Source organism: Glycine soja, chromosome 5 (genome assembly GCF_004193775.1).
Source record: "Glycine soja cultivar W05 chromosome 5, ASM419377v2, whole genome shotgun sequence".
In the NCBI taxonomy this organism is placed as follows: Eukaryota; Viridiplantae; Streptophyta; class Magnoliopsida; order Fabales; family Fabaceae; genus Glycine; species Glycine soja.
This window is the reverse complement of record NC_041006.1, coordinates 34286315-34358403: the sequence shown is the minus strand read 5'-3', so window position 1 is coordinate 34358403 and position 72089 is coordinate 34286315. Positions and strand designations below refer to the sequence as shown.

General features: G+C 31.0%; 3 protein-coding genes and 3 long non-coding RNA genes across 8 annotated transcripts; 2 read left to right on the top strand and 4 right to left on the bottom strand.

The window, feature by feature from the left end:
- Nucleotides 1-863: 863 nt before the first annotated feature.
- On the bottom strand, nucleotides 864-8425 carry LOC114412676 (glycerol-3-phosphate acyltransferase 9-like). 3 transcript variants are annotated; one of them, XM_028376656.1, is made up of 13 exons: nucleotides 8251-8424; nucleotides 7798-7966; nucleotides 7506-7563; nucleotides 6331-6449; nucleotides 5672-5771; nucleotides 4651-4746; nucleotides 4454-4550; nucleotides 2555-2642; nucleotides 2387-2483; nucleotides 2157-2242; nucleotides 1940-2059; nucleotides 1731-1829; nucleotides 864-1130 (listed from the first exon to the last, which is right to left on the bottom strand). In XM_028376656.1, exons 2-13 carry the CDS (start codon nucleotides 7908-7910, stop codon nucleotides 1082-1084), a joined length of 1122 nt encoding a protein of 373 aa, XP_028232457.1. In that variant the 5' UTR covers nucleotides 7911-7966; nucleotides 8251-8424; the 3' UTR covers nucleotides 864-1081. The 3 variants fall into 3 exon arrangements, with proteins under 3 accessions (XP_028232457.1, XP_028232456.1, XP_028232458.1); XM_028376655.1 differs by having other exon boundaries at nucleotides 7798-7920; nucleotides 8251-8423; XM_028376657.1 differs by lacking the exon at nucleotides 864-1130 and adding an exon at nucleotides 1359-1607 and having other exon boundaries at nucleotides 7798-7920; nucleotides 8251-8425.
- Nucleotides 8426-12909: 4484 nt separating this feature from the next.
- LOC114411527 lies at nucleotides 12910-13906 on the top strand. Its single transcript, XR_003666481.1, has 2 exons — nucleotides 12910-13184; nucleotides 13653-13906. It is a non-coding gene; the product is annotated as an uncharacterized LOC114411527 (long non-coding RNA).
- Nucleotides 13907-17891: 3985 nt separating this feature from the next.
- LOC114411526 lies at nucleotides 17892-18661 on the bottom strand. The gene is made up of 2 exons (XR_003666480.1): nucleotides 18332-18661; nucleotides 17892-18100 (listed from the first exon to the last, which is right to left on the bottom strand). It is a non-coding gene; the product is annotated as an uncharacterized LOC114411526 (long non-coding RNA).
- Nucleotides 18662-33575: 14914 nt separating this feature from the next.
- Nucleotides 33576-34317, top strand: LOC114411525. Its single transcript, XR_003666479.1, has 2 exons — nucleotides 33576-33893; nucleotides 34055-34317. It is a non-coding gene; the product is annotated as an uncharacterized LOC114411525 (long non-coding RNA).
- A 1463-nt stretch (nucleotides 34318-35780) lies between these two features.
- On the bottom strand, nucleotides 35781-43827 carry LOC114412675 (katanin p60 ATPase-containing subunit A-like 2). The gene is made up of 11 exons (XM_028376654.1): nucleotides 43666-43827; nucleotides 43122-43292; nucleotides 42978-43033; nucleotides 41600-41665; nucleotides 41350-41457; nucleotides 39742-39808; nucleotides 39117-39201; nucleotides 38322-38482; nucleotides 37203-37304; nucleotides 36304-36526; nucleotides 35781-36108 (listed from the first exon to the last, which is right to left on the bottom strand). Exons 1-11 carry the CDS (start codon nucleotides 43702-43704, stop codon nucleotides 35975-35977), a joined length of 1212 nt encoding a protein of 403 aa, XP_028232455.1. The 5' UTR covers nucleotides 43705-43827; the 3' UTR covers nucleotides 35781-35974.
- A 21328-nt stretch (nucleotides 43828-65155) lies between these two features.
- LOC114412674 (gibberellin 2-beta-dioxygenase-like) lies at nucleotides 65156-68070 on the bottom strand. The gene is made up of 3 exons (XM_028376653.1): nucleotides 67473-68070; nucleotides 66598-66952; nucleotides 65156-65486 (listed from the first exon to the last, which is right to left on the bottom strand). The coding sequence occupies exons 1-3, from the start codon at nucleotides 67871-67873 to the stop codon at nucleotides 65217-65219; spliced, it is 1026 nt and encodes a 341-aa protein (XP_028232454.1). The 5' UTR covers nucleotides 67874-68070; the 3' UTR covers nucleotides 65156-65216.
- Between the last annotated feature and the right edge of the window lie 4019 nt (nucleotides 68071-72089).

Here is a 72089-nt window from a genome sequence, read left to right as displayed (position 1 = left end):
CTTACTTAAGAGGGAACTTTGGGTAGAGAGAAACTTTTAGTTTCTTAAAAATCTTAGGCTGATAATCTGAATTTCACATATTTGATATTTATTTTTAAAAAATAATATTCTTGGAAAAAAAATATTTCCTGAGAATATTTTTTAAATAATTTTTCATAAAAACTTTTCCATGAGAGATAATTTTATTTTTGTTTAATCTTTTTACTACATTAAAAATATCATATTACTCTTGTTATATTAAAATAAATGATAAAAATATCATATAATTCTTTAATTCCTAAAAAATTTATCTAAATATTTATAATGATCAACCAAACAAATTTTGTTTATTCACAAGATTCATGATTCTCGAGTATGAAAATGCCGCCCAAGTATCTTCGTTCTTTTTCATTGATTCTTTATCATTTATTTTATGGCTATGAAAATAATCTCTTTAGTGACATGCACAAACAATAACTAATCTCCTGAAAAAAAGACCTGAAAACAAGAATGAAGCATTGCAATAAAGGATCTTATTCTGATTGTAAGGTGAGTTATGTTAATTTATTTTACAACCATTTATTATTACAAAAGATATAATTAAAAACATTGTGTTATTGTATAAAAATTAAAGCATGAATTGTAATAATTAAACACAATTTAAATTAATTTTCTATTAGTCCGTTTTATTTAACTTGAAGAGCTTTGGGTTAGGAAAAGTTTAGGGTTAGATGTGTTTTTTATTAGTCATAACGAGTGCCTTAATTTAGAGTGGTTCTAGATTACGCAGTTGCTATGAACGAATTGGATGAACCAATTCGCATTAGTTTTTAAGGGCCTGCTACTGTAGGATTGGATAAATACTAAAATAGTAACAATTTGGATAGGCATATTGAGATTCAAATTGCCTTCACTGCAAAAAGTTTTCATGCCTAAAAATATATAGTTCCTGTCAGTTTGTCCATAAACAGAGCGCAACTAGTCATGGAAAATTTTATCAGGCAACCTCATGTAAGATCTTTCATGTATATCATAATGGTAAGTAGTTGAGTACAAAAAGGGGTTGGAGAAAGGCATTATTGAAAAAGTAAGAAGGTATACATTATTTCTCCTCAAAGCGCCGCAGCACAGACTCAGCGAAGATTTGTTGCCTACAAAATGATTATGATAATCAACGAGGTAAGTAACATGATTCAAATTTCTCATGAATGGGAAATGTGTGAGCAAACCTAACATGGTGTATGACTGGTTTGGTTGGTACAAGAAAATTCTAGCACACAGAATTAATTGCAAAATTAAGAAGTTTTAAATTTTAATATTATATTTAACAAATCCTACACGGAAAAGTAGATACATGAAATGCTGCCAATGCTAAATTTCATGTATGACTAAGGGTGCGATTGATTTATGGAAATATTCTGTGTTTCAATTATTACACAAATGTCACTTAGTTTTCACTTAATTATGCTACCTAGTAACCTCCATTATATTCTAAAAGATTATACACCCCTTTTTTCCTTGAGAACAACGTGTTGCACTTTAGTCTATTTTTAATGTAAACGAACTTCTTAAGGACATTGTCTCTCTTCCTCTGCGATTCTCAACATCATTGGTAGCTACTCATAAACCTGTAGTACTATTGACTTCAGGACTTGGAACAAAAATAACTGACATGCATAATTTTAAATATAACACCTACGTCATAAAGACTATAAGATAACATAGTTGAGAGATTGGGAGATTGAACTTACTTTCCTTCTCTGTGCTTTGGACTAGGGCGAGAATACTTCAGATATCCATCCCAAGGAACCTTTTTAAGCCCAGCTCGATGTGAGATTATGTCTCTAACCCTACACCATTGAAATAATAGATACTGTTTCAATGCCTTAAAGCAAAATGTAGACATTATGTACATGCTATCACTGCATATTCCAAACAATCTTGGACAGAGATCTGTTACCTCTCTGCAAATTCAATGGGTGTCTCCCCTGGCTTCAAATTTTGTGGCTCCAAGTACCAAACATCACAAACTACAGCCCAAGATGTCATTAATTGCAAGAGATGAGTTGTGAATGATTGCCTGCAAATGTAGGAGATACAACAACTCTTATCCAGCAATATAAAAAAACAATGAATGAATAGAAACAGTAATTAACATGTAACAAGCATCTTCTTACTTTCGACTATTCCAAAAAGCATCTACGAAAATTTTGTTGTACTTGATTGCAACTGGGCAAATTGTGCAGCCAAGTTCAAACGCACCCTAAACATCATTAAAATTAGAAGAGGCTTCAATTTAAACTATCAGACAACAGGAATTAGAATACAAGTCAATGGAAAGCCTAATGTATAAATAAAAGTGTAAAACTCAGCATTTCACATAATGCAAATGCAAATGATCCTATACCTTCTTGAACATGACAGAGTAGTGATTATTTACACAAGTTCCTTCAGGAAATATAAGAAGAGGGTTGTTGTTAGCTCCCAGGACATGATCCCTCAATCTGAAATATGAAAAATCATGTAAGAATAAGATTTGAGGTATATACTTCCCAGCATTTTCAATTATACTTACTTCCTTGCCACAACTTCTCGATCCTTTGCCTCTGTACGGTTGAACCAGATACACCCTACGCTCTCCAAAATGGTGCTCTGCAATAATCCTGTGATTGAAATGCAGAAATGCATCAGGCATAACTTGTAATTGTGAAGTGCCCATCAAACATGAAGGAAGTAGAGCTGGATGATTAGAGAGTTTAGTAACAAATGCACAATGTACTACAATAGAAACATGCAGTAGCCCCTATTGAGAGGTGACAAAAAATGGTCTAGCATAATTAATTTGGCTGTGTGATGGAAGATAATTTAGATGAAATGGAAGATAATCTGATTAAAAGTGAATCCATGTACCTGTAGCCAACCCCAACTAGGGCCCCCTTTTTAAACTTTTAAAAGAAAATGATCTTACCTATCAACTAGTCATTTTCTCGACAATTTACCCCCACAGCTCTAAGATCGGAGTTCTTACACCAGTTGATAGAAACTGGATCGAAATTGTAGAGAGAAAAGCTTCTATTAACAGAAAGGTGTACAAATCATTCCCTAGACTTTTGAGAGGCCAGGATTCTCCCACAACAATCTGAATTCTCTCTCAAATCACAAGATAAAATCTCCCTCTCAACCCCTTTTCTTATTTATAGCCAACATGCCTTGTTTCTCCAATTATCTCAGTCCCCAACTAGCTAACTAACTAACTATGGTGGTTACCTATCACATGATCTCCCCTCATCCATTGTTACTAACCGCAATCAACTCTTTATGAGTAGTTTTTTGGAGGAACTGTTTCATAAGGCGAGTACCCAACTCCGGATAAGCACTGCTTATCATCATTAAACAAACTGGTAGACAAGGTGGTAAAAAGATGTTTGGAGGTTTGTTTGCCTTGCTTGACAGGTACAAAGCAAAGACTGGTCATTGCATTTAGCTTGGGCTGAATTTGGGTTCAATACTAATTACAATGTGTCCACTAAGATGTCTCCTTTCTGAGCCTTGTATGGGCAAGACCCTCCTTTATTATTGAAAGGAACCACAATAGCTTCCAAAATTAAGGAAGTTAATCAACTTGCTCAGCAACAAGACACCTTGCTGACAGAATTGTGCAAGAGTTTGCTTTGAGCACAAGAGCAAATGAAAAGGGTATGCTAACAAGAAACCTTGGAGATTGACCTCACCTTTCCTCAATTCCACCTTGAGGACAATGTGCCACTTATGGCTAGGCGTTCTATTGTTTCTCCAATACTAAGGTCTATGAGAAGAGAAATAAGAGAAGGAGTAAGGAAGGTATCCCATGTAACTAACTTGATGATTGTTATATAGTTTGTTGTGTAAATAACTAGAAGGCAGTTAGTAAGAGCTAGTTATCAGGTTATACAAACTATAAGAGTGGAGACTGGACAGTAAGGATCAGGAATATTGTAGGCATCAGTTTGGAAGGGGCCAGGTTTCTCAAAATAAAAATAGCTGGGCATTGTGTTTTCTGTAACTACTTCACTTAGTGAATAAGGAATCTCTCATCTCTCTGTTCTGTCAATCTTTCTCTTCTTTCTGCTATATTCTAATAGCAGTTCAATCAGTTCATCATGTACACCCTTCATCTAAATGACCATTTAAACTGCTCAATGGTAAAGGATGAAGTGCCTAATAACAAAAGGCATTAATCCTAAGTTTTTTTTATTGTTGTATATTTTGCACAATATTCACACTCTGACTTGAAAACAAGCTTTCATTTTGATAAGAGTTTGTTGTGTAAATATCGGAAGAAGAGTGCAATTGTGTTAGCACCATAATATTCTTAAAAACTAATTCACCCAGAGATGGTATGACACAAGCAAATAAAGATAATAAAAAAACTGTATTGATGATAAAGACAAGGCTTCTTGTGTATTTAAAGCCACACATAGCACTATAAACTTACCAACCCATCCAGGATGCTTCTGCATAATAACAGCAAATGCAGTCATCTGTTCTAAGATAATGAAATCAATCATGGAAGTATGATTGGCCACAAAAACCTGTTCAATAAAGGAAAATGCAGATTATTAATAAATAGCATTCACATTTTGATGGATATGTGAATAAGAACATGGAAGCATCAATATACATCAGACAAACCTGTTTTGGTCGGATACTAGGTCTTGGCCCATGGTACTTGACAACCCCAGTCCATGATGCAACAAAGAAACTGCACATCATCTCCACCAAACACCTCTGAAAGAAACGAGAATTGAGCAATTTAGAGTACCTTGGTTTGATGCAAGTCAGTATATTCAAGTTTCTATTCATCAAAGGGAAGGAAAATAGAAAGAGTAAATTAGAAGTTGTATACATCTCATGCCATGCACTCATCATCCGTCAATTAAGTAAATAGATATTTAAGAAATAAAGGGCAAAATAAATTATGTCCTCTAGCGAATTGGCCAAAATTTGTTGCATTCATCAAAGATGATAAAAATAACAGATTTTATCTACTTATATTTTTATTTTTCAACATGTTCTGATTCTTCCAGTTGTCTTCCCATTAAAGTTTTACACGTAATCATCCAACAATTTTTCTTTTTCCTATAGGGCCACTAGGCTGACCAGTAATTAGATTTTAAAATCAGGTTCCTAGCGAAAATCCTTCAAATATGATAGTAAAATTAACAGAAGTTAAAAGGATAAAGCATATGACAAAAGCAATGCTTTTCATGATAGATGAGGCAACGTAAATTGACATCAGATAATAGGTGTTTAAAATTAAAACAAATGAAGTGAAGGCTTACTAAAACACTAAAATAAAAGTGGATTAACAGCAGTAGATCAATTCATACCAAGTCTCAAAACTCCTTCGTAGTGATAATAATAAGGAAACAGAATACAAACAATATGTATAACACAAACAATACCAAATATTTGGACATTATATGCCTTAGCGTTGGAAATATCATTAGCACATTACCAGAAGTTCATTTTGTGTTTTAAGATAAGCTAAATCAGAAACTTGAAGCCTCTCTTTTACTTTTTATGGACTTGGTTGAAAGTTCAAAGAAGTCTTAAAATAATGTTATAACAGATAGTAAAATTGCATACAACAGAAATCTATGTTAAAAAAATTTAACTGGCGGAAAATAGCAAGGATAATCTGAATTGATACTTCAATCTTTTTCCTCAAATCATCATTTCCTTTCAGGAGGGAGTGCACTGGAATGAAGGCTGAAAGAAATATAATCCATCCTAATGTCAACACTAGAATCCTGCAGAGTCAAATAGGACACATCAGATGGCCAGGAAAAGATTATAGTAAAGTATGACATTAACATGAGAAGCATAAAAGAGAGACTAATACGCCAAACACAAACATTACGTCTGAAATCACAAAATTTGAAAATTCATTTGATTTTCAAAAGGAGTTGCTTTGATTTTGAAATCTTTGTGATTTTAGTTGAGTACATGCAGAAATCTGCTCAAATTTGGTTGGATTTGATTTAAGTTTTAATTATTTAAATTGACAACATTGTTCTCATTATACTTTTGAGAGAGAAATCATATTATTTGAAGGGTAAAAGAGAAAAATTATCAAGATAAAATGAATTTAATTCATTTTTAATGAGTTCCAAACATGGGGATCGGTTTCTAAATCAAATTGGTTCTATTTTTTAATGATTACAAACACGAGGAAAGGGAAATTTAGTTTAATTAAAACTAAAGTTCAAATAATATCCTAATAACTTTTTTTCTATGATTGAATGATTTCAGAAGTGCTATCACAACATGCATAACATGTAAGTATGTATAGAAAAGGAATAAGCTAACCTAATAGGGAACAAGATCAAATATCGAACCACCACTCCACAGCACCACAAAGGAAACAAATAAACATTCCAGTTCCAAGGTTCTGGAGGATTTGACTTGAAGCACCTTGTGAATGTATCCTATCCAACATAAAATTCAGAGTTAGTGAGCAAATTTGAAAGATATTTAAAAAAAAGATCATGCCTGATGGCTTCAGGCTTGGACAGAATATGGGAATAGCAAAGAAATATAAACATAAGAGATAAGACAGTTCAGTTCCTCTCTGTGCTGGATTGCTCTTGGGATTGGAAATTTTGGGATTGGTGTGAAATTGCCAATCATACCCACACGTTCGTGGGATCTGTGGGTTTTGATGTTCCAAATTTGTTTGATGCAGCTGGGTTCATGGGTCTGGTTTTGTGATCTGGGCTGAAAAACAAAACCTCATTTCATTCCCTCACTTGAACATCACTCTCTGCGTATTTGTACTCTCTAATCTATCCTGCTCCCTCACTTTCTGTTCTCCATGGCCTCTGCCTTCTGTTTCTGCATTCTAACTTCTGCCTTCATTGACCATCATCTGTGTCCTGTATTCTACATTCTGGACTCAATTTCTCTGTTCTCTCTGTATTCTGCCTTCAGTGTTTGTACAAAAAAAAAATGTCTTCAAATGCTAGTGCTAGTGGGGCTGGTGGCAAGTGGCAACAGTAATGAGGCTGTTGGTAGTGGACAGTTCTCTCTTCCAATTTTTGTGTTTTAGTACTTTCAGTTATGTTATAAAAAATTATTTTGTGACTTATTATGAGTTGTATGTTATGAATTTTCAATTTTAGTTAAATGTTGTGATTTGAATGTTATTTTTGTTATCTAGGTTATTTTCTATGCATATGAATGTGTTTAAAGTATAATTTTACATTTTCAGCAGGATCTTTCCATCCTTGTTATGATCCTGCAATTTACGACCTTCCATCCCCTTCCTGATCTCAAGTAGAATCTCAATTTTAACAACATCAAAAGACAGTCTATTGCGGCAGGTCAAGATTTAGTTTTAGAAAAGGATGAATTTATCCATCATGTTTGACCTTGAATTCTCTCAACAACAATTTCATCATCAGTGATTTTCTAAAAGATAGTAATTGACATAGTGATACCACAAAGCAGAAAAACTACAAATAAAGGCAAGGTCAAAAGCTCACATCTACAATGGCACGTGCTGCCTCAGATAGACTAGGAGAAATGTCTAGCAAATCACACCTGAAATATAGAAGTGGTAAATCTGAAAACTGCATTGTCAGGAGAGAAGGGGAAACATTTAAAATGACAACTAAGAAAACTGAAAACTCTTTTTGAAAAGAGTAATCAAACATGCCCTTAATCTCCATTCCTCAATTAGATAATGTAAATTAAAAAAAACTACTCCATTTTCACTGCCCCCTAATTTTCAGCATCTAAGCAAGACATGGAAATGGAAATGGAGGATAGACATACAGGCGGAGCTTGCCATGCCGTTCTTGTTGAACACTGGATCCAGAAGGCAGGTAATCTTCAATGTGAAGGTCCAATTCAGAACTCGACGATTTGAGTTTCCCAATGCCATTCATCCTTGTTACGCTACCACCACGACCAGAAAAGTGTGATTAAGTTAAACTTTTCGATCCTAAAATACGTATAGTGAAAAATTAACTGATTCAATACAAAATTACAAATATTTAAAGAGTTAACAGATTTCACCATTAGTAGTAGCAATTAATTAATTAATTGTATCATTGAATTTCATCAAATTGGTTCTATGCAATTAGATAAAAATAGAAAACCCTGACAACCGAAGAATCTAGGAAGCGTAACTGTAACAATGTACGAGATCGCATTGGTACCTGGGAGGAAATCCCAAGAAAGTGAAAATTAAAGGAAAAAAAAAAGTGACGAAGAGAAAGAGCTCACCGACGAGGGAATAGAAAACAGATTCAGGTGACGGAGAGGGTGAGCGATTGCATGGGAGGTTGCAGAAACCAACTCTAACAAGGAGAAAGAACGAAGAGTGGTGAACAAAGTGGCATGACTGTAATTTTCTGAATCGATTGAGGGTAATTTTGTCCCAACGAAAAATGGATTCATCCGAGTCGTTTGGGATATGTCTACCGCGCGTAATTGTTTTCTTGAGTGGTTCGCTGCTTTTTTCCCCAGTCAAGTGAAACAAGATTAACTTGGGAATTTAATTAGAATGTTTATTTTTATTGACGAATATTAAGAATATACTTATAATAAGATTAGTGATTTTTATAATAGTTATCATAAAAGTTACATTTTTCTTATAAAAAATATAAGTATTTTTTTAATTAATAAAATTTTGTTTATGAAAAAGACCAAATTATAATTTTTGATTTTTTAGTTGGATAAATTAGTAATTTTCATCCCTTAATTTTTAATGGTAAAATTGGGACATCTAATTTTACTAATTTGTGATTTTGGTATTTCAGTTATTTGCTATCGTTAATCTTCAAATGTTGATCACGTCATTTATGAGGAGGTACACTTATGTGTTTGTTATTAGTGAATAATTGTGATTAGAATGTTAATTAAGTTAAGTCTTAAATAGTTAAAAACTAGAGATAATGTTGCAGAGATTCTCTCCGACGTTGCAACTCTTATCTCACCGTTACTACCCACGACCCACGTCTCCATTGTTGCAGCACAATAACACGTTGAAACCATTCAACCCATTTGCATATACAACCTTGAGTTCACGCAGTCCGTGGCTGAAGATCTTAAAATTACAATTTTTGCTCTGATTCATGGATTTTGAACACAGTGATAAGAGGGGCCTCAAGGGAGGTGAGGAAGCAGAGGAAGAAGGTTGCAGCCGTGAGGTTGGAGAGTGTCTCGAAGTCGTAGAAAAGGACCACCGGTGGCATCGACGGTGGCGAGCATATGGATCCATTGCACCAGTGGGTCACTTTACACATTTCATGTTCATTGCGGCTCACACGCAGAGCTTCTTTAACACCTCCAACGTTGTCACCAACGGCGCGAAGATAATCGCGATGCCGGTGGCAGCGACACAAAAGAACCCGAGATCTGCAAGGGTTAAGGATGATTCTCATCCTCTCTATTAGCGCCGCCTCAACCTCCGTCGAACCCTAACCTTGTTTTCATTTTCTTCTTCTTCTTTGTCTTTGTTATAGCGGTGGTGGTTCATCACCGATGCCGAGAACGAGCAAGAGCATGATGACGCAGCCGACGGCGACCAGGCGCGGGGAAGGCTTCTAACCAATGCAAGACCCACTCAAATGAGTAGGGTCAACGTTTGGATAGTAATGGTCAACAATTGCAAGTAAAAAAATTGCAAATTAGTAAAACTAGAGGGACTTAATTTTACCATTAAAAATAAAGGGAATGAAAATCTTCGATTTGTGTTAAATCTGAAAAATCAAAATCACAATTTAATTTAAAAAATTACATTTAGAGTTATTTTTGATTAGTTGGCATTGGAAAAAAATGTTTTATTAAAAATATATAAAGGTTAGATTTGAGATTGATTTGATTTCACTATAAAATTAAACTAGGAAAAAGAGAAAATAAAAGTATTTTTTGTTATTTAATCAATATTTTAAAATAATAACTTATGTAAGACTAGTGTAATCTTTTTTATTCTAATGTATAGTTTTAAAAATCAACTTGAATCAGTTGACTTAAATGGTTGAATCGAGAATCAGTTATCTAACTTGTCTGAGTCTCTTATTAGATTGAACAAACCATGCATCAATCAATCAACTCAGTTAATTCATATTGAAATAGCCAGCTTTGCAATTGAATCTTGCGCTTATATAATGTTTTTCACAATGATACACACACATCGGGACATATATTATGAAAATCTCTTATTCTTTTTTTTTTAATGAATGAGAATGTCTTTATTACTAAGAATAAAAATGATTAATTTTAATTGTTAAATTAAAATACTTATTTAAAAATATATTAAACCTCATGTAATATTAAATTTTTAAAAGATTAACAGAATAAAATTAAATATCTAAAAAATAATAATTATCAAATTTTAAAATATCTTAATCATCACACCATTCTTTTAAGTGTTGTTAAACTATGACATCACAGTGTTGTTGTGGCAATAACTATTGCAACCATTTATACAATAAACCAACTAGTAAAGTTACTACTAGTTGGACAAAAAAGTTTCTAAGAGTCACAATTTTACTCTCCATAATGTCTATTTTTGTTTGTTGATAAAACCATAATGCCTCTTTGAACCATAGAAAAAAAATAGATAAAATTATTGTTTTTTATTAATAATTTTATCACAACTAATACAGCATGATGCCATTATTATCACACTCAATAAAAAAATAACGTTTTCTTAAATTAAAATAATGCAATCTTTTAAATTACATATACTTCAATATTATAAATTAGGATTCTTAATTTATAGAGTAAGAAATCCACCTGATTGATTTAGTGGTGAGGGAGTTTGGATAATATAATTAAGTTCAATCTTCATTGTTGTTACTATAATCCTACAAACTTAAAGAATAAAACTCACTTTCTCTTGTCTCCACCCTCCCAATTAAATATTAAATATTCTCAACCCCTCTCTCCTCTTTGAGAAATAATTTTTCATACTGTTCTATTCAAGGGAGATTTTGTAGATATTTCATTCTAAAAGAATTTCTTTTGAAACAATTGGAATTTTTTAAAGATTAGATACAATTACTAATTCATGATTTTGGATTCTACAATCATTTTTATAAAAATGTTTCTTTTATTTCACTTCGATGAAAGTTTTATTTTTCCAAAATTTATTCTAAATTTTGGTCTAATTCTTTTCTTCACGACTAACTAAAAAAAATATCTTTATCTCAAATTAACATTTTTTAATCTTTATTGTCTATCCATTTCAATTTAAAAATAATCTGATATCACATTTAAAATAATTTAAATATCAGTATTGATTAATTATAATTATACAGAAATAATGATTTATTTTATGCTATAAACAAACTAGTGAAAGTTAATGCACAAGTTTCAGTGTAATTTTCACAATAATTTCGGTATAAATTACACGGAAGAGGGAAGGCATCTGCGCAGGGATGACCCGCCGACCGCGTGTGCCAGAATTGGGCCATGCTTCTTAACATTTTAACTGCATTTTAATTCAAAGACGGATCTTTTCTTTGATATTTCATTTTAATTTATAATATTGCGTGGCATACACAAATAATATAAACATTTCCGCCTCATGACTCATGAGATGGATGAGGAACTGGTTTCCCAATATTTTTTGGGTTTTAAATATTTAAAAATATTTTTGCCAATATAAAAAATAAATTAATTTGTTACGAAAAATTAGTATAATAACAAGTTCATATTTTTAATTTTTTTAAATTAATATAAAAATCTTTTTCATAATTTTTAATTATTCAATTCCACTCTCTTTTTCATTAAGAATTTTCTCCTTAATTCTTTTCTTCTCCTCTTTTTCCATCGAAACAAATATTTTCCACTCTAGTTCTACATTTTTTTTCTTATTTCTTTGTCTTCTATTTTATTCCTAATCCAAACAAATCATTAATGTTAATGAAAAGATATTGATCAAATATCTATTTATTTTTTATGACACTAACTTCAAATTTGTTTATCATAACTACATAAGTATTACATAATAAAATATAAAAAAAATTAAAGTTCATTCTTTACGAGTTATAAACCTCTTAACTTACACTATTCCGTTAAAGAATTGTGCATGTTGATCATTTTTCATTTTTCTTCTTTAAAATTCAAAATTAATTATGTAATTTTTATAATTTTAAATGTTTTTATTTTTAATTTAACTTACCAAAATTCATTCATACAACAATTTATTTCATACAATGATATTTTTTCTTTTATTTCATGTCCGTTGCATCATCCATTACTTTGGCCTTTTTATCTTTTTCTCATTATTGTATATTTTATTGTATAGATAACATTATTCTTTATAAAATCTCATTTTATGTTCGTTCTGCATTGACATAGGCTTCTCCTCTGCGTGGAAAAGAGTTAACGTGAATAGTAAAAATATCAAGAAAAGAAAATGCAAATACATAGAGGGCTACAAGGCCACACCCCACGTATATACCAATTAATGGCTACAATTGATATTTTCACTATTTTGCTATCTCCGTGGCGCGTAATGTTCAATGTTCAAATATTTGACAATGAGAGTTTTCATCACGGTTTCTACGTATCAAAGACTAACTTGGTTGGTTGTAAAAAAAAAGACTAACTTCGTTATGAAGGCACTTAAACAAGGGGAATGCATGCCTATATCAATTACATGGCAAGGTTGGAATAGGTCTTGGTGCCAATATTTCACCGCAGATTTCTTCTTGTGCCACAAGCTACATATAAGTTCAATAGTACTTTACTTTTCTTTATTTTTCCTTCTTTTGTTCAGTCCAAATAACGTAAAAAGCAATGTAAATCCAATTAAAATGCTAGGTAATGTCAGCAACATTTCTAATGTAACTCGGCGAAATGTAATTACTAGCCACGTCTCTGCATGATGCGTTATAAATAGAGAACAATATTGCCATAGTTTTCATTCCAAGACATCGAAACAATTATATATATAGTACAAATCAATAGTATTTCACTGAGAAGATATATTTGCATTGCTTTAATTTATCAGAATGAGTTCCAACCCGAAAGACATCTCGAAGAGTTTGGGCGAGACGAGGCAGTCTCAGCAGTCTGCAAACAACAATGGTTCCAACTCTAAAAATGGAAACAAGAAAAAGACTGCTCAATCCAGCCTTGCCTATAGCAATAAAAATAATTGAAATGCCAACAACTGCATGCAAGGGGAAAAAGATTCAAACAAGGTAAAATAAATTAGAAACAACCCCTCAACACCACTTTCTTGCACTCACACTTTTTGTCAATTAAATTTCTATAATTTTTTTTGTATTTTTTTTTCTTTTTTACACATTTAAAGTTAAGTTTAATAGTTATGTATTAATGATGTAAAATATTTTTAAATTGTTGTTCAACCATAACTCTTCATTAATATAATTATAATAAAAATTAATAAACTTACCCTACATAGAATTGTGATTTAATCACAGGATAAAAAATTTATACTATTATTCTATAATTGTTTTTCTCTTTTAAAAGTTATATGTTACTAATAATACGTGAATCATAACATTTTTCTGTTCGCCACTAGACACTAGTTTGCAAAATCAGCCAGCTAGGAAATACAACTATTTCATTCGTTCTCACCTTTTTTTTTTTTTCATTTATTGTCACGGTTTTTGTATTCCTTATTCATTGTTTTGATTTTGTTGCAGGTGATCATGTGGAAGTGGGAACTGTGTATGAAGAACTTTTAGAGTAGCTGAGATTGTTATAGTCATTATTTGTTAATTTCTTTATATTAATTTGTTCGTTTCATATAAGCCTTTATAATTTACAATTTTTAGAGCTAGTACGTAGTAATATCCCATTTCCATGTAAATTTATAATAAAATCTAATAAATCTGAAACTTTTATATGTTATGTGCAAGCTCCTTGTGAATATATGAAAGGATCGGTAATTCACAAATAGCCTGTTAATTCCCACAGTTGGTTTTGCCTCCTTTTAGGTTTAATTAGTATACATAAAGATTAGTAATATACTCTCATTATTGGGTAAATATTAGGAAGATCTTATTAAAAGAAGAGTGAGATTTTTTCGTGGAACTTCTTCTTCGATCTTCAAATATAATTTCTGTAATTGTTAATATTTTTCTCATTTTTTTTTTGCTTACACATCTTTTTCATCATTAATGTAATTTAAATTTTTTTCATATTCGTTTTTGAAAAAAAATATTTTAGTCATTATAAATATATTTATTTTATTTTTCATTCTTAAATCATTTTAAATAACATTTTTCAATGTTAAAAATATTTTATTATAAAAACATTATCTAAAGTGCTTAAAACAAATACATTCTATAAAAACTAAAATAAAAAAATATTAAATTTGAGAGACAAAAAATATATTTAAATATTTATTTTATTGTTTAAAATATTATCTAAAATATTTTAAAAACATAAAAAATAAATATAATTTGTAAGAATTATAAAAAATAATTTAAAAAATAAAAAAAAATACTAAATTATAAAAATTAAAAAGATATTTAAATTTATTAACAAATAATATTTACCAATAAAAAAAATTGTGTCTACTCTTCACTTACCACATTTGTCTTGTCTTTTGCTGGTTGCTAGTATCTATTTACACCCACAATAGGGGAACCTGCCTTCATTATTCAATTAATGCATGGAACTTTCTAAGTGATTGATGGTAGTACACGTAGAAATTTCTACTATTTTTCATGTTTTACAAACTTTCAAATCCAAGGGGGTTTGTGTAAGATATCATATATATAATATATTTAGCTTGCTGCATAAGGAGATATCCGCGGTGAATGGGCACCAATTAAGCTTATCCCTACCTTTTCATGTAATTAATTAATTAATAGGTATACATGTTTATGTGATTTCAGATAACCAAGTTAGTCTCGAAAAAAAAAAGTTAGTCTCGAACATATAGAAACCGTGACGAAAACTCTCATCGTCAAAGTTTTGAACTTTGAATACGCACCATGGACACACAGCAAACAACCATTTTCTCCCCCTTCGATCCCCTTCTGCATTTGCATCTTCATTTCCTCTACACTTTTCACATTAATTAAGTCTTTCACGTAAGACATTAAGTCCCGTTAATATAGGCGTGTCACAATATTAGTGTCTTGTTTTTCTTCCTAATCCTAATTTTTTATAGTTTGGAATTTGGTTATAAAAAAATTACCAAGAGTCAGTCTCGTGCACGGATTTTTATGTGACAAAAAAGAGGGAAAAAAGAAGAAAAAAAGAGATAAAGAGAGTAAAATAAAATAAAATGTTAAAAAATTTAAAAAAATGTAAAATTATCCTGTTGTTGACACATGACAACAGCTGAATAAGTTAGTTTGAGCGAAACTGAAAATTTTCACTTTTGGATTTAAGTTTTGTGATCGTAAAAATATAATAGGATAACATTTTAAAATACTTTAAAGTATATTTTTTAAAATTTAATTTACAAAATGTTTCCCAATGTAAAACGCTGTGACAAGCGGGGTCTAATTAGGTGGCTGCTACCCGGTCCTCCTTATTAAAGCTAGGCGGTGTGATTTCATAATTCATTATTAATTTTTTTATCATATAATTGATTATTATAGTCAACTGTATAGTTATTATTTGTAGGTATCATTTTAAACATTGGCATTTAACTTTTAAAACTTAATTCTTATTTATTTTAATTTTGTGATATTCTTTATCAGTATTTTCCCAAGCTTCATTAAGTAAATCAATTTTATTCATTGTAAAACTTGTTGTGGTATCCATGAATTACATTTAAATAATAATTATGAAACTTGACGGATATATTATTTTCAGATATTTCATTTGACAGATACAGCTGAATTGAAATAAGGAATTATATTCGATGGCATTTTGGTCCTTTCAAAGCAGATCATCTCTACCTTTGCAGTTTTGGGTACAATTAATTATGTCCTGAAGTAAGGTTAATAAACTTATATCTCAAAAAGTAAAAGTAGATCATTTGCATTTGTAGTTTTGGCTACAATTGATCATGCTCTATTAATAAATATTGGTGTAGTTGGTATGAAATAAATTTGTATCCAAAGAGGTTGTATGTATGATTTTTACCGCCGCGGAGAGAATTTTGTTAATAAATAATATATAAGTATTCATTGATTTTTGAGATTTATTTTAATTGTGAAGAGTCTCTAAAATTTAACCCACTTAAATTTTCTTACTACAAAAAAATAAAACTGATCTGGAATGATTATGTGAGTTATATATATATATATATATATATATATATGTGTGTGTGTGAGATTTTAATTTGAAATCATAAGTTAAATTGGAATAATCTCAATATTTCATGTGCTCAATAATTTTCTTTCTAAGTGATAATATCTGAAATATTATTTTGCTAAATAACTATTTACTTGGATGTCTTTATTTTTTAAGTTTCAGTTCATATACATGATAAAAGTTAAGGTTTTTATCCTTGTCGATCGTTAACATCATTAAATATGGTGTTGTTAAAACTATTACAAAAACTTTTTGGCAATATAAAATTGCTGCAAAATTTTCATGAAGGTAAACTACAAAGAAAAATTATTATTACTAAGGTTTTTATCCTTGTCGATCGTTAACATCATTAAATATGGTGTTGTTAAAACTATTACAAAAACTTTTTGGCAATATAAAATTGCAGCAAAATTTTCATGCAGGTAAACTACAAAGAAAAATTATTATTACTGACGGAATATTTTCTGTTGAAAATATCTTAATTATTTACAGAATTTACCGACGGAAAGTATTTCATGCGAAAATGCTTGAATTTCTTACAAAATTTATCTACGGACAAATTTTTCATCAGAAAATATAAATTACCGATGAATTTTTATCCATTGATTTAATTCGGTCAGAAATTTAAATATTATTGACAAATTTTTTCAACAGAATATGTTTCCGCCAGAAATTAAAAATTGTACTCAAAATTAAAAGAACTCAACCCTAACGAGGGATTCAGATCCACCGTCGCACCCTGGTTCTACGCATTTCGACACCGCACAACAATTCTATGCGGATAACTTCTTTGCGCTTTAGGTATTATTTTGTTCTCCAATTGTTTCCATTTCTAAGGTGAAAAGGAAGGAAGGAAGAATGGAATGCTGAAATTTAAAATATGATTAATGATTTATAGGAATTATATTTGTATTAAACTTTACTTCTTCTGTGGAGACGAAAAAGAAGAAGAAGAGAAGGGTTTCACTCGAACTGTTAAGCTCCAAAAAGACGCTTTAGGTTTCACTCCAATTCCTCCTCTATTTCATTTCGTCATCTTATGTAGATCTAATCTCTCTCATCATTTTTTAAATACTTCCGTTTGTTCCTTCCTTCATCTTATTTGTGCATTCCATTAGATGTTGCAATACTCATTTCGGTTTATAATTTTAAGCCAGCACCGTCAAGCGTGCCCTAGAATTTTATTTTTTATTTTTGTTATTAACCTAGCAATTTTTTCAGAATTGAATTGCTCCTGCAATACTCATTTTGCCTTTTTCATCAATAAGGTTTTAAGTTTGTTTAATTTACTTTAACAAATTAGTTATGTACGTCTCTGTGTATTTAATCTGTAGAATATGATCTTTTGCTTTTGGACTTTCTGTATATCTTAATTGAAAGGAGCTTCAAAGTTTTATCATATATTCCTAGACATGCAATATTAATTACTTATTTATTATTGTTAGTTAAGAGTTCTTTTTCCTTATAACTACTAAGTTGTAAATGACACAAATTTAGTTATATATCTTGAAAGAACTTTGCTTTTAATGTCTGTTTGAGGGGTTCAAAACACAAAAACAAATTAAACACACTTTTTTAATATTCATAATTTATGATTGATTAATGATAAAAATAATTTTATATTATTATGCATAGTTACTAATTTTAACTAATAACAAAGTCAATATCATATAAAATGCTTAACATTATATTTTTTCGTACATGACATTTCTTCGTGATCAATAAATTAAACAAATACAATAAATTAACAAATACAATAAATTAACAAATGCACTGGCTGAGCTGATTTGTTCTCCGATCCCTAGATTGTACACTACTTTCATCCTTTTCACCTCCAACAAAGCTCCTAATTCCAACTTCATTATACATCAATCTGCAAGATTCGAATTGTTAAATGCTATAAGCAAGTATGTATATGAATAAATAATAATTAACCATTAATATTTATTGATAAAAAAACACGTATGTACATAAATCTATATAAGCAAGTATGTATATGAATAAATAATAATTAATCATTAATATTTATTGATAAAAAAAAAGCTCCAAAAATGTTTATTAATTTGGATTTGGTGTAAAGGGGTAATTGAGAATTATAACTAACCAGTCATGTAACAAACATGGTAGAATCATCTCCTAGTAAAAAACCTTTTGGATTGTGGGCAACTTGGTCCCAGAGGTTGGAGGTTTGGAGTTACTACCCTTAGGAGGTGGCCTTGTTGTAGGGGCAAGAACCTTCTGAATGGTTATCCCTCCAGTGCTGGGGGGTTTGGAGTTACTACTCTTAGGGGGTGGCCTTGTTGTGGGGGCAAGAACATTCTGAATGGTCATCTTTCGGGAATTCATTGTATAAGATGGCTAGCTAGCTAGCTGGTTCAAAATTGGTGTTGTTTTTTGTGTATATATGGATACAGATACTGCTTCTTGTTAGTTGATGAAACATGCCAATGTGGCTTGTATGTATTTATAAGAAAACATGCATACGCATGCCTTCATAGAGTTCAATTAATGCATGGAAGTTACGTAGCAAGCGATTGATATGGTAATATACATAGAAATTTCTGTTATTTCTCGTTTCAACTATTGAACTTATATGTAGCTTGTGGCACAAGAAGAAATCTGCGGTGAAATATTGGCACCAAGACCTATTCCAACCTTGCCATGTAATTGATATAGGCATGCATTCCCCTTGTTTAAGTGCCTTCATAACGAAGTTAGTCTTTTTTTTTACAACCAACCAAGTTAGTCTTTGATACGTAGAAACCGTGATGAAAACTCTCATTGTCAAATATTTGAACATTGAACATTACGCGCCACGGAGATAGCAAAATAGTGAAAATATCAATTGTAGCCATTAATTGGTATATACGTGGGGTGTGGCCTTGTAAGCCCTCTATGTATTTGCATTTTCTTTTCTTGATATTTTTACTATTCACGTTAACTCTTTTCCACGCAGAGGAGAAACCTATGTCAATGCAGAACGAACATAAAATGAGATTTTATAAAGAATAATGTTATCTATACAATAAAATATACAATAATGAGAAAAAGATAAAAAGGCCAAAGTAATGGATGATGCAACGGACATGAAATAAAAGAAAAAATATCATTGTATAAATTTTTGTATGAAATAAATTGTTGTATGAATGAATTTTGGTAAGTTAAATTAAAAATAAAACATTTAAAATTATAAAAATTACATAATTAATTTTGAATTTTAAATTTTAAATTTTAAAGAAGAAAAATGAAAAATGATCAACATGCACAATTCTTTAACGGAGTAGTGTAAGTTAGGTTTATAACTCGTAAAGAATGAACTTTAATTTTTTTTTATATTTTATTATGTAATACTTATGTAGTTATGATAAACAAATTTGAAGTTAGTGTCATAAAAAATAAATAGATATTTGATCAATATCTTTTCATTAACATTAATGATTTGTTTGGATTAGGAATAAAATAGAAGACAAAGAAATAAGAAAAAAAATGTAGAACTGAGTGGAAAATATTTGTTTCGATGGAAAAAGAGGAGAAGAAAAGAATTAAGGAGAAAATTCTTAATGAAAAAGAGAGTGGAATTGAATAATTAAAAATTATGAAAAAGATTTTTATATTAATTTAAAAAAATTAAAAATATGAACTTGTTATTATACTAATTTTTCGTAACAAATTAATTTATTTTTTATATTGACCAGTTCCTCATCCATCTCATGAGTCATGAGGCGGAAATGTTTATATTATTTGTGTATGCCACGCAATATTATAAATTAAAATGAAATATCAAAGAAAAGATCCGTCTTTGAATTAAAATGCAGTTAAAATGTTAAGAAGCATGGCCCAATTCTGGCACACGCGGTCGGCGGGTCATCCCTGCGCAGATGCCTTCCCTCTTCCGTGTAATTTATACCGAAATTATTGTGAAAATTACACTGAAACTTGTGCATTAAATTCCACTAGTTTGTTTATAGCATAAAATAAATAATTATTTCTGTATAATTATAATTAATTGATACTGGTATTTAAATTATTTTAAATGTGATATAAAATTATTTTTAAATTGAAATGGATAGACAATAAAAAAATTATATATAAATATATAAAGATTAAAAAATGTTAATTTGAGATAAAGATATTTTTTTTAGTTAGTCGTGAAGAAAAGAATTAGGCTAAAACTCAGAATAAATTTTGGGAAAATAAAAATTTTATCGAAGTGAAATAAAAGAAACATTTTTATAAAAATGATTGTAGAATCGAAAATCATGAATTAGTAATTGTATCTAATCTTTAAAAAATTCCAATTGTTTCAAAAGAAATTCTTTTAGAATGAAATATCTACAAAATCTCCCTTGAATAGAACAGTATGAAAAATTATTTCTCAAAGAGGAGAGAGGGGTTGAGAATATTTAATATTTAATTGGGAGGGTGGAGACAAGAGAAAGTGAGTTTTATTCTTTAAGTTTGTAGGATTATAGTAACAACAATGAAGATTGAACTTAATTATATTATAATATTGAAGTATATGTAATTTAAAAGATTGCATTATTTTAATTTAAGAAAACGTTATTTTTTTATTGAGTGTGATAATAATGGCATCATGCTGTATTAGTTATGATAAAACTATTAATAAAAAACAATAATTTTATTTATTTTTTTTCTATGATTTAAAGAGGCATTATGGTTTTATCAACAAACAAAAATAGACATTATGGAGAGTAAAATTGTGACTCTTAGAAACTTTTTTGTCCCACTAGTAGTAACTTTACTAGTTGGTTTATTGTATAAATGGTTGCAATAGTTATTGCCAAAACAACAGTGTGATGTCATAGTTTAACAACACTTAAAAGAATGGTGTGATGATTAAGATATTTTAAAATTTGATATTTATTATTTTTTAGATATTTAATTTTATTCTGTTAATCTTTTAAAAATTTAATATTACATGAGGTTTAATATATTTTTAAGTAAGTATTTTAATTTAACAATTAAAATTAATCATTTTTATTCTTAGTTAACCTGTTGATGGCCCAACATTTGATGTCACTGACATGTCAGGTTTCTCCAAAGACATGCCTGCAGTTGATGAGGACCAACAAGAAGACGATGTGCATGCAAATCGTACTGATCATGACGAAGGTTTATGGGAGAACATTCCTACGTAACTTCGTAAGCACAAATAACCATATACCTATTCCCTGTCTGATAGTTGTAATGCATACATTTTGAATCAACTTATTTTTTGACTTCTAACATATTATTTAAATGTTAATGTGGTTAATTATATTCTTGTATATGCGCAGGCTCATGGCATCACTCCCACCGTCGCCCAATGCTACAGATAATCCTCTGAAGGTAACATCTAAGAAGACTAGACAAGCTACCAGGCTAAGAAGGCTGACTACTAGAAGTTTAAATCACCCACGACTACTTGTTAGCGTCAACCCTGCCACTGGAAGAGGATCCGGGCCCCACAAAGAAAAATTTCACAGCTATCTTGGGGTTGTCGCACGGGAAAAGATTCCTATTGTACACGCCACCTGGAATGATGTGCAGGATGATCTTAAGAAGTTAGTCTGGGAAGATATTTTGGTAAGCAGTTTTAATTTGACATATGTTCGTGCTTGTGTTCAATTGTAAGTTTATTTCCTTATCCTTGACTTACTCTGACATTCTAAGTATCATGTTAAGCGTAAACTTGACATCCCTAAAGGTGAAAATGCCAAAAAAAAGGTCATGTCGACAGTCGCAAGTAAATGGAGGCAATTTAAGTCTCATTTGACTTCAAAATTTGTGTTTGCTGACAATGAGGGCCAAGCAAGTAGTGAGCCGACAGTGAAGCATGGTATTGATCTAGCTACTTGGGCGGAATTTGCAAAAAGCCGCCAAACCCCAAATTGGCAGGTTTGTCAGATTTGATTGTATTTGTAAATTACTTAGTGAATTGTAATTGGTGACATTTAATACTCGATAATTGTTGCATGTCTCGATAAGGGAGTACGCAAACGGGCGCAGGAGATTCAGAAATACAATGATTGCCCCCACGCCCTATCTTGAGGGGGGGGGGGGTATGAACTGCCAGACAAAAAGCTTGTGGATGAGAAAACGAAGAGGCGGGAACAGCTCGCAGAGTTCATTGAAAATCCTTCATCGAGCATCGACCCCCCATCCCCTGTATCGAGACAAGAAAAGTGGAAGATGGCCCGCACAAACCGTTATGGGAAAATGTCCTCTACGGTAGCAAAGGAAATAGCAGACAAAATTGTGAGTAACTTTAATGTTTCTTTGCACTGTTTGTTCAATATTTGTCTTTCCCCGATATCCATTGTTAAATGATGAACGCTTTGAAATGTCTTTTGCATGCAAGATTCTTTAGAGCAAGAAGCTACGCAAGGAAGCTTTGTTCCACATGGTCGCGAAGACATTCTAAACACAACTATTGGCAAACCTGAGCATCCATGACGTGTTCGTGTTGCTGGGACGGGTGTTACAATTAGCCAATACTTTGGACAAGCGTCACGTGGGTCATCAACTTCGTCGCCATCAATCACCCAAGCACAATTAGCTGATATCATCATTGGGATAACGGATTAGGTGCGAAGACGGGTCGAAGAAGAACATCAACAGAGGGAAGATGCATGGCAAAGGGAATTTGAAGCACAACATACATGCCAGATTGAGATGATGAAGAAAGAGCTACAGGCGTCAATTAAAATTGAGGTATCTCAAATTGCATCACATCAATCAGTACCCATCGAGTCGGCACTGATACAGGTATTAGGTGCCCGAGTCAGCACAAAGGGCAGTTGCGCTGAACCTCAGGCACAAGGATTAGCTAAAGACCCTTCTGATGTTGGTGTCGAACTAATGGGGTTGTATGTAGTTGATGGTGATGGTACTATGCTAGTGGCTATGGGAATATCCCTTATGCAGATGACATGGTTAGGGTGAATGTTGTTAGAATTCTCATGGGGGACGTTGAGGTCCCTTTTCCTACATCAGAGGTTCGTTTTGTGGACCAGGCTGTTGGCACATTCGTCGCATGACCAACACATCTTGTTAGAAAAGTAACTAATGAGGTAAATTTTTCCCCTATCAATCCATTTTTTTTGTCGTTAGTACTTACATGTACACAAATTGGTATGATTATTGACCATGTAGGATTCACAAAAGCCTCCCCCAAAGTCGATTGAATAGCCTGAAAAGGGCACTGGTGTGGCAAAAGATAATGTCCTGGTAGAGTTGGTTAAGAAGCTGTATGTGGTTTTCGAAAAGCCAATGGAGTTGTCATGGGACGGAGCAAATTTGGGCTGCCTAATGCCAAAAATGGGTTTTTCATCACACATGCAGATGTGACTAAAATCATTCCAGGGAATACGTTTCTAAACATATCTATACTACAGTTGTGGATGATGTAAGTAAATTATTTATCGTTATGTAAGTCTAAGTAAATTGTCCTTACAATATATGGCTAACAATATTGTTTACCGTGCATGAAATAGGTTTATGAATGATTGTAGTACAAGCAGAGGATTGGCTCCAATTTATGGTTTCCTTGAGCCCCAGGCAATACACTGTGCAAAGGACAAACGTACAAAATGTGAACAGTACATCGCCAACTGGGTCAAGGAATCACATCGAGAAGTATACTTAGGACCTTACTTGAATCAGTAAGTGAATCCATGAGACTGTTATCAATGTGTTTGCATTAAAAGTAAAATAATTTGATTTTGTTGACTTTTAGGGCACATTGGAAACTTCTTGTTTTGTGTTCACGAGACAATATTGTACTTTGGTTTTGTTCTTTACGGAAAAAGCCTGATGTTCACATTAAGGCTGCTATTAACAGGTAATTGGCAAGCTTATAAAATTTAGCATTGGTCAGCACTTGTAGTTTAGCAGTTAACATATTACATGTCATATACGTTATTTGTTATTTTAAAACTTCGTGCAATGAAGAATATATCCAGTACTTTCGAAGGTAAGGAGAATGGACATGCACCTCAATGGATTGAACCAAAGGTATGTCGTTATTCTCGTATTGAATGAAATTTCAAATAAGTAGCATGTTCTACCTACAAATGACAAAGCTTAATTGGATATTTTCATATTGCACGTAGAGTCATGTACAAGCTAGAGGGTATGAGTGTGAATATTAAGTCATGCATTGGATGTGGTGCATAGTCAGTGGCGGACTGAAGAATGAATGGAACACTGTATGCATACTATTAAAATAACTATTGAATTTTTTTGTATGGAATTTAACCTAAATGTTTCATGTACTTACCTTATATGTTTTTACAAATTTGTAGTGGTTTTTTGATGGATCGCCATTAGCTATATATTTAACCTAAATGTTTCATGTACTACAAATTTGTAGTGGTTTTTTGTATGGAATTTAACCTAAATGTTTCATGTACTTACCTTAACCCATGCAAAAGAGCCATAAGCTATATATTTTTCATTGGTTAAGGAAGGCTAATCATTTAGCTACTTGCACACTTAGCAAATAATAGGATTTTCCCCACAACTACCATCTCGCAGTCTCAATCAATATCATTGTGATAGGAATAGCCCTAGAGAGGTTCAAATAGGCTAGAAGATTTAGATATTATCCTTTAATAGATTGTGCCACTTGTATGGTTGGTATTCTTTGTAAAATCCTATTTAATAGGCTATGCATTATGTAAAGAATCAACAATGAAGAATATCAATTTTATGTTTATTCCTTTTAGTTGTAGAATTTAGGAGTAGTGTAGCATAGAGCTCTTTGAGCCTAGCTATCACATTGCACTCACAATTGTTGGTCACATTTGAGGTTCCATTGATCTTTCAACCAACAAATAAAAATAAAAATTAACCGTAGCTGTTATATTCCAAGCAATTAATTACTGTATTTGAAGCAAAACATGAACAATAAAACCTCTATTACCCCATTTCGTGGACACACCAAAGTCATTCCTATTCTCTTCAACCAAAATGATCTTTCTGTTGAGTATCACATCACTGGAACCATAGTTTTTCGGGCATCATTAACTAGCATCATGACTAATGGAGGGATTAGGAGTTTAACAACTTTAGTTGGTTTAGATTGCTCTATTTCGACATTCTTCCCCTTCTCTTGTTAAAACTGCTTGAACCTCTCCAAGAATGAACCGTCACTAACAAAGAGGTTACACAGCTAACAGACAAAATGAATAATGTAGCTAGCAACAACTCACTGTTTGACAAGTAAACTTAAAAGCTGAAAAAATGAAGTTAAATTTAAAGCCACGATATGTTTCTTTCGAATACATAACATTTAAAACTTCAAAGAGGAAATAGTGTTGTATATTAAAGTACTAATAGAATATTAGAATATAGGTCATTAACAAAGTGAACAAGAACAATAAATAGAAATATCAAACTGAACTTCATCAACAAAACAGGTTTTCCATGATTCAAGATTAATGTGGCCATTGAAGCTTTGTGGCTTCAAATTTCCCAGCTTCACTTTTAAGAATTGGTTCACGGGAGGTATATCCAAGATTACTACATGTCACTAGTATTTTGGGGAAAATTATTTTTCACCGAGTTTTACTTGGCTTAAGGTTCTCTTTGTGGCAGTATAAATCAAAACATGAGGGTGACTTAGTGGCAAAATGTTACTTCGCTAAACATAAGCTTGTTTGGGAAGTTCTTGAAGGTGAACTAAAGAACAAAATGGAAATCCAATGGTCAGATATCATGGCACTTAAGGCAAATTGTCTTGATACTGGACCTAGCTTATTGACTGTAGTGGTAATTTATTCTCATATTTTTCTCTATATATAGCTGCTATAATAGTTCTTTAACAATACAATGACACAAACACCTATGCATGGGTAACTGTTCAGTTTCATTTCCATTGAATTATTGGTGAGTTTCTGCATATTGCAGCTCGCTAGACAACCTCTTCTCTTCAAGGAGACTAATCCTCAGCCTAGAAAGCATACAATATGGCAACCAACATCAGATTTTACTGAAGGAGAGGCTTGCAAACACAGGTATATTCTTTTCACAGTCCTCTGATATGTGGATGTGGTCTCAACTGTTTTGCATTGGTATAGATTGAAAAATACTATGGTTTTGTTGATTTATAGTTAGCTGGGCAGGAGAACCAGCATGCAATAAAAACCTTTGTCTGAGTATATTGTCAGAATAGAGCAAGATAGCTTATTGAAATAATTGAGGAAGAGAGGTTGAGTTGCATTTGATGTAGTATTTGCTGGCTTTAGAGGGCTCTTAAATGTACATTTTAGAGCATTTCTTCCTATGATCCTATATGTACTAGGCCATGATGTTCGAGAACTTAATGTTGTGGTTTTGTAGGCAGCATTTTTTGGAATTTCCACAAGGCTTGTTAGCCAAGCATTTTGAAAAGCTTATCCAGTGTGACACACATCTTAATTTCTTAAGCCAACAACCTGAGATAATCTTGGATTCACCTCATTTTGGTACACGACCAGCTGCTTTTGAGAACCTTGACAATCCAGAAGATCCTGATTTGCATCTTGTTAATTGTAAAGGATCTACCACATCTTGTTTGCAGGACATAGGATCACCTCATTCATCCCTGTCACCATCATTTAAGATTGAACACAATGATCTTCTTGGCATTGCCTCGAATAATCTACCTTGTGAAGCACCTTTCCCCAGTTCAGGTACTGTAAGAACTTGACTCTTGTTTTGATTTCCCTCTGGACATTGGGCCTTTTGAAACACCCACCCATTCCCTAAGGTTATGTTTGTATTTTGTATATCTAATGTTCTAATGGTGAGTAGAGTGGAATGAAATGGAAAGGAATAAAATATAATATCTTTCCATTGCTTTAATGCTTGTGTGATGAATGGAAAAAGGCTACTTGCATCCTATACAACCTCGCACCACCACCACAAGAAAAAAAGGGAAGAAAAAGAGGGGTATTAGACAGAACTAAAATGGAATCCATTCCAACAATTCTTATTTCATTTCATTCTATTTTTAACATTTCAAACAATGGAGCCTTGTATTATTTCATCCCTTGCCATCAATCCAAACATAGACTAAGAAATATGTGTGTATCGATTCGTGAGAGAGAGAGAGAGGTTCATGCGTACACAGTTTTCACATATATCTCTCATGATTACAGATTTCTTTCAAACATGTTTGTTTTCTTGGTGTTCTATTCAATTTTTTAAAACTTACCAATAAAAGGATGAGATGTAACCTTGAAAATTAAGTAGTAGGAGGTGGAGAACAAGATGCTCTGTTTGTTGACAGATTATGAAACAAATCTCCAACATTTGTCAATTGCATGGTTATAAAATATCAATGACGGCTCACAAATCTATCAATGTTATTTTAACATGTCAATTTCATCATTAGTTCAATATGTTGAACTTGCTGAATAGCATCATTGTCAGTTTGTCACATATATACTGGGATCAGGGTAGAGATTTGTGTAGCATTTATAATGTGAAATAATATTGGGCATTGGATCAGACTTACCATATTCTGTGCTGGATGTTTTCCATTCCTAAGGGGGCTTCATGTCACTTTTATCTTACATACTTACAATTTAGCTCTGTCTAAGCAATTTATATCTATGTTGTATGTACACAACTACATAATGAACTTCAATTAACTGGTCATTTGTATGGCTTATTTATTAATCCGTGTGGGTGGCCTTAGATATCTAAAGCTGAATTTTATCTACATGTAGTGTGCTTTGTATTATTGTATTAACTTCTTGTTTTTTGCTTTTACATAAAATTCATGGATTGTTGTGCAACTGAAGGTAGTACAAGTTCTGAAACTGATTTCAAGGGACCAAGAAACTGGGATCAGATAAAATTGCCTAGACTCCGGCCTTCTATGGCAGTGAGTGATTTTATCGGCCACATTGAACATTGCCTTTTTGAACAAATAACTTCCGGAAATCCATCCTTTTGTGGTGGAAGACTAGAGTTCCAGGAAATGCTAGAGGAAATTGCACAGCATCTTCTCAATGACAATAAGGTTATAACAACTTCTGATGAAAAATCACTCATGACAAGGGTCAATTCTCTTTGTTGTCTTCTACAGAAGGACCCTGCAGCATTGCAGAGTTCACATGACAAGGAAAGTGCTGATGAAGGACCTGCTGATGGAAAAAGTATTCAACTTAGCCATGATCTTGAATCAATACAGAACAACAAAATTAAAATATGGGTTCTGCCATTGAAGCTTTAAGAATCTCATATAAGAAGATGAATCCTTTTTGTGTACCTTTTGCAACAACAAATATGGGTTCTGCCATGCTTGCAATGGATCTGGTATGTTTAAAAGATCTTGGGGCACAATGATTTTTTGTTATAAGCTTGTTCTCCTTTTCCTGGCCACATTATCTCAAGCTTTCAGTGAATGCTTTCTCTTATGGATTGCAGGGATGGATGGGCCCTAATTATTCTATCTCTACAGCTTGTGCTACAAGTAACTTTTGCATATTGAATGCAGCAAACCATATCATTAGAGGTGAAGCTGTAAGTATTTTTGCTTTGTTATGTGCTCTAAGGTTCAATGATGCTCTCTTTTTGTCAAAAGGTGTTAACAAATTTAGTAAACATGAAATTTGTCTGCAGGATGTGATGCTTTGTGGTGGCTCAGATGCTACTATTATACCAATTGGTATCCTTTTGTTACTCATTCTCCGTGGCTTGTGTGAAGTTATCATGCCATGAATACAATATTAATCCAACAATCATTGGTGCAGGTTTGGGAGGATTTGTAGCATGCAGGGCACTCTCACAAAGGAATACTGATCCTACCAAAGCTTCACGCCCTTGGGACATTGTAATACTATAGAAATACTCTTACTCCCCCCCTCCTCAAAATAAATGATATAACTACTATAGTGAAAGAGATTAACTATATATATCCTGCCACATTTTCTTTATGGTTCTGTATTCAGATTTTTTTTCCTGGGTCATGTTGATATAGCTTTTTAATAATTATGTGCTTGTTTAGAATATAGCTTTGTGTCCCTGCAGATTATTCCAGGCTTTCACTTGCACTATCAATTTTAGTGATGTCTTTTCTCTTAATTATCTTTTTTATTCACAAAACTTAAACTTAAGTGTTTGGTTTAGAGATCCATGCCTAGCTAGTTCCTCTTGAACCAACATGTTAATTTGTAGAGATAATTATATTTAAACAAGTGTTTAATTATAGTATAATTTGGTTTGATTTACAATATAATAATCTAAATCAAACTAATATAATATTTTATTGTTTGATTGAGATTGGTTTGAATTTTTTTTAATTTACTTTTATATGATTTTTAAAATTAATTTTAATTTGATAGCAAATAAAATTGACACAATAGAGAATCCAATAATTAATTTAGTCATGATCAACCTTTAAAATGACATTTATATAACTATAATAAAGAACACATGATAACAAGTATATTATAAACCTTTTATTAAAAAGTGTATTAATTAAAAACCATTAATTATTAATTAGTCATACATGATTAATCAATCTCACATAAACTCATAATTTAACATAATAAAAAATAGGTTTAATAAATATTTTTTTAGTCCTTGCAATTTAATATTTTTTTATTTTTCATCCTTATAAAATTATTATTTTATTTTTAATCCTTACAAATTATGTTTATTTTATTTTTTATCCTTAATGCATTTTAGATAGAACTTTGAAAAGAAAAAATATTATCTAAAACACTATAAAGACAAAAAAAAATATAATATAGAATGACTAAAAATAAAAAATTATAAGAACAAAAAATAAAAAATACCAAATTACAAGGATTAAAAATATATTTAAGCCTTAAAAAATTTAATAATATCAAATTATATATTATCTAAATTCTAAATTGAGTCATAACTTAGATTATGATCATGAGATTTTGTTTAATTTGTTTCAATTTTAATAGTAGGAACTATATAAAATCGAACCATATACTACAATAAAGAATCTAGTTTTTCAATTTTCAGTTCTTAATTCTTTTGAATTGATTTGTCGGTAAAACAATTTTCTTTAGTTTGAAACACTTCTCTAACCAGTTTATTTTTTTGGGTAAATATGTTATTAGTGTAAAATATTTATTAACTTTTTTTTTATAAATCTGACTCATCAATTTTATTAGGATTTTTTTCTTCTAATCATTTTTCTTCCTTCAAAAGGCTCGAATTTAAGAACATAAAAAAGAAAATGAGGTCAATATCACTCATGTCGGTGATTTATTGGTAATACTTGATAGTTTTGTAAAAAACTCGTTTGCTCATATTCCGTATATTATAGTTAATACTTTATTCATAGTTTTGTAAAAAAACTCGTTTGCTCATACTCCCAGGCCACAAAAGGAAAATTGTTTTGAATTATTTTTTGAGTATTTTAGTTTTAGAGAAATGTTATTTATAATTTGATATATTATATATAAAGAAAAGAGTTAGGAAAACAAGGGGGAAAAGTATGTAATATGATAGATTATGTGATGAAAAGAGATAAAGAAAAAATGTATAAAAAATGTTGTAGAAATAACATTAATTACTCTTGAATTTATTTCTAAATTATAAAGAATTTGTATGAGGAAGAAAAACAAGACATTAAGGTCTGATTTGGGGTGATTTTTTGTTTTTCAGTTTTGAAATTTTTAAAAATAAAAAATCAGTTTTTGTTTTGATTTCGGCTTATTCTTTGTTTTTAATTTTTAAAAAGATATTACAAATTAAAGATAAATAAAATAAGTTAATCATTTTATCTTATTTTGCTCTACTACGAAATAATGACATAGATAGTGGAATGGAGTAACAAAGGTGGCAAAAGTGACGGTGATAGCAATAGCGATGGTGCCGATAATGACAAAGCTAGGGTGGAATAGTGGCAACAATGATGGTGACAAAATGGTGACAATAATAGTAATGAAATAGTGATGTTAGTGTTTTAAAATTTGAACCGACCTGTTAGGGAACAAAAGATAACAACACGGGCAGGGGTCGAAATAGCAAATTAAACCAGGGGTACAGGAGGAAGCAAAGCCCAAAAGAAAGGAAGAATGGTGAGATCGTTTAGCAAAGGAAGACACCAGGCACTATGAGACAAATTCTGTTATTGCAGATCATTCCAGAAGCTTTTCTGTTATTAGGAAGCCTATATATATATATATATATATATATATGTAAATAACAAGCAAGGAAATCAATGAGAAATATACAAATTACCTCTTCTTCTCCTTAGGAGGTTGCTGGTGCCTCGAAGCCAGTAGTTTAGGGAGTGCTAACATTGGTGCTCTCGTTACTTCTTCTTCTTCCTTCAATGGCGGAATCCACGAGATCCACAGCTACTTCGGATCAGCTGGAGGATGCTCTTACCAAGCTCACCATTCACCAACTTTATCTCACTCACACTATTCAACAACTCATGCAGAAAATCGATGCGCTCATTCATCATCTGTCGCAACCCGCACCACCCAGCCACTTCCCTTCTTCTTCTGCCATCACCGCCTCCCATGGCTGCCTCTCCCTTTACTTCGACCATGCTAGACCACAGCACCCACCAGTCCACCTCTTTCCGCCACCTTCCTCTTCCACTACCATCCCATCTTCTTCCTCTGCAAAGGCACTCCTTGCACACATACCCATGCTGACTCCACCGCTCATGTTGACTCCGCCGCCCACGCCACCTCCACCGCTCATGTCGACTCCTCTGCCCACGCCACCGCCTCCGTTCATGCCGACTCCGCCACCCACGCCACCTCCACCTCCACTCCCCGCACTAAGGCAGCAGCATCCCACACCGGTGTCGGCCCCTCCTACCATTGCTGTCATCCCCCTCCTTGTTAACAGCAAGCCCCACGCGCCCTCCGACCGCCGTTGGGCAACTCTTTTCCAAACCTGCAAGGAGTACCCCAGTCGTCGCACCCTTTCCTCGGACCTCTGTTCATTTTCCCTCGTCACAATCGTCGCCAAGGTCGGGGGCACGGAGCTCGACTACTCCTTCCTCTTCACCTTTTACGCTACTATTGACGCCGTAAAATGGTTATACTTCCGCAACACTAACCACCTTTCACTCATTCCTTCACCCATTTTAATTTGGGATCCCGGTTCAAATTTTGGAGCCATGGTTGTAGCCCCAACACCTTGAGGACAAGGTGTTTTTGATGGGGCAGAGAGTGTTAGGGAACAAAAGATAATAGTAGGGGCAGGGGTCAAAATAGCAAACCAGGGGTACAGGAGGAAGCAAAGCCCAAAAGAAAGGAAGAATGGTGAGATCGTTCAGCAAAGGAAGACACCAGGCACTATGAGACAAATTCTGTTATTGCAGATCATTCCAGAAGCTTTTCTGTTATTAGGAAGCCTATATATATATATATATATATATATATATATATATATATATATATATATATATATATATATATATGTAAATAACAAGCAAGGAAATCAATGAGAAATATACAAATTACCTCTTCTTCCCTATGTCTTCTTCTTCTCCTTAGGAGGTTGCTGGTGCCTCGAAGCCAGTAGTTTAGGGAGTGCTAACACGACCTGTTCAATTAGACCGATTTGAGTTATCTATTAGATCGATCATGCATTGAACCTGGTGTAATCTGGTATAACCCAACCAAGTTTAGGATTAAACCAGCAACCTATTGATCTGAGTTGAGATACGCCTAAAGGAGGAAACATGATGGGTCATATGTGTAAATTTTAATTTTTTCTAATAAAGATCAAATTATACACAGTGTAGTGGTGGTGGAAATGGTTATAGTGAATTGGTGGCGGAGGGAGTGTGGTGGCAGTAACAGGGTGGTAATAGTGTAAATTAAGGTTGTGTGTAAAACCATTTTGTTGTATTTTGTCTTAAAAATTGATTTTGAAAACTGAATTCTATAAACTAGTAACCACTCCGAAAGGGACCTTGACACGTCGTCTGTTAAACGTTCTCGACATAGTCTCTCACGTGTAACCAAAAAAGACTTCGTCTCTTATGTGAATTGTGAAAAGTGAAAATAAGGAGAAATGAAGACGCAAATGCATCGCGATATCAAAGTTCAAAAGCTTTGACCTTAGTGCCTTTTGTTTTTTCGTGTTTTGGTTTGTGTTTGTATCTTTCTGATTAATAAAAAAAAAAAGAAGCTTTGACCTTGAGTTTTTTCGCCGCGGTTGGTTATATCTGAGATATATTAATATTAATTAAATATACATGCCAAGGTCGGCATAAGCATAATTGGTGCCCTTTCACCGCGGATTTTTCCTTGTGCAGCAAGCTAGCTACATATATATGATATCTCACACAAACTCTTGGATTTCAAAGTTTGTAAAAACGTAAGAAAAATAGCTGAAATTTCTACGTATATTACAATGCGAACACTTGGTAAGTTCCATGCCCAAAGAATGATGAAGGCAAGCTTTTCCCTATATATACACATTTCATCAACATTAAAATACACAAAACCATAGCACCAATCTGAAGCAGTTAATCAACAAGATCGCACAATGAATTCCCAAAAGATAAGCATTCAGAATAATCTTGCCCCTGTAACAAGGCCACCCCCCAAGGGTCCTAACTCCAAACCTCAAACTGGGACTAAGTTACCCACTACCCAACAGGTTTTTGCTAGAAGGCCAAAATGATTTCACACCACATATTTGTTGTCTTCTTACAGGTAATTTTTTATATATAAAAGTGAGTGTAAAAGTTAAGATGTGAGAAATCATGGCTATAATATATCTAAACCTCTTTATACAAAATCCAAATTATTATAACGATGACAATTAAGTTGTTTGCCTATATGCACTTTTAATTAATTAACTTCGTATTTTGTAGGTTGACGTATATAAGTTGGACCAGTACTGGAGTTAGAAGGTTTAGTGAAATATGGAAGCAAGAACTATATAGGGATCGGAGCATATATATACAACAGCTAGTGCATTTGTTTATTGTATTCGTTAATTTATTTGTTTGTCTTTACGTTTGTTGTGTGTTTTGTATCGTAAGAAAAAAATTGTAACATAGTGATACTCCTACAATGAACAATAATATGTATTTAACCTAAGAAAATTATCATTGTCCATCCATTTTTTTCTTTCGTCTCAACTCTACATCAGCTTTTTCATCTCTCTCTCTCTTTACTGTAACATATTACTTATCAGCATCACGTTTTCTCTCTCTCTCTCTCTCTCTCTCTCTCTCTCTCTCTCTCTCTCTCTCTCTCTCTCTCTCTCTCTCTCTCTCTCTCTCTCTCTCTCTCTCTCTCTCTTTGTCTCTTTCAATTTTACACTTAAATCCCATCAGTAATTTTTAACCTATGCCGTTGATGTAAGTGACAAAATGACTACACTCCACAAGAAAAGTAATATAAGTTGTATGGTGAGCAGGTGAGGGAAAACCAACGATATGAAATCAACTAGCATTTTTTAATATAATTTAGTACTTTGTTTTGATTGAACATAAGCACGTTACTTTGGGTAAGCAGTCATTGTGTGTTGAATGTCATTGAATAAATTTTCTAATATTGGTCAATAAAATTGGAGAATATTGATTTTATTTCAAGCTTGAAAATTAAATATCGTTATACTCATTTTCTCATAAAAAAAAATGGATTAATTTCTAATAAATTATTGGTTCAAATAATAATAGATTTATACTTTTTAAGTAAAATTTCAAATTTAAATATTGTAAATAAAAAAACATAATTAAAAAGAAAGATCTCATTAAAGATAATAAATTAAATTATTTGATATAAATTAATTATTAATAAAATTAATGAATATTTCACACTAATATCCCAAGCTATTTCCTCTTTTTCTCTAAACATGCTATTTTACTTTTCTTTAGGTTGGATTCACCTGGTTTCAACAATGACAAAAATGATATAGCGGAGAGTTTTGTCCAAAGATAAATGTACAAATGAATCAACTCAAGACACTTAATATATTTAAATTGAGTTGGGATAAAGACATTTTAATATTAAGTTATTTGTTGAAACGGGTTAAATTTAAAGTTTTTTATTTTAAAAAATAAAAATAAAATAATACATGCATGTCTCGTTTATCTCGTTTATGTTTTGAATGTTTAGTATTAACAATGGATTATACAGAAATACTAATGTAATTATTTTATTTAGAAAAATGATTAAAATTTTAAAATAATTTTTTTAAAAATTGTGATCATTAAAATATAGCTATTGAAAATTAAAGTTAGATGAATAATATATGTAAGATAATAATAAGTAGGAATACATTAAGTAAATGTTATAAATAAAATTACTGTTATCTAATGTATGCACCAGCTATTAATGCCAATAATGCAAAGCAAAATTAGTTAATTCAAATAATCAAACCTAACTTTAAACTATTTAACAAAACGATCTGGATTAATCGAATATTTAACATGTTAAATTCAAATTACATTCAATTTTCGTTAGTGAAGAAAATACCTTGAACACCAGTCGTGAAAACACGTCCTCATTTCCCAATTAATAGACTGCGTAAAAGAAACATATGGGGAGAAGTTGCAATATGTCATGATAATATTTTCATGTAGAATATAATAATGAGTGAATTTAAAAATATAATCACAAGCATTTGTTACTTAGATATGTAAAAATACTTAGTACTAATAATGGAGAAAAACGAATGCAAAAATGTTGCATAACCAAAATAATGTTTTAAAGTTTACTCTTACAGCAGTAATTTTATATGCCAATCAAATTGTGGAAGACCTTACAATAACAATTACAACTTGTCATTGTAGTATTTGACTACCATAATCAGCATTGAACTTGTCATATTTGTGGGCATGGAGATGAGCAGATGGCCTCGTGTTTCTTAAAGCTGTCTCTATATCTTCAGATTTGATTGGCCCAACTTTTGGCAACTCTGTAACCCAATGATCACTTTTAGTTTGTGAGGAGTAAAATTAAACTCAAGTATATGTTTAAGAAAAAAGCTAACACATTGTTTAAAGAAAATAGCTTATAGTTGAAAAATCTACATAAAAGAAGCAACTATCAATGTTCCTGTGTAGACCTATTTTGGCAACTGTATTACGGTTAGATTTTGTAAACAACCTACCTTCTTCAGGCACCACATCCTGGCTCTGCTCAAGTTGCGACATTAGGCGTCTTAAGGGTTGCATTGCTGTCTCTTTACAGAGTAATCGGATATCTGATCCGGAATATCCTTCTGTCTTGTCCACCAGTATATCATAGGGGATCGGTTCCTCATCAGGCTGTTGAGGAAGGAGTTCCTCGAACATTGCTCTTCTTGCTACTGGTTCTGGAAGTGGTACAAGGATCTTTCAATTTATGGTCAAGGACAACAACCATTAGAAAAGGACTGAGAGCTTTCAATTGCAAGATAAGATTGCTTATTGGGCATCATCTAAATATGCATTGAACTAAGATCTATTCTCAATAGTAAAAGGGAATAATCATCAATTTGCTGATCCAAGGGTGTAAAAACAAAGTACGGTGCAGCAACAATTCTATGTTGCAAAATGGATTAAAATAATGTAAACTCCTGTACGTCCTAAACATCTTGAATTAATAATTAAAGAAAAGCTCAATAGACAACGAGCTTCAAGCATACCTAGTTCACAAACATATCTTAGCCTAGCAATGCATGTCTATACGGGCTACAAATAAAATGCAACTTGAAATTCAACCCCAAAATAATAATTGCTGTTATTTTAGAACATAACCCAAGCATCTTAGATGGAATGCCAGTTTCATTTATAAAGAATAAAAAATTCAAAATCCAGTAGTTTAGGAAACATGAGCAATGAGGTGATATTCCTAATAATTTATTCTATGCTCCCCAAAAAAAACTGAAACCTAACAAATGATGCATGTTTCTTCGTCAAGACCAAAATTCCAGGCCAATGAAGTAAAATGACATTTAGAGGACTAGAAAATTTGACCCATTCATTTATCATGCACACTACTATGCAAAAGCTTATATTTGAAGGATACACGCTTCTCAAGACGTCGGAGCATGGCTGCATCCAATTCCCAGGGAAGATTTGTTGCCGCCAAAACAAAAACCAGTTCATCTGTCTTTGTCAAACCATCCATCTGCAATCTTAATCCAAATGATTAATTTTTGAGAAAGCACAGCAGAAGACATATGTCACTCCATTGATGAGAAGCATATTAAGATGCAGAGTTTGAATTTACAAAGGACACAAGCTCCCAAGTAAAATGAAAAGTCTTTCACGATTTCAAATGCCAACTATCATGGTAAACTCAAATAACTAATAATTAAGTCATGATAGCTGCAAAAGAAATTTTTTTACTATCTATCTGGATATTTGCGAGAAATAATTTGTCCCCAATCTTTGTTAGCTGTTCAAATTATGCATGAGATGTTTAAGATCTTCCTGCGTACTGCAAGGGAACTAGAAGAAATACAGGATTATGTGCAAAATAAAATAGGAAGGACATAATAGGTTGGAGTGCTGAAATTTTAATAATATGGATTTTATCATTATTGCTTATTTAAACAGATGATACGACACATTCATCTTCAAGTTTATGGACATTTTTACTAAGGGCGTCTTATTTACACAATGATTGAAGCACTAATGGTTTTTAAGAAGATATTTGTTTTTTCTCTTCAAGAGTTTTCTCCTCTAACAAATACATAGTTATTAGAAATTTACAATTCATGATTCAAATCACACAATTAAATTCAATCTAGCTAACTAACTAGCGACTCTTAAGTGATGAATAACAAAATAAATATGAATCTTGCAATCAATGGATAAATCAGTGGTTCTGTATCACCTATATGAATCATATGATTCCGCAATTTGTTATTTTTTACTTTTCTTTCACCTTTTCTTATAAAAAAAGGGAAAGTCAATAGGCTTAAATTGTTAAATGAAGCTAAAGGAGCACTTCAGAAAACATTCTATTTGATTATTCAGATGTTCTATTTTCATTCTTATAGAACAGGTTTCAGTCAGTCACTCAATATCTCCACTGTATTTGAGTGTACCATTGCTTTGTTTTAGATAGTATGAACTTGGTGTAGTAAATTAACTTGATGATTACAAAAAGTTTGTTCAAAATGTAAGAAACAAGCACCACCTGAATGAGAAGCTCAGTTTTCAACCGTCTACTTGCTTCATGTTCACTGCGAGCTTCACCACGTTGACTAATGATTGCATCAATTTCATCAAGAAATATTGTTGAGGGTGCATGATGCCTTGCAAGTTCAAATAACACTTTCACTAACTTCTCTGAATCACCTGCAGTCCAAAATAAATTTTGTAAATGTACGTATTCACAAAATAACACACTAATTCAGCCTAAACTAACTGATATATTGTAAATATGTAATTAACTATTGAACTAATGGGTAACTAACTAACATGCGAGTGATGCGACCACTGATGTATATCTATTGCGCATTCAATCTTTGAGATCTTTGACTTACAATGAGATGTGAGAGAAGCTGAACATAGCAAATGGTCCAGGTTAAACATCACTTAAGTCATGCAATCAATTGTTTTAATCCAAGTCATTCATGCTATATCAAGTAGTTGTTTTAAGCTCCCCTGACTGATAATAGACTATTGTTTTAAGATGTATGCTGTGTATGTCTGTGTCTATTTGGCTAAGTAAAACAGGATGAGGGCGTTGAACAAATGACCTTTCCAAACCAAATAGGGGTTATATCAATTGGCAAGATTCAAGGTAGTTAGCATCATAGTATTTGAAGAAAAATAGTTAGTTATACCATCTTCCAGATAGAGATTTATTCTGTTTTCTTTTAAAAAAGTAATATACACTAACATAAAAAATAAACACTTCTAAGTTTCCTAGATTAAGATTCACAAAAGAAAAATACTCTAAAGGGGAAGAAAGTTGTAAGTAACATGCCTCGCCATTTGCTGACTACAGATGAGGCTGAAATATTAAAAAAAGTAGTCTTGCACTCTGTCGCAACTGCCTTTGCAAGCATTGTCTACAACAATCAAACCAAATGTTAGGAAGTTATTTAATTATTCAAAATAAATAAAAAAGAAAAAGAAACTGCTATATTCACAATCATTAAAATATGAAAATAGAAAGGCTGAATATTTCTTCCAACAGAATTTATTTTTGATTTTGTAATTTTATTTGGGTTTAAATACATTTTTGGTCTTTGCAATTTAGTGTTTTTTTGCCTTTTGTCCTTGCAAAATTATTTTTGGTTTTTAATACTTACAAATTATATTTGATTTGTTTTTAGTCCTTAAAACACGTTAGATAATGCTTTGAATAGTGAAAAAAAAAACGTTATATAAAACGTCATAAGGAGGAAAAACAAAACAAACATAATTTGCAAGGTCTAAAAACATTTTTTTTTTGCAAGGACAAAGCAAAAAGCACTAAATTGCAAGAACTTAAAAAATATTTAAGCCTTTTATTTACGTGCACACACAGAATAACATTCTCTTACAATTTCAGAATGACACTAAGGAGGCAACGCTGTAAATGTTTCTGATGCAATACCAATACAAACCTTTCCTGTGCCCGGTGGGCCAAAAAGGAGGATGCCCTTCCATGGTGATAACAGACCAGTGAAGTACCTAGACAAATGAGAAAGATCTTGACCATGAAAAAGATTTCACTCTATATCTCTACTTCTCTAGTAACCTTTTATTAGCACATATGCAAGTCTATAAAATCAATCAGATAACCATTTCTAAGGACAATATCTTGATACGGCCATTTTTAGCATTACTAGGAGCTTGGAATACAGATCTCAAAGACTTTCATAAAATGTAAACTAGCTAGGTTTCTTAGTCATTTTCAAACAAGTAGTAGCATCCTAAATAGACATGACAACGAAACCTGTATCCATGGGTATCCATCCGAACCCGCCTCGACTTTGACAAAAAATACCCGAATTAACTGGGTACGGGTTCAGGTTCGGACATTACCCGACTTTTTTAATCGGGGTCGGGGTCAGGGATGAGGATGTCACTACCCACCCTGTACCCGTACCCATACCCGTCCCGATGATGAAATTATTAAAATTTTATTTATTACCTATAAATTTTATTTTAGAATTTTTACATAATTTAATATTCTTTTCTTAACGATTTTTGTAGACAAATGTGTTATAATGAATTTATTGATATATAAGTAGTTAAAAATAAATGTGTAACAAATAATTTATTTTTTCTAAAATCATATTTTTAATATAATTTTTTTACAAAAAGAAAAACTTATTTTACAAATCTGAATCAGGAAAGGTGCGGGGATGGAGATACCCAATACCCAACAGGTATGGGGATGGGGTCACAAATTTTAACTCATCGGATATCGGGTATCGGGGACAAGTATGGGGATATGTTGGGGAGTCGGAATCGGGGACTAGGGAGGCAATATCCGTCTTCACCCTGCCTCGTTACCATGTTTAATCCTAAACATGTGAGTCACCTAGACCTCTTTTTGTTCCCTTTGATGCAAGGACTTTAAAATGAGAAAAATTTTCCTAACTAAGAACAGAAACATATTAAGAAAGAAAATAACTTAAACAATAACAGTAGCCTTATCCCATCAAATGAGATCGGCTGAATGGATCACATGATGCCATTGGACTTGGTCAAAAACCAAATTCTTAAAAGATATTTTTCACCATGAGATCACTTTTAATAATTTCCTCAACCCCATTTTACAGGATTAAAAACCACACGGTCTGCTCTCCTCACCGGTGCCTCCAGTGTCATTTTAACATTGTACTATCCAGCTTGAGCTGTCTATATATAAGATATTCCATCCAGTTGACATCTTGAAATATATATTAATAGGAAAGATCTAGAATCTAGAAAAAATATTGGTTTAAGATATTGCTTACAAAAACTAAAGCAGTATGTAAACCATTATACAGTTCAACTAAATTAATAGAAAGTTAATCTTAATATTACTGTTATCCCTGCTTTCTTCTTAAATTAAAAACACTAGTTTATTCATTGATCAATGTAAATGATCTGCAACATCCAATTAAAAGATCTTTAGTAACATAAGCAAGAATATCTTGACAAGAAGTGAACCAAAATGGTTATCGATAGCTCTAAGGAATGTTATGTGTAGAAAGTTTTCAGTAGTGATTAGTGATACCTACTTGGGATACTTAATCGGCATCACAACAGCCTCTTTTAATAAACGTTTGGCATTCTCTAACCCCTTGATGCTTTCCCACTTCACATCTGGACTTCCACGAATGATATCCCTAAGACGTGCAATGACAAACATATAAGAAAATTGAACTTACAGAATAGAATCACATGAAAATCTTGACCAACATGCAAATAATTTCTCCATGTAGTCATTGGTTCTATCAAAGGTGTTGAAGAGATTGAGAGAAAATTTACCTACTTAGGCTCTCTGCTAAAGCTCGCATTTCTGCAGATTCAAAGGGTGGAAGCAAAGACTTCTGCCTGAAAATGTTCAAGAATGAATAACTTCTCTATCTTCCACATATTCTAAGTTATCAGTAGTTCTTAGAATGAATAAATTCTCTATCTTCCACATGGTCACATAGAGTCACAAAACTCATAAGTTGATACTACTAGTGGTTACAATTGTGAGTCGAGAACTAAAGATCAAAGGATCAATATCAATTGTGACTTCTAGAAGATGCAAAACTGTATAGTATTGTCTATTTCTTCTCTTTAGTTGGTAACAACTTCTCTATCTTCCACATAGTCCATTATAGTCAAAGAACTCAAGAGGAGATAGTATTAACAGTTACAATTGTGAGTAAATATCAAAGGATTAATATCAGTTATGCCTGTTAAAATATGTACAACTTCATGGCATTGTCTGTTTCTTTCCTCTAAGTCTAAGGTGGGTAAAAACCTCAAAGTTATGGACTAAAGTCTCAGCAAATTCAAAAGGCAATGAAACTATGAAAGAAAACAGAAACTTCATTGATCCTCTCATTTTCTGATCCTTTATGTCTACTTTTGAGTATCAAGGACTGCAACCATTGTTGAACTAATCTACTCAATCAATCATGAATAACATCCTAAATGTTTGTTATACAAATAACGTTTAACATTCCAATAAATATCTCTATTTAGTTTTAATTTCACCAGTGGCATCTTTATTAGATAAGAATTTATGTTTCTTTCATTCAATACATGACAAAAGGCAAGAACTAGATAGCTTAACTGTATCTCCCGCCTTTTTAAAATTACCGTATGAAATATATAAAAAGGTTTTTGCAGTCAGCCACAAAGTTAAATTACACATGACAATGAATCTTTTTAAAAAGTTTTACGTTATGGGTGTCATGCACATCAGTTTACCTGCAATTAACACAAAGATTACCACACATATAGCCCAAGCTACGCTTGATGAATATAGTGTCCTCTTAAGCAAGATGTATTTCCATTGTTAGCACTAACAGTCGCATACACTTTGGTAGCATACTACTGACTTATAAGTTATAGCGACATACACAATATAGTACACCACTATCAATCATTACCTAATTAATCAACTTCAAACGGATAGTCAATGAAATAATTTCAAGTATTGAAACTGACAGCATCTTGGTTGACTAGCTACTTGATATCCAATCAAAACTTAATTTGCAACTCAACTGTGCTAACACTGATTCTTCTCTGTTTTTCTTTAATTGATATTTGATTCTCACAGAAAAACAGAAACACTTAACCCTTTTAAAGTGAGTATGTGGTAATAACAAAGTCCAAAAATACAAAGTGATGGATCAAAGAGTCATACGGCCTTTCATCCACAATGGTCGGCACAAAGCCATTTGTGTGAATCTGATTCAGCCCCTGAAACACAAAGCATGATGAAGCACGAATCAGCAAAAATTGAAGGAGTAAAGTGTAAAGACCAGTTCAGCAAGAAAAAACACAGTACCTCGCCTCGAAACTGCTCATAAACAGCCATTTCCGATGCCCTTTTGTTGCCATTGGACACAATGGTCACTGTCACTGAATTTCCATTGCTGACCGCTTTATCAGTAGCAGTATCTCCATTCTCCGCGACTTTCTTCCTACCAAACTTAGCATCATAATACAATTTGAAGTCCTGAAGATCCAAAAAAAAAAAAAAAACTATGTAAATTTCTCAGCACTAGAAGTAAAATAAGTCCAACCCAAAAATCAACTACACCAAAAAGAAAAAAAAAACAATGTAAAAAAGCAAAGTTAAATTTCTATTAATTTCTACAAGCTAGTAAGAAAACAAAAAAATAAAATCGATCCGAGCAACTATTAACAGCTCTATTTTCATGACGAAAACATTAAAATTGAAAAAAATAATCCTGCTTCCGTTACGCACGATGATTCAACACACCGTAACAATTCGTTCTACAGGGATCGGCGAAATGCAATGCAGAAATTCGTAGCATCAAAACCGAAAACAAAAAGAAAAATCTAGTGAGAGAGACAGAGAGTGAAACCTGGAAAGACCAGCGCGTGGGCATTGGATCGTCGGCCATCTTAGAGAGAGAGAGAGAGTTGAAAAAGTGTTTCTCTCTCTAGAATGGATCAACAGCGAAGCAAAGCAAGGCTGCACTCTGTCGTCTGGCTCTCGAGAGTGTGAGGAATAGAGAAGAAATGATTTTATAATTTTTTTTAATAAAAGCAAAATAAATAGTACGCAAGATTTGAGGGGAGAGTGAACCACGTGTGATAAATGTTACAAAAAAAGGTCTGCACCATAGATCCTCATCTTACTCTTTTTAATGTCTCAACTCAATTATTAACGGTCTTGTTTCCTTTTTCACCTAATTCTACCTTCATATTAATTTATTTTTAAAAAATCCATCTATTTTTTTATCATTTGATCTGATCCCCCAAGTTGGTCGATCACAATTAAAATAACAAATCAAATAGATAAGTCACGCCGAATCTCAAACTATTTTTGGTAATTCTAAGGGAAATTTTAAGTGGCGATAGTTAAATTTTAATTTATACTTTTGTACTATGCACTAAATTATCTCTTACACTTAAAATGTTTGTGTTTTTGTCTCTTTGAACTTGACATTATTTTTAATGTCTTTGTTTAATTTTGAGCTTTAAATTACTATATTTTAAACTTAAAAATCAATCAACTCATCTTATTCCATTCTTTAGAACTTGACTCACACAAACTATCTGGCACTAACAAAATTCTGTGAATATAATACTCGATTTTATCGTTTTATTACTACTTGTACAATTTGATTTACTTTTTAATCGATTAATAAGATGTTTGATTTTCTGTATTAATAATTGCTATGACCATCAAATTTCTTATATTTCATATTGAATTCATTATAATAGATATAAGAGGAGATTACATTATATCAAATCTTGTCTCTTGATAATCAAGCTGACCAATATTGTTGCTGGTCTTTCTTGTAAGAAATCAGCAACTCCTTTTCTCTCAGGACACTCGAAGCCCATGTGTTCAAAGAACTCTAACACATTCTCACGTGAACCTTGGTATGCAATTTGACCTTCTGAAAGTAGGATAATGTAATCAAAGTGTTCAAATGTCTCTGGTGCGGGTTGTAGAAGCGAAATCATCATGGTTACGCCCATATTATATATGAACCATTTTCCTCATGAACTTGCATATCTGAAAAGTGGTGGAACTGTCCAATCCTGTTGATATTTCATCCAGAAATAGTGCCTTTGCAGGTCCTACCAGCATCTCCCCTACATCCAGTTACAATTAAAGCAGATTTTATAAACTAATAAATAATTACAAATGCTTATTTGCAAGCCATTAGTTGAAAAGATTCTAGGTTGTTATAAGAATATGTACACACAAGTAGCCAGCCTTATAGTTAGTACTTTATTATTTTTATTTGAAAGAAAAGAGTATATATATATATATATATATATATATATATATATATATATATATATATATATATATATATATAGAGAGAGAGAGAGAGAGAGAGAGAGAGAGAGAGAGAGAGAGAGAGAGAAAGAGAGAGAGAGAGAGAGAAGGAAATTGAACCTCTAGCATACAACATGATTTAGTTTAACTATTTAATGTGTGGGATTAAAACTTTGGTTTATTGGTCATGCATATACTAAATAAAAAATTAACCTGTTGTTACTCGCTTCTTCTGTCCACCAGAGATGCCCCTTCTCATCTCATCTCCAACCACAATGTCAGCACAAATATCCAATCCAAATATCTGTCATAATATAATAGATGACAGCTTACATTCAAAGTGAATAAAATAGAAGCATATAAGTAATATTTATAATTTGAAGTAGAGACAAAGAGAGACACCAACCTTGAGAACATAATCTGTTACCGAATTGGTTTTGTGACCTGACAATGCTATAGCCTTCATGAATTGCATCAATCTCAGGGTCTGGCTTTATTCCTGCTTGTCTCTCCCTTCTTGAAAGTACCACTAATGCTTCATACCTAGTACCAACACCTAGACAATGTCCTAAAAAATCCAATGTCTATCTCACTGTTATTTCTCTATATATGTTAACAGGCGAGCCTACTAAAATAGGCGAGAATTAAGATGGACTATAGACTCGAACGTCATATTAGATTTCAACTTAAAATCAACTGACATCGAATGAAGTTGTCCAATAAATATATAAGTTGTATCCTGAGAGTTGAGACAAGAGATGTGAGACTTCCTAACAATTTAAACACAGATTTTTTGAGGAACAAACTCATTTAGCTCATGGCCAAGTAAGTGATTCTCCCAGACACCTGATCACATCTCAACACAAAGTTCACTTTGTTATTAAAGAAATTACATATAGGTTGATGAGATGTGATTGAAGTAAACTGATTTGTAAACAGAAATGAGAACAAACCCTTAAATCACGAACAAGTTTCCCTGCAAGTGCCAAAAGAAATGTTTTCCAGGAACTTGGAGGACCCAAAAGTAGAGTCATCCTGAGATTTACCACACCAAATAAAATTAGTCAAACCATAACAACATAGCTCAGGATGTGATATCCCGAGTCATAAAATTGGCTAATACAACTGGGAATCAACTTCCCCCCTCAACAAACGAAAGAATGCAATAATGCATAAAAGTAATCTTCCTCTTCGTAGAACTTGAGTTCCTAAGAAAACAGTCCTAAATACAGCACAACCTAGATCCCTCCATCTTTAAAACTACTCTTAAAATTTGAATTAGACTCAATCCCAAAAATTAACTCATGAGATGAATCTTATCTCTCACTTATATATACTATTTTAGACATATTATTGATTAATGTGGGATCTTCAATATACACCTCACACCAAAGACTAGACATTTTGATTGTAAAATTTATAAGACCGAACATGTACCAATAATATGATAATGATGACCGGATAACAAATTATATGATAGGCCTGCAAACAATCATTAAAATTTTAAGAACTACTAATATCATTTTTCTCTTAAGTTATTCTCGTGAAACTTTTGAGAGGACTACCTTGATGGTTTAACGATCCCACTAACATAAATGTCCATGTATATATTAAGTGCCCTTTCTTTCTAGCATATGTATATTAAGTGAGAAGAGAGGGAGGTCATGATGTCTATTTTAGTTTCGTGCTGCAGTGGCAGGCTACGAAATCAGGCAACGTGTACATAGGGATATATTTCTTTTATTATGGGCAAACCATTTTGGTTGTTTCAATTTATATACTCAATTCATAGCCATTGATTGCTCCTTTATTACCCTCTCAAGTAACAATTAAAAATAGCCATTGCAACAAGGGATTTTGCAATCCTGAGTAGAGATGGAAATCTTGAATTAGTCTAACAGAATATACACTAAATTTAGACATAACAAACTCTGGTCTTGATATTGTTTTTGCTGGTACTTGATGGTCATTTGCATAAGTTCATTAATTGCAATGCTATTGTTGGGCTGTTTTGAGATACTTTCGTGGACTTATTGTAACTTCCAGCCTTGTGCAAGTAAGCAACCTCTCTCTCTTCTCACTCAATATATGCTCAATTATTTTACTTTTCTTTCATTTTCATTCCTCAAAATTCCTTTTGCCAAAGTCGGAAATTTGTTTGCAGGAATTGAAGAAAGACCAACAATAAATAATTAGATTTGATAGACCCAACAATACATATTGAAACTCTTCAAGGATTTTCATTTTTCTTTTATGATGGGCGATAATATTTTTTCTTATTATGTCAGATATTCTTTTTTTTTTTTTGTCATGGACAGATGAGACTACAATATTTCTTTTTTGATCAGGTATTAGATTGATGTTTGTGATCATTCATAGATTCACTTTATAGATGAACGTTTTTTTTTTTTGAGATATTAAATTTGATGCTGGTAAAACCTCTAAGGTTTTTTTTTTTTTTGTTATGGATGGATGGCACAATATTATTTTTTAACTGTTGTAATTAAATAGATAGTTATAATACATTTATTTATGACTTTACTAAAAATTTAATATAACTATTTATAATTATTTTAAATTTTTATATAAAATTAAATGGATTAAGACTATTATTCATAATTTATATGTATGTTATAATGACACAATACATGCATGTTGGCATATGTAAATAAATTTATTTTCAAAATTACAATAAAATATAAGTACAAATTATAGTGAGACACAGTAAATGTTGACATATGTTAATTATTTATTTCCACATTTACTAAAAATATAGATATATATTATAATGACACATATCACATGTGGTTAAATCCTTCCAAAATCTACACTTAAATTGTGTGGATATGTATTATATAGATTTATATCTACATATATTATACATATAGTGACATTTTTTTAGTGTCACTATAGGTAATTTCTTATAGTGCTTTGATGATCAAAACAACTAAACAAGCAGTGAAGTAGAAAGTCAACACATGGAAGGTTGAAGATGAGTACTGCGGGGAGCAACCTTCATCAGCAGCAGATGCATGCTCTTCGTTTTGGAAAACAAAGCTATGGCAACGAGCCAAATAGAAAAAAGGGTAGAGAATTCATTCCCTAACTTAGTACCACCACCATGCATGCCTATAGAAAAGGATTCACTACTGACTGAGATAGAGAGGACACAAAAGCAACATTAACAACGCCTTATCACATTAGTTGAGGTCAACTATACAGATAGTATCATGTCATTTGGCTTGAGTAAAGACTAAGTTTCAAAGATAATTTATTATGAAGTTTCTCTTAATTTCAATCTTTTTTCAAAGTTCTTGACCTTCCTTTCCTCCTTTTCACATTACCAAAAATCAATCTACTGTTCTAGTTCGTGTTTCTTGCAATACGTGTTCAGAGAGCTGAAGTGCGATCATTTGCAGGGAGAAGACTTATCTTTGAATCTCTATTTTGAGGGAGCTCTCTAATATTTCTCACACGCATCACCAGATAGCAAGCTAGCTAGTTCATACCCAACAAAGCAACACAGGGCAAATCCAATAAGGGGTGTATATAAGTTCTCTTCCATGTGTCAATTTTCAACTTCACAGTCATTTTGTTGTCTGTTTTTTGGCTGGCAACAACTTCTTACATCCAGAAATCAAAACTCCTACTTCAGACAGACAAATCAACAGATGTGTTATTAACTTTATCAACAACAACTCCTTTGCTATTAGTTTCTAAATGAATATTTTTGCAACTCCAAACTGTTAACGAACTGCAAAGCCATATCATGAGCCCATATGCTTCACCTTCCAGTATTGCCCACACTTCCCTAAAAAGTGCAGCATCCGCTTTCCATTTTGTTTTCTTTTACATTATAAATAATGCCATAATGGAGTAGAGAAGTAATATGATAAAATATATGAAAAAGATAATGAACAAAACTTAGCCATATGTTAATCATGTGGCCTTTTTTCTGGACTGGATATACATGGGCCAAGCCCGTTTTTTCTCTAAGAGTCCTTTCCAGAATTATTGGGCTGGACTTCAGATTGGATCGAAAAGTAAGTTAGTATTTCCACGCCCATTTTTTACTTGTACCTCCCCCTCCTTGCCACAAAAAACAATGCACTCCCCCTCTGCTTGAGAAAGAACCTTGGAATCAGGTGTGACGGAAGGTGTTTAAAATTATTACTCCTAAACCATGACTACGCGATTAGATATCCAGGTTTTGGATGGATATAGGATAAACGAGGACTAAGCACGTACCTTTTGTTTGTATTTGGTGTATATCAAGTTTTTCACAAGTCTGTTTCAGTGTTTTTGACTCCTGTGAGACAGACTTGTATCTTCGCCTCCTTGCAGGTTAAATCTAATCACATCTTGAGTTTTCTTTATCCGCTTGTCAAAGAGATACAGAATTTCAAATTTATATATCATATTATTATGTGATATACTACACAACGTGACATTCTATTTTATATTCATTGAAAGGAATATTAGCCGAACTTAAAAAATTAATATGAATATAGGATCAAATTTATCTCTACCAAGCATGCATAAGGAAATACCACTACAGGATTGGTGTGAATATGTATTTCCTACAATCGGAGAACCCGCCCTCACACCTTATCCGAAGGTTCTTGTACAAGCAGAGGGGGAGTGTTTTTAAGAGGGTAGTTAGGGAAAAAAAGCATAGGGGAGTGTGCAAGTAAAAAATGGGAGTGGAAATAACAACTGATGCCATCGAAAATAGCTAGCTGGGTACAAACTGCAATGTCTAGCTAATATGTTTGGCTTTGCTATATAATAATGCTTCACGTACACAACATTTACAATTTCTTAATTCAGCACAAAGTGTCCACAACAGTTTAGAAAACCACTATATTCTGGTCTTGTGTGTTCCTTCGGCTGGTCATTCTTAACCCCAAAGTTCAGATGTACTTTTATTTCTTCTGTTGAAAAGAAAATATTATTAATGTGAATTATCAGGGGGTACACCAACCAGTCGACAAAGTATTTCAAACCAAAATAGAACATATATATTATGCTAGTTACATCATCCACCTTCACTTTTCCAACACTTTGAAGGTGGGAGAGAATTAATACACCATTTTTTTTTAAAGGAAATGCCTCTCCCAATTTGATGAGAACTAGAACCACGAACTGATCTTATAATCTCGTTATACGTAAAGTGTTCTGAAACGGCCAAGAGAATATTATTAATGAGAATAGAAAAACCAACACAATCAAGTTATGCAAGTATGGTTACAAGTATAAATAGACATAAATCCATTGACTAATTTGGGTATAGTTGAACAAGAACCAAAACACGTACGTAATTAATATGCCCACCACTAGAACAAGTGACCACTTATATATAGTATTGGCTATATATTTCAGTCATGTGCAACTGGAAAATCTCGGATACCTAGGTGCTAATTGATACCTAGCTAGTTTGTACTCCTTCTACTCTTTTATTAATGTACTTGTTTTGTCTATAAAAAAACCTAGGTGCTATAATTGATGTATAGAGAAAGCATATAGAGAATAATAAGTATTCATGAAAAGAGACATAGAAAAGAATAACAAGTATTCATGAAATGTATTATAAGTGCAGGTGTCCACATATCAACCAACAATATATATACGGCACAGCCAAAAACAGAAGACAGAAAAGATGATGACATTACTGACTACACTCATTCCATAAACGAAGCTGATATAATTAATTATTCATGTTAATCTACCAGTAAGAGTAATACGTACACTGAATCAGAAGCAATAGGCAACAATTAAATTCGAGCCACAAGGTCACATAAATTAAAGAACACCAACTTTTGAAAGGAAATAACCTAATTAACTGGTAGAAGTAGAACTTAACTTGCTCTACGTTGGGTTGCAACTAATATACAATTATTTTATTTAATTATGAAAAAAAATGATAGAACTTTTCTTAATATAAGACGAGCAGAAACAATCATAATAATTTTTTTGTTACTACAAATTACATAACTATCTTGTAATTATGACTCATGGTATTTTCTGTAGCTACATTAATTTTTTTGACGAAATTTTCTGTAGTACTTACGTATCAGTGCAAAACGACTTAATTTCATCAGAGAAAACTGAAAATACGGATATATAGTTTCATTTGAGGAACCCAATTAAACTTAAAAATTAAAACAATATGAGCATGCATTTTTCAATAATTATCCCCGGCCCAGTTTCTCAATTAATCATATTTCTATAAATTTTAAGTAAAAAAGGGGCATGTATATTTGAATTGGAAAGAAAACCTATTTTGTCCTATGTAATTAATTACACAAATGAGCTGTGATTGCTCTTGCAATAGTCCGATAAAATGTCCACTCGATTGTCCACTCGGCAAGCAAAGTATACTTGGAACAGTTAGAACTCACACTGAACCCATACTTCATTGTATAATATCAGGAGAACTCTGATTAGAGTTTCACCTAAAGCATTATCGTTATTGACGGTTACCTAACTACAAAATGGACCCAGGGGACCATACAAAAGTAGAATTACTTTCTCATGGACTAGATGATCGTGCCTAAATCTAATGAAATAATTGATACTGTCAAATTTAAATAAATGTTGAGTCATATGTAAACTTCAAATGCAATTGCAATATGACAACTGGCAGACACAAATTTAAATGAATTTCGCTTTCTCTCATTCTAACTGGACTCCTTGAAGCAAGTGTGTTATCTATATTTTTTGTTAATTTTTATTTGTTTAGGGACAATCTTAACAAATGTCTTTAATTATAGTAGTGATTTTGTATCAAAAGTGGGCTGTTATTATGAAAAGGTGTTATTAATACAATTAAAAAAAAATCGTTTTCTCTCTTTCTAACTGAACCCCGTGAAGCAAGTGTGTTATCTATATTTTTTTTGCTGAATTTTATTTGTTTAGGGAAAATGTTAACAAATGTCTTTAATATATATAGTACAGGTTTAGGTATCAAAAGTAGGCTGTTTTATGAAGAAAAAAAAAAGCGTTATTAATACAACTTCAGCCTAATTTCTTCTTTTTGCTGAGATCACAGATATGATTTACGTATAAATGAACAGAATTGAATCACTATAAATCAGCAAAATTGTTCCTCATGCACCTCCTTTTTAAATTCTATTAAAAACATTCTATTTATTGATTTCTTAATCCGTATGTATCCTTGTGATACTTATTAGTTAAGACTCTAATTAATTTTTATTCTAACACATTTCTTGAAATCTTCTAGAAGGAATTGGAGAAAAGAAAATAAGGGTATATTAAAATTCATATCGAATAAACTGTCATCAGATTTTATCATAAAGAAAACTGACATTGATCAATAATGCTAAGCAGCCTTGGGATTCTACATAATCATATCTGTCTGTCAATCTTTTCCTTTAAATTTCCTCCCTTATCTTCTTTTTGGGGTGGGGACTGGGGAAGGAGGAGTTATATATGGACAAATCCAAAAAATGACCCTACTGTAAAGTCGAGTATACAATTTGATGATAACATAATTGTCTGTGAAATGATATGCGATTGCATTATATTGTTGAATTGCTCGATAGCTTGTTTGTCCTCACAGGCATGGAGTGAGTGAGTTCAATGAATATGGCAAACAATGTAAAAAGCAGGATGATAATTTTCAAAGATGCTGAAATTATCCTAATCATCAATGTCCCTGGTTATCAGTGATGTGCATAAAATTGCAGACAAGGAATGAACAAAATCCTTAATTAATACCAAGTGACCAACTAAAATGCATGATTAAGTCCGTACACTAGAGCTAGGGTTTAAATTGCAGACTCAAGCTTTTGGGATTTTTGAAATCATATACCATCTATTTTTGTCTAGATCGATCACATGCTTTTTCATTAGATGTATTTTTTTTAAACTCAATATGATTATTATAAACAATAAAATTCTTCCTTTAAATATTTAACGATCTAAATACAATCATTATAAGAGTTGCAAAATTCAAATCTTAAACTCATGACCTTTAGTGAAACTAAAACAACTTCATGCATACGCATAACTGATACCAGCTGTAATTGCAGTCACATTTATTTACATTTTTTAGATATTATGGTTTTTAAAATTTCACGATTGCAATTTAAAACCTTGTCCATGAGAGCGAAGTGATTAGCCATTGAGTGAATGCCATCAAGTGCAGGAAAGACGTTGTCTTTGAAAATTATATCCGACAATTACTTGAAGTTAAACATATATGGCGCCATCTAGCTCGATTGCATTCTATTGATCAACTTGACTCTTGACAAAAAGCTCCTGAAATTTAGTTGCAGTCAGCCAAATGATGCATTAATTATCAGTTCAAAACCGAGACCAAAGGGTTACATCTCTTTGAATTACATTACCCTGGAAGTGATGCATGCCCACTTTCGTGTCACTTTCATTCACAAACATCATCAATCTCTACCAATTAATTCGATCGTGTCGGGGAAGTAAAACCACAGAATACTAAACTTTCCCCTTGCACATTTTTCCCCAAGAGCAAACTTGGGGTATGGAGGAGGGCCAAAGAGGTCAACATCAGATAGACTCAACCATTAATAGTTTAATATACCTAAAATGGTAAAAAAAAAAACCATTTAAAACTTGGTTATAATCAAATCATCGATTCTATATAACTAGATTATATTTATCAATATTATAATTCTCACTCCTATTATTTCACATATAATGTTTACCATTTATGAGAGTGACTCATCCCCTTTGTATTAGTTTGACCGATTAAAGAATAAAGTATTCTCAAATGTTGTAGCTCTATATATACTTGAAGAGGGATCAATTTCATGACCATGGTTAAGGGATGAAATTGTGTTAAACTACTCACGCTCAACAATATTTGGTTGTTTGGTTGTTAAATGAACAAAACCATTCCCCTCTAACTATTGCGTTATTTAAATTTCAAATGCAATACACATAACATAAAAATCTTGCACAATGCTTCAAAAAATGTACTCGATCTCTTAACTTATAGCATTTGGACCAAATGTGATAGGAGAACCCCCAAGAGAATAATATCACGTAACATGTGGTTTCATTTCTTGATTGTAGAAAATGCAATCTAAATCAATTGCCCCTAGCACTACTCCATTTCTTATTTGTCTTTAGTTTGTAACTGGCCTTATAAGATCCTCCAAGCACACGCAACAACCTTGTGGAGTACTAACTATGACAACAACTTGTTAATAAACACAAATATCTATTTTTTTATAAGCAAAACATTTATTAAAGAAAAAGTAGCTAAATTAGATAAATAAAGACAAATTACATGATTAATACATAATACTATCTCCTTCCTATATCTTTTTATATTTAAGGATATTACACATCGATCAAGAAATATTTTATGTAATTAAAAATCATTATATTTGAACTAAATGATTTTATTTAATATCTTAATCTTTGATACTTTGCATCATTAGTAGTGAGTATTAAATAAGGATATATTTAAAATATATATTTATTAGACTTTAAAATATTTTAAAACATCAAATATTTTGAGAAAAAAACAGAAAGTTAAAAGTTAAAACATATGAGAAGGAGGTAGTATAAAAAGGGGCATTGGACATTGTTCCTCTTAGCCTTAAACATGTCAACGATATGACCTTTATTTAAGTCTAAAATTTAATGAAGTAAAAAAGACACGTTGACATACAATTAATATTGTCTACATAAAAGAATAAAGTAATACCTAAAAATTATATTATTAAGATTTCAATTTCAGCAACATATATATTAATCACTTGTTCTTGCATAGATCAGTTTGGAATGAAAGGATGAATATCACTAAATGAATGTTACGAGATTTAGTGATTTAATCACTAATCAGCATTTGTTGACTGAGGTAAGAGTTCAAATCCCTTAAAAACCTGGCATTGAATTTGATTTTGACAAATACCGAGAGAAATTCCCATTAACCCTAATATAACGGTATGTTAAGAGAGTATTATCTCATCTGGTGGTGGTGGGAGAACACTCGAGAAAAAAAAAAACAAAAATATTTTTCGTTTTACGAAAATATTGAGGAAAATTTCCAAGAATAGGGTATATGGGCTATATTTAAGTAGTTTAATAGCTGATCGACTTCTTTGCTGGTCCCAGTATGCGTATCATGCACGAGCATTATTACGTTTGTGTTCCTGCATATTTGAAACGGATATATAGCCACAATTAAAGATCATTTTATATATGATTGAGGATGCACATTGGAGTTCATATACATGAAAGCCAGAAACTTGATGGACTCCCACACTGTCCCTATTCGTTACTGATAATGTGCTAGTTATAGGATTCAAGCACCACTCATGGTAAGGAGAGACACATGCTCCACTTTCCTTTCTAAACACAATCCCATGTGGCCATGTTATAATTTGATAACTCATTCATATGTATCTACTTAAGAGAAAATGATTTTTTGGATCCAAATTGACTACATTTTTTTTATTAAAAAAAAGTCAGATTCTAGCCATATGTCCTTGATTTTCTTATTACCGAATGTATTAGTAGCTGATCCATTATATATATATATATATATATATATATATATATAGGTACAGTACTTCCTGTTAATCGAGCCCCTCTTAGCATCTTTACCTAATTAGATATGTTCTCTTCAATAACAACTAATGATTAGTAATTCTCTCTATACGATATATGCATTAAGTTTGTATACACGATGAGCAAACACCAAATTTTAACTTATCGAATTCTCCTAATAATATTTTTCCTCTTGTTACATTTTTCAATAATAAGTAACTTAAAAATATTTTTTAATTAAACAGTTAATATAAGTCCTCATGTTTATGTAACGATTGTTGTTATATTAATGCATATTTTTTTCATTATTTTTCAAAATAATCCATTAGAATTTATATCATAAACTATTTAATTTTCAAAAAATCTAAAAATACAATGGAGGTTAGTTTTCTTTTTCTTTTTTTATTGTGTTTTAAGTATTATTGTCTCTCTTGTGGATGATATTTAGTTAAAATCAAAGAAAAATAATGCAGTTGCAATGTTTAACAACTATTTTAAACATGACATACTCTTGCTTTCTGTTTTTCTACTATTGTACCTGAAACTGTACTGAAAACATCATATTGATGTTCGTTTGCATTGCATAACGGAAAATGTACTGGAGACATCATATTTGCAATACAGACGAAATTCTTATGGTCAACTTATATTTATACGGATCATTTATAAAATAATTGTATGTAACATTATTTGATTTTGCATTTTTTTTAAATATCAAATTCAAGAAATTGACCAAGTAAAAAATTCCTTCGAGTGGAAGCGCATTTTAACCTGACCCAAAAGAGTCACATTAACACCTATCTAATCAAATTAAGTTGAGTTAAAGCTAAACTAAATCTGTCCCAAAGAGTCACATTAACACCTTATCCAATCAAATTAAGTTGTGTTAAAGTTAAATTAAACCTGACCCAACTTGTTTATCTAATCAAATTAAGTAAGTAAAAGTTAAATTAATCCTGTCCGAAGTTGTTTGTCTAATTAAATTATATGTTGAACTAAAGCTAAACTTAATCTGATCCAACAAGTCACATTAGCACCCCACTTGTTTATTTAATCAACTATATTGAGTTAAAGTTAAATAAAACTTGATTACTTTGTTCATCTAACTAATTAATCTAGTTAAAGTTGACCCATGTCACACTAACACCTTCTTTTTAATCTAATAATCATTCAATGTGTTGATACTCAATAAGTAAAGATGATTTCTGCCGCATCATCTAAGAATAGAATCCACAGATTCCACAAAGCTGCAGTGATCTCTGGACCAAAGATAAACAGTAAAGTAGATTATTAAATTATGAAGATCACTTTCTACTAGTAGGGTGGTCTTTGAATGACATCAAACGAATATTTTCAAAAGTAGTGGGAATGAAAGTAGTTTTGATTGACATGCACCTCTACGGCTTTAGCTTAGGTACACGGCAAAAGAAATTTGTAGTTGCAAGTACTCACTCCACCCAGTATGATTTTGACAGAAAACTTCTAATTTGATTAGGTTTAGACTATAGAGTCAAGTTTGTTTAGATATAGATAGGGGGAGAATTTAATTTTGATGCATTGTTAAAATAAAATAAAAATACTATCAACGAATTAGTAATTAATTACTTAATTATATCTTGTACAATAATTATAAAAATTAAAATTAATAATTTATTAATGATATTTTAATTATATAACAATTATCAATAAGTCGTTGATCCAAAGAATATTAAATTTAATTTCTTTAAGTAAGGTTTTAAATTCAAACCTTGTAGATGACAAAAAAATATAATTACAATAAGAAATTTCATTAAAAATAATCAATCACGTTTTTCAATAAATATTAAACATTAATAAAATTGGTGAACACTTCACATACGTATAAAAAAATTATACAACAATTCATGATTACTATATACAAAATATTTAAACTTTTTTTTATTTCTGTTAAATTCACACACATGTATAAATACTGGTAGTAAATCAGTGAATCACAATGTTAGGAGTTAAATTTAGTCAAAGGACACATATAATATTGTTATTAATTTATTAAAAGTAAGTTATATCAATCAACCGTTAATTTATATTTATATATATATATATATATATGAGAGAGAGAATTCTTTTATATAAAGGAGATGACTAAATTTAGATTTGGATTATATAATCAAACATGATTAAAGATGTAGCATTTTAAAAAAAAATCACAAGATTAAGTATATTTTAATATAGACTATTCAAAATAAGATTTATTAGTTAATATTTAGTAAAGTTGAATTCTTGACTCGCGTAGAAAATGTTTTATATCTATCTATTGACCTGATGTCTTCTTTGCATATAAAAAAATTATTAATTAACATTTATATATTATTTAATCTAAAACTTATTATATATTGTTATGGTGCTAATCACTAGAATGTGGGAAGCATGATCGAGCGAGAGAGAAGAAAGGCAGAGAAAAGTTCATCATAAATTAAAGTTGTTTGTATCTATGCTTGGTGCTTAGGGTGAAAATCTATCCATGTAATCGAAATATAATTTATTATGGTTTTCACGCTTGATTCTTATCGATTATAAATAATTTATTTATTTTAGTGTGACAGAATTGTAATTATAAGATTTTTTTAATGTAAACTAGTAGTTGTTATAACATTAAGGAAATATGAGATCACTAAAAAAATTCATAAAATTTTGATAAAATAATTTGTTAACCGAAAACAGTCATTTGATTATTAGAATTTATAGTAAAAGTGATTTTCAATAATCAACATACAAAGATATTACAGATCGAAAAGATACTTATTGGAATGCAATCAAATTGATATTCTAATAGTTTTTGTAGTTTTTTTTATAATAAAAGTGTTTTTCAACAGATAAAAATGTTTAAATTAATTGGTAAACAAAGTTGTAAAACAATAACGTAAAGAAAATTGTAATGTAAAAAAAATTCAAAAATAAATTGAGTTAAAAAGTAAACAAAATTCAAATGGCAAGAATATAAAAGGATTCCAAATGTAAATTGATGTTAAATGCGAGAATAAGTAAAAGTTGCAAGAAAATAAAAAACAACAAATAAATAATTTTGAGTTCAGAGAAGAAGAAATAATGATTAAAAGAAGTTAAGAGTTTGGAGAAGAAAAGAATTGTATGAAATGTAAGTTGATTAATGAAACAAAATTGCATAAATTATAAACTATATTAAAATATTTCGTGTATAACATGTTGGTGTAAAAGTATTTACGTGATCATCCTAACCATGAAAAAATAATTACTTTTTATAAATAATTACTTTAATGTATATTTATAATTTATTTAATTTGACACATCAGTCAATTTACAAGATTTATATAAATGTTACTTATTTGAAATAATAATTTAAAATATTGACATCTATATCTTTATACTCTTTGTTAGAAAACCCTTAATAACTATTTTGTAAACTTGATCGAAACTCATTCGTGATCCTTCATTGTATACTTTAGACTTCCACCTTTAATAACTTATCTTCAAAATTTGTCTTTAACTTTTAAACTTCTTTATCTTGATTTATCATCAAGCCTTAGTAAATCTACATCTTTTTGGATCGATAATCAAACATAATATCAGTATCTATTCTTTAACTCCATTCAATTTCAATAAATTTTCTAAATTTTATACTTAAGAGAATTTTACGTACGCCCTTTACACCTACGCCCTTTACACCTTATTAATTACCATACTTATAAGGCCGCTAAAAGATCTTTTGGCGGGCGGGAAGGGTAGTTATGTCACATGTTATATGCTATTTTCGTTATGTCGGTCTCTTACGGTATGTCGGCACAACTTTACACTGTCACACTTTTTTATTATAAATTTTCCACATTCCATAATTAAGGCTACTCATGATTAAGTTATTTAGATAATCTAACTATAATTATTATAACCAAATCCTGCTTATAGTATTGGATGTTCAGGAAATTATGGACCATTACACCAAATCCATTGGGGCAGTGGGGGACCCAAGAGGCGGTGCCACTCACAATATTTCCTGAACATCCTTTATTTTATGAAAGTTTTGAAGAGTTATTTAATCTTGGATCTTTTAATGATAGTAAGTAATAAAATTAATGTTAATTTCACTCCAACATAAAATTCTCGACTCTTCCCTTATGCGTGAATAGATTTATTTATTTACTTTTTACAATAGCACACTGCGACTAAAATTTAGAATTTTATGCATATATATTGTTTAAATCTTTAACTACTAAGTGACCTTATAAGTTAGTTGCATGAATTCATGTCTATCCAAACAAGATAACAACATATAAATATCTACTTTTTTTGGTAAATCTTAATTTAAGGAATATTAAACTCGATTTTATTATCTAATATCTCATGTTTATATTTTTTAAATGAAAAAAAATTAGTTGAAAAAAGAAAATTTATTAAAATGATCAGTTAAATTTTTCAATAAAGATTAATCATTTATAAAACTAACAAATATTCTACGTCAATATTCATGATGACAAAAAAATATTGATATACTTTGGAGTACTTTAGAAACAAATAATTTTGTTTTAAAAATTCTCTTAGAAACCTGTTAACAATAATTATTTTTTGAATAAGTCAATTGAAAACGGCACTTGCTTGCTGAGTTGTGTTAGCTTGAGGATCATTAACTTTGAATTTTAATTAAACCTGATATGATGTTGTGCCCACAGAGAATTCCAAACCAACAGAACAGGTTTTCTTTTCGTCATCCTTGTACTCCCAGAAGAATCTTAGTACCAAACTATGAATTAGCCTATCAATTAAGCCCCCACCGCAATTTCTACATATTGAGACCTCACTATCTAGTTCGGAAAGCATGTCTCCTTTTTCCTGTTGCTGAATTCTCTTCCTCGTCTACGTTGTTCATATACAAGGAAATATTTGGTACCCCACCTAATCTTAATTATAGGCGTTCGATTTCCCGTGACATTTTGGGATGTTAATTCTTCTAGAAAATACAACTTGCCCAATTAACTTCTTTCATGCATAACAAAATTTTATAAAAATTTCTATAAAACAAATTTTTGGGCCAAGCTTGTTCCTTTTTAAATCACCACTATTCTTTTGAACAGGTTGGCAACCTGCAGGATAAATCTCAGGAATAGGGGTGTGCTCCTCCAGCCCTTCTGTGCATGGAGGACTTACTTGGAGGAATATTAATATTAGGGGAATTTTAGTTGTAGAAAAAATTATTTTTTTTTTTAGTTGTGGAGTGGAAATAATAATGAAATTTAAATGTTACTTATCTCTTTTTTATTTTTTTTTATAAAACATTTCATTTCTCTTTTATAGTATTTGTTGTGAAAATCATGATATTCTTTTCTCTTTAATTTTAGACAAATTAATATTCTATTTCTTTTTTCTTTTATAGTCATTATTGTAGAAATATTTCTATTTTTTTCTTTCTAGACAAAATATTCAAGTATAATTTTTAATACTTTTTCTTTTACAAACTGTTATTGATACTTTGATGACTATAAATAATTTCATTTAGTCCATATATTGATTAGGTTCTAACTGATTTGAGAATTCAAAATTATTTGTTATAACTTTGCCATTAGGCAAGCATAGAAAATAGGAATAATACAAGGAATTGACAAGTTGAACTCGGAAACACACCGATATATATTCTACCTTTCTATCATCATTATTTGTATTTTTTTTTTTTGAGTCATCTTTGGTCTTAATAAAAAAAATATTTAAATAATAATTATTATATACTTGAAGACATAAATATTAAAATCATAATTTTTTTTATAGATTTAATCAAACAAAACTATAATTTAAAATTAAAAAATATAGTTTATAATTAACTTAGAGAAAATGAATTCATCCATAATATTTATTTATTATTTTGTCAAAATCAGTTGATGTAGAATTTGCACATATCGTCAATTATATACAAATCCGCCACTGGATGGTGATGCGGTTTGGCTGTGGCTGCATAAAAACGAGATTATCTTCAATAATGAGCAAGTTGATGTTGATAAGTATTAGATTTGATTAACATTTAGATTAGATATAAGTCAGATGGCTTCTTTTGAGTGAATGAATAACCTACTTATGTGTACTTTGTCTTTCTCAAATTAAATAATTTGATGGAAGGATTAATTGGGGTACCCTCCTACTCTCCCTATTTAACTATTCAGCTGAAACCAATTGGCAGAGAAAGGTTTGAATACGTACAATTCTTTTAAATTACATGTCACCTATAAGTTGCACATTATGATTATATTATATCTATAGCTACTGCCCCACAAACATATAGAGCGACCTATTCTACAAATAATTAACTTATATCCAGAAGGAATATGGAGTTTGGAACTATTTGAAACAAGTCACGTGGAGATAAGGCGTGCTTTTTGTTAATTTGAGTTGATAGCATTTTTGCAGGTATATATATATATATATATATATATATATATATATATATATATATATATATATATATATATTGGTTGCAATGACTAATTTTTCAGTGAGTTATACCATTGAATATTTGAGAATAGATTAATTTCGTTTGAGTTGGAACATATCATATTAAAGAGATTTATATTTGAGAAGAAAATTATTAGAATATAAATATAAATAAAAAATTTAGCATTAAACAAAGATAAAATACATTAAATATATAACTAAATAACAAATCTAATATTTTAAAATTTTAGATAAAAAATATGGAATCAACTTCACTTATGTAATTGGCACGGGACCTCATCGACAACATCTTTCCAATATTTTATCTCCATTGTATTTTGCAACAGAAACTTTGGATATTTTGTCCAAATGTGAGGTGTAATTAATTAATTACTATAGAATGTGAGCCTTTTTACTTCATGCATCTGTTGCTGCTTTCTGACTTCATTCTCCAATGGATCCACTTGCACAAATGCTGGCCATGAATATTTAATTTTCAGCAATGATTTCATTCTCATTTAACTGTTTAATTTGAAGCTTACAGTTGCTTTAACTAGTTGACAATCGTGGAATAATCATATATTTAGGCACATATTGTACTTTTTTCAAATGATGAATGATCGGATTCACAAACCGTTGCCAAACAGGCTATGACAAAGTTTATGATTGAATTTTTGTCCATTAGCCTTGCCTTTCTTTTATGCATTAGGCCTTTCTGTTTCATCATATCCCTTATAGCAAATGGACCAAACATTTGATTTGTTGAGACAAAATAATATCTCCGTTCACATGAAAAAAAAAGTACCACGAAAAAAAAAATGACGTGGCAAAATCAAAGATAATAAGAGTATAAAATGATAACACAACAATATAATCATATTTAAAAATTAAAATAAATGGGAACACTTTATTATAAGCGGGTTCGTTCCTGCAGGAGACTTGGTAATCTACTTCCTTGGGTTGTTCACACCTGTTATGTAGTTTTAATTAAGTGAAACATGTATCTAAATCTTAAGCATTAACTATTAATTAAAATTTGATGTTAATATAATTCCATCATAGTAAATATGACGACTGCAAAAGGCCATTAATTGAAATATATTTAATTATTCAAAGAATTACATTTCATCTTACCACAATTATTATACAAAAAAACTATATAAAAAATTGTTTTTGCAAATTTATTTGGTCTTATTAATCATCTATGTAAATGTGCATGCATTATAGAAAGGTATTCTATTTGCAGTAAAAGTTTTTAATAATTTTTAAGCGCATAACATTATTTAATTTATTACTAATTTAAAATTATTTGCTAACAAGTATAGATTTTTTTTCTTCTCATTTTCAATTGATAAATAAGTGGCTCTGTGACCCTCCTAATGTCTCTCATATCTCTTTCTGGCTCTTGTTAATTTGAGCTTCTCGATCGTATCATTTCCTTTGTTGATTTCTGTGAACATATATTCGGGCGGCGACAAAAATCATAACCTCATTTTCATTTTTTTATTCTTTTATTACATTATTTATTGTGTTTTTTTTTGTTTTTTTATTCTTTCCTTTTTATCTCTTTCTTCTTTTTAATATACTCTCTATTTTCTCTATAAATACTGTACTTCATGAAAAAAAAAAAAAGATGTCAAGTAGATTGAGAAACGGTGTACATGTACTCAAAAGAAGTTACCCAAGGTAGATTGTCTACTAAAAAGGTTATATTCGATATATAAAGAGGATTATAATACGTCAAGATAAAGGTGCTAGAAATATACATTTACATAAAGTAGATTGTCTTATTTTGAGAAGTATTTTAGGTGTTCAAAGGTGAAAGTATTATTTACTAATTATAGAAAGGTGTCAAGTAGATTGAGAAACGGTGTGGTCAAAAAGAGTTACTCAAGGAGGTTGTTAGAAATTATCAGAAAATAGATTGTACTACGTTAACATAAAGATGTTTGAAGTAGACTTTTACAAAAAGTAGATTGTCAACTAAAGAAGTTGTAATCGACACGATAAAAGGGATTAGAATACATCAAGATACAGGGTCTAGAAGTATATTTTTACGGAAAGTAGATTGTCTAGTTTCAAAAAGTATTTATGCATTCAAAGGTGAAAGTATTATTTTCTGGAAAAAAAGTGTCGAGCATTTATGCATTCAAAGGCAAAAAGTAGGAGTATTATTTTTCGAAAAAAAGGTATCAAGTAAATTGAGAAACAATGTGGTCAAAAGGAATTAAGAAAGACAGTTGTTAGAAATTATCAGCAATCAACATGTGAAATAAATGTCAGCACGGCACACAAAGACAATTTCCTTTATTAGAAGTATTCTCATCACAGTACTTGTTCATTATCTCTAATTTCTATAAATAGAAAAGTTTGTACGAGTAGTTATTTTCTGATTTTTTTTAACATTGTTCACTTCTTGTACACAAATCACACCCATGATATTCTAATAAAAGCGTTTGTTCTTGTCAATTGCCTTATTTTTGAGTAGTTTAGATTTTATATTTCTTTATCTTTTGATGACTCTGTTTTCTTTCTATAACTCCATGTTACTTTCTCTTTACAAATTATGTTTACTTATCAGTTTAAATATTAAATAATAATCAATTAATTGGGCAGTAAAAAAATCAATTAATTGAAGTTAATCATAAATGACATGAATTCAATACTCATGTTTAATTTGCTGATCGAAATAAAATATTTTTTTATACTAATTCAGTATTAGAAGATAATGAGATGAATGCCCTTTTTATACCAAAGTGTTTATTAAATTGAATTCTATGTATAATTTTTTTTTCAAGTTGAAAATTAAATTAAATGCTAAATTGATTAAAGGACCCATATTATCATCTTGTTTATAAGAACAAAGACCCATCATAAAAATTCTTATTTGTTAAATTATAACTTCGAATAATTAATTGAATTCCACGATCAGCACTACCATTATTTTGATTAGTTAAGCATGTAACTTTTTTTTATAGTAATAAGACATAAAAATTAAACTCTTTTTATTGATTATCCCGATTCTTAAGTGCAGTTAAAAAATCGGGTGCCAAAAGAAAGTTTATTAAATATATAACATAAGACCACGATGCTAGTGGCCTCGAGTTGCATTCATTCACTATAAAATGGTATTCACAATGGAGATTTGTCACTGTGATCAGCAAATTTGTCAAAAAGACTAAGCCTATTATCAGAGAGCTTTGACTTGTATGCTGCATTCTTGTATTCCCGCCATGTCAATTCTCTGTACAAACTCTCTTCTTCCCTTGACACGAGTGAAGGTAAAGGTGCAATCTTTTCATTCAATGGTGGTCCTCCAAAGTAGATCATTGAAAGTCTTGACATGCTTGAATTGGCTAATACCCTATGCTTAACACTTTTAAAGCTTCCATTCGTCATCACCTGAAATGTATACAAATTTAATCAGAAAAACCAAAATGAATGCACAAACAAGAAAAATGTAGCAAGTATGAAAAAATATTTTTTAACTCATAGACATAGGCACTTCCACGCACGCTGATTGCTGAGGTAAAGAGAGTGGGAGAAAAACAATAAACTAATTGCTAGCACATTATGATCGAGGAAGAAGATTGGCTTCTAGGGAGATAGAAACATTAATATTGTTTCTTCCAAAAATTAATAAAAATGAATGGTTTTCATGTAAATTGATAATATTGTTTTTTAACATTATGTATTATTCTTATTTATTTTTATTATAATAGTTTGTTTTATAATTTCCACCCTTTTTATATCATATATATAGATATTACTTTTGTTAAACTTATTTTATTGCCAAATACATTTTTATGACTATTTTCTTTATCTCTTTTCTTCATACATCACTTATTATTTTACACACTTTTTTATAAAAATAAATAATATAAAACACTTTATACAAACATTAGGATCTAGTACCTGTTGGTTGGAATTGAATTAGAATGTATGAGGTCACAACCATTGAATACAAAAAAAAATCTCATAAATAACTATTATATATAATTTTTTAAAAATTATATCAAAAGTCACAATATATATTAATAATTTTTTAAAATAAATTCTTTTTATAATTATTTCTCTTTGCTAAAAAACACTTTCTTTTCACACATTTCTCTAATATTTCTCACTTATATATTTTATTCCATTATTTTCTCTCTTCTTTCTTATGTCTTTCTAATTGCAAGAAGAATGATATTCAAAATATCATTTTCTCCTTATCTTATTTATATTCACCCTTGTTTTTATTTCTCCTAATTCCATTATTTATAGAGTAAATTATAACAATTCTTTCTAAAATTTTATAAAATTACAAATAATCTCACACTTTCTGACTTTCCTACACTAATCTTTCTTAAATTTTAAAATATCATATTAACAGTATCTCAAATCTTATACTAACAACTCCCATAATTAAGACAATTAAAAGAGGACAAGATACTTATATAATTACACTAAATCTGGTCAAATGTTATTGTAATTTGATCATGTTTGCATCATATAGTATTAAAATGGGTACCTGCAAAAGGTCACCAACATTGACGAAAAAGGAAGTGTGATCAGGTTGGATAGAAGCCCAAGTCCCATCCCGGAGACACATTTGCAGTCCTGATGTGTTGTTGGATCTCAGGACAGATATTATCTGTGGGTCTGTGTGCTCTCCGAACCCAATCAAATTTCGTCCACTCAATGCCTCAACTCTAAGCTCTGGACATGCTGGGTACCGGTTCATTCTAAAGCAGCTATCGCTTCTCTCATCCCTTATCATTCTGCTGAACACGTTCCTTGGTTCTATCTCCAACCCATCAGCCATTAGCTCCAACACTTCACAGCACATCTTCTTCACTGCCCCTATGTATTCCTCCACCGCGCACCTGCCAAGTTTAACCATAACAATATCACATATACCCCATTAAGAAAAATAAAATGTCAAACTTTTTATCTATGCTTTGATGAAATTTGATAATGACACACACACACACACACATATATATATATATAAAGTTGTTAAAATTGCAACCACAATAGCATCAAAGTCTTAAAAAAATAATCTGCAACTGCAATTTTGACTGCGGTTTCATGCATGGTTTTTGGAGCGAGTCACAAGCTATCGACAACACATCAGTTTCATTTGTCAGTAACTTCCCTTAAAATCAAGAATTGCTACAGAATTGTGACCGCAGCAACAATTTAAAATCTTGTTGCTCTTGACATTGTGGGAAATTACTGATAAATGTTGTTAATGCAACCAGAATTGCAGTCGAAATACAGGCATATTCATAGAATAAATTATGGCCGAAATCACAGTTGTGGGCCATTTTTTTAAACATAAAAAAAGAAGAAAAAAGAGAACAAAAAAAAGAAACCAGGGGACTCTGTTTTGATATTAATTACCTGAACACTTCTGGGTTTTGTTCAAAAAGTTGGAGTGTTTTGGGAGAGATAACATCAGGGTTTGTGTTGAGGAGTAGGTACTCAACCCAACCCAGATCACCGTTTGTGCCAATTCTCTTGCTTCCATACCCATAAGGGTCTGGAGGACCAGCCTTGTCTTTTTGACATTGGGACTGCATGAAGAACTTGAGTGCTTCATTCTCCAAATGGGTCATCAATTCCAGTGGTACACCATAGTTGACCACCTTGAACAAACCGAACTCTTGACATGCCTTGACTATGACCGTCTTGGCCTCGGGGTGCGTGAGATCAACCTCGGGCACCCACATGAACCTGCTCTTGCATGATGCTTTCACGAGAAATAACTCGTTTAGTGCAGATTGGTGAGAATGAACAACCATAGTGGTGGCGTTCTTATCTTACTAGTTGCTACCTAAAGGATCAACACTAAGAAAACTAAGAACTTTTTGAGAGAGAGAGAGAGAAATAGAGAGATGGAGAAGAGTGATGATCAGAGAGAAATTCAATCGGTGAGAATGAGGAAGCTGATGCTAATGGAGTAATGCATGAAGGTTGAAGGAAGATGAGGCGTTACGAACTATAGAGACAGCTATCTGGCTCTCATTGTCTTCGTGGCATTTATACTATCGACCCAGATATCTAAATCTAAATCTTTAATTGTCTTTTTTTAAATAAAAAAAAAAATCAAGTAGACATTGTTAACTGCATTCACACTATTTTTTTTTGCTGGTGGTTCAAAGATCATATATTCTCTAACTTTGAATTTGAGATAATTTCACTGCTAGTATGCTAGTATGTAACTGTATTATCTTAAAGAAAATTTATATATAGTTAAAATTAAATAGTAATTCTTCTATTAAATAAATTATTTTCAAACATATAAACATAACATAATCTTATATCAATGTTGTTAAGCCTTTGAATGATTGCATCTACACTATTGAAACTATTTTAATATTTTTCTCTTTTTTAACGTTATTTTAGCTTCTTTTAGTTTATCAAGAAAATAGGAAAAATGCACGTATAAAATAAATTTGATTGTTACATTAAATGCATACAAATATTTTATATTTTTTTAAACTTTTACGATGATTATATTAAAAATATATTAGAAATGGTTTTAGTTTTGACTGTTTTGAAGCTCCTGAAAATAATATAAAGTATTGTTATTTTTATATAAATTCAGCGGAATTTAAATAAAATAAAAATATATATACTGAACGAAATTATATTAAATTTTAGAAGAGAGAATGCAATATGTTATATAAGATTAATTTTATAAAACTATCCCACTCTTTTATTTATTTATTTATTAGATTTTCTTAAATTGCGTAAAATAAATTATAAAAAACACTTATTTTGGAATTGTATGTAATTAATGATATGTTAGGCTTAATAAAAATTTATGAGTAGTTTTGGTGCCAAGAAAAATAACAATAAAATTCATCTAAAGATAAGAAAATGAAAATAGTCTAGAGATCATTTTTGCTTTATTTAAATAGTCTATTAGTTGGTGAAACAATGATTTCTTTCGGCTATATCAATTATATGATTTAGCAGATTTGTCAACTATATTTTTTAGATGAAAAATTTATTTGTCTATTTGATAAACAAGTTCTATAATAGTTTTTAATATTTTTTAAAATATTACTTAAAATATGTTTTTTAGAACAATAGTTTTTAACTTTTTATATTTATTTCTTTTTTGTCTTTCAATATTAAATATATTTTCTTTTTAATCTTTTCTATTTAAGATAAAATTTTATTATTTTTATATTTTATGTAATTTTTCAGTTATTTTAACAAATAATTTTATCAAATACTTATGATTCAATAAAATAGTTTTTTAACTTTTTAACTTTCAATTAATTTTTCAATTATTTTTATTAAACATGGTCATTGTATAGTAGCTAGTAATATTTATTATTCAATAAAAAAAGTCATTAACTAGTATTTGAGATTTAGTTTTGGTAATGTTATTATAGTATTTGATATTAGTTGCATATGATAATCTGAAAATAGAATTATAATTTATAAAAGAATAAATTTATTGAAGGATAATATGTCTTAGGTAGAATAAGTCAGGTAAGGTACCAACATTAGATTATATATATGACATAACACGCTGAAGCAAATTTAAAACGTGTACTTGATACCTTAACCTTACTATTAATTAGAGGAGAACCGTATGTTTCCCTCCCGGCCCGTTCAAAGGAATTTTTTTATCCTGAAACCATGCTATGGCATGAATATATAAATATATATACTTGAACTTTTCTTCCGAACTCAGAAGTATATTGTTTAGGTGAAAATTTGTTTGAGTAATAAAAAATAAATATATTAATCTTTCCCTCTTGATTCTAATCAACCACAAATAATTTATTTAATTTAGTGGACAGAATTGTAATTATGATTTTTTTTTTAAACAAGCAATGATTTAACTTTTAACTAGGAGAACAATAAGATTAATTTAGGAAAATAATTTGAACAAATAATAATGCATTCAAAATACCATGCAAAGTAAAAATATCTTCAAAAGTAAAGATTTTGTTGTTTATGAAATCGAAAAAAAAAAATCTTCTACTATGTTCATAGTAAGAAGATTTTGTGAAATAAATATCTTTAAAACTAAAGATATATGGTTGATGAAATTGAAACATAAATTCTTTAATTATATTCACAATTACAAAATTATGTGAAACAAATATCTTTAGAAATAAAAATATATATTGTTAATGAAATCAAAACAGAAATTCTTCGATTATGTTGACAATAAGAAAAATTATCCAAAATTAAAAGTATAATTGTTTGTGTAATCAAAATGTAAGTATAAAATTAAGATAAATAAAAGAACAAGAGTTTGGAAAAGAAATACAGATCTAAAAAAGTTTAAAGTTTGGAGAAGAAATGTAGAAGAAGAAAATATAAAAATAAATTGATCAAAAGAAAATAAATGACAGAAAAAATAAATTGCATTAGAATATGGATTTGGACATGCACGATATTCTTAGAATTAGTAGTCTTTTTCACGTGGGACATGATGGTGTAAACAAAACTTGTTTAAATGTTTTCTAGGAAAAATGGTTACCATTGTGTCCATTTATAATTTTTTTACTTAACGGTCGAACTATAAGATTTATATACACGTGCAATTGTGTTCATTCCATTAGCCAAAAAAATTCCAATAAATGTCTTCTTCATTTTCTCTATCAAATACTTGTCTTCATTTCTTGTGACAAAAAATTGTTGATAACTATTTTCAAATGTGCGATAGAAAGTCCCACATGTCTTGATCAATAAATGATCAATAAATTTTCGTTTGTGTCTTGGAATGATTTATTTTTAAAAATTCTTTTTACAAATTGAAATCACCAAACACTAAGAAACTTTTTAAATGTTTTAATAGAAAAAATTATTTATCAACTTTTTCATTTTGATTGTCCATCAATTTGAACAGTACAATTTCTTTAATTTTTTTTCTTTTTATCAACTTTTACATTTTGATTGTCTATCTAAATTGACATTACACCCCTAATAAACTTCTTTTCGATTGTTTAATTAAAATGAATATTATATCTCTAATAAACTTTCTTTCAAATTAGTAATCAAATCATCATTTGTTGATGCAATGGAATGACTTCCAAATCTTTTTAAACAATATAAAGACATTTGATGATTATAATTTCAATACTTAATCATAACATCAATTTACAGAAATTCACTTTCAATTCAATCAAAATAAACTCCTCTTCAAATCATCAATAAAAAAACAATGTTTTCACAACAAATTGAATTAGTCATTTTTAAATAAGAAATAAAATCTCTACACTTATAAAATTTTACTCACTATCCGAACGCATGTATATATATCTTCTCCATTCTCAAAGGGAATAGTTAGTAAGTGTTTAAGGTTTTACTTCTTCTAATGTACTCTTTTTTGTTAGAAAGCATTCCTCTGTCTACTTTTTTTGTGCTAACAACATAAAAAAGTTAATTTCACGAAATTAACCAAGCTTTGTTTTATACTAAACATAACATTAACTAGAAGTTGATGAAGTGACTCGCATCTCTTATATGGTCTATTAATTAATTCCGAATTCTTGGTTTAATTGTACCATTCATAACATATAAATAATCATCATTAAGCACCGAAATTAAAGGTTATCACAAAAGAAGTGTCAAGCGAGTCGGCAAGTTCAAAAAGAAGAAAAAAAATACTAGACTTGTATGTCAAAGAATATGGCAAGTGCAATCGACAAAATCATTGGCACTGTGTCACAGAAGAAGCTTGAAGATGAGTTTTTGTTTTCACTTTTCTTTCAGATATATAAAACACACGCAAATCAAGTTGTCCAACGAGTGTCATGTCGACCACTGTTAATACTCTTCGCACGGTGGTCATCATTGGCCTACATGTGCCAGGAAGTCTAAAAAGTTAAAATTGACCTGACCTGTGTGAAATGATTTGTCATTTTTAGATAAAAAATGTCCAATCATTATTCGACAACAAAAGCAAGTATCTAGATATTGTGTCCTGAGGGCTAAGCAATTAACTGTCATCTGTCCTAAAGGAACTAATTTATCACGAATCAAAGT

What these genes read in the sequence shown, in the direction of transcription:
- LOC114412675 (XM_028376654.1), bottom strand. Translation starts at nt 43,704, where the DNA reads ATGGCCGACGATCCAATGCCCACGCGCTGGTCTTTCCAG. An exon ending in TGTAGTCAGCAAATGGCGAG is followed by an intron (nt 38,483 to 39,116) that starts GCATGTTACTTA and finishes TTTGGACTGCAG; the next exon opens with GTGATTCAGAGAAGTTAGTG. An exon ending in TCCGACGTCTTGAGAAGCGT is followed by an intron (nt 36,527 to 37,202) that starts GTATCCTTCAAA and finishes ATAAATTGAAAG; the next exon opens with ATCCTTGTACCACTTCCAGA.
- LOC114412676 (XM_028376656.1), bottom strand. Translation starts at nt 7,910, where the DNA reads ATGAATGGCATTGGGAAACTCAAATCGTCGAGTTCTGAATTGGACCTT. An exon ending in CAGCACGTGCCATTGTAGAT is followed by an intron (nt 6,450 to 7,505) that starts GTGAGCTTTTGA and finishes TATGTTGGATAG; the next exon opens with GATACATTCACAAGGTGCTT. An exon ending in ACTCTGTCATGTTCAAGAAG is followed by an intron (nt 2,243 to 2,386) that starts GTATAGGATCAT and finishes AATGATGTTTAG; the next exon opens with GGTGCGTTTGAACTTGGCTG.
- LOC114412674 (XM_028376653.1), bottom strand. Translation starts at nt 67,873, where the DNA reads ATGGTTGTTCATTCTCACCAATCTGCACTAAACGAGTTATTTCTCGTG. An exon ending in CAAAACCCAGAAGTGTTCAG is followed by an intron (nt 66,953 to 67,472) that starts GTAATTAATATC and finishes TAAACTTGGCAG; the next exon opens with GTGCGCGGTGGAGGAATACA. An exon ending in ATGTTGGTGACCTTTTGCAG is followed by an intron (nt 65,487 to 66,597) that starts GTACCCATTTTA and finishes TATACATTTCAG; the next exon opens with GTGATGACGAATGGAAGCTT.